General features: G+C 37.7%; 1 protein-coding gene across 2 annotated transcripts; it reads left to right on the top strand.

Annotated features, from left to right (window-relative positions):
• Positions 1-16,728: 16,728 nt before the first annotated feature.
• LOC149215400 (putative protein phosphatase 2C 45) lies at positions 16,729-69,288 on the top strand. 2 transcript variants are annotated; one of them, XM_089392618.1, is made up of 8 exons: positions 16,729-17,131; positions 52,906-53,033; positions 53,285-53,383; positions 53,526-53,684; positions 67,945-68,031; positions 68,249-68,340; positions 68,528-68,602; positions 68,853-69,288. In XM_089392618.1, the coding sequence occupies exons 1-8, from the start codon at positions 16,872-16,874 to the stop codon at positions 68,994-68,996; spliced, it is 1,044 nt and encodes a 347-aa protein (XP_089248744.1). In that variant the 5' UTR covers positions 16,729-16,871; the 3' UTR covers positions 68,997-69,288. The 2 variants fall into 2 exon arrangements, with proteins under 2 accessions (XP_089248744.1, XP_089248743.1); XM_089392617.1 differs by lacking the exon at positions 16,729-17,131 and adding an exon at positions 26,957-27,287.
• Positions 69,289-72,089: the final 2,801 nt, after the last annotated feature.

Genomic DNA, 72,089 nt, shown 5'->3' with positions numbered 1-72,089 from the left:
TATATTATCTTATTCCACGTAGGGAGATAATATTCAAAACCATGTACTGTGCCATTCATATAAATGGCCGCATGTCAGATCAATATCAGCAAAAATAAATATGTACAAAAATATGAAATCTGAGTCCAGAATCTAGTCCATAATGTCCATAAATGGCCTGTGATAATACTGGTAGTTTGTATATGGAAGTTCATATAAATGTATATAAATATTAATTTGTATTGATGTGTAATTATACATGTGGTTGATATACGTCTATCAACGTTTATCAACCACATTTATTAATGTGGTTGTACTAGTATGTGTACCTTAAGTACTCCATCTTTACTGTCAATTTATAATAGAAAAATCAGATAAAAAAGAATCATGAAACATTTTATTGTTTTTAATTTCAAGATTATTATTTATAAATTAAGTTTAGATGGGTTTAACTTTATTTGAAATATTTTAATATTATAACCTTGAATTTCGTAACTTTATATGAAGAATGGAATTAAAACGATTCTTTGGGTTTTTTTCAAATGAATAAATATATTTTTAAATGTTTATATTCAGGGTTTTGTGATCCACACTAGAATTATTGAGAAAACTTTAGGAAATAATCACATAGGAGATGTTTTGTTGACGTGTTTCAAACCATCAAGTATGGTTCATAGCGAGGACAATATGGAGAGTGAGATCTTAGCATATGATTAAATAAAGAGAGCATTGAAGAGAACAATTAATTTTCAACGGTTAAAATATAACAACTATTTTTGATGCATCCATCGGTAGTGTTATGGTCTCTATCCACGTTTTCCAACTCATTGGCCAGTTGAGAGGTACTTCCCATGAGTTTCGAACTACATGGGTAGGATTATGTTGGGGCATCAACAGGAGAAGGTGAACTATTCATCCTACTCATATGCCATATGATAAGTTGAACCACTCATTCGATGGATATGTCAATCGTAGGGGAAGGTGAACCACATGTAGGGTCTGTAATCGTAGGGAAGGTGAACCACTCACCCTACACACATGTCTACCATCATGGGATATCACAAGGGAAGGTGAACTACTCACCTTGTACATAGTGCACTAATAGGGAAAGGTGATACCCCTTTTGGATCTTAGGAAGACCATATATCCTAGGGGTAAGAGGGCTACTTTCAATGAGCTTATGGCTAAAGGAGTTAACAATGCTACTAGATTTAATAGCTAGAGCCACAGTTTTGGAGATCTTCTTCAAGGGATTCTTATTAAGTTTCTTGTAGCTTCCACTATTACATAAGTGATCCAACATTTTTATTTTATAATCATCCTTATCTAAAATAACCATAGCACCATCTTGTCAACTTTGAGAACGACAATGTCCCTATCACGGTTCAAAGACTTGAGAGCAACCACCTCAAGTTTGCTAATGTTGTTCTTGGGGGGCTTAACCTTCCTAAGTACAACCGCACAATCTTGTTTGATGATATCCTTGGTGACATCAGGCAAGTCTCTAATCCCATATTCAATGTTGCAAATAATCTCATCAACTGGGATTTTTCTAGGAGCAAGGGCAAAATTTAATCCTTTCTCCAAAAGGCTATAGACAAGAGGGTCAAAAGAAAATCTAGAAAGATTAACAACCCTATTATTAAAAGAAGGAAGAGAATTATTATTATTATTATTATTAGGAAATAGAGAAAAAATATTATTATTATTATTATTATTGTTATAAGAAGGAAATAAACCATAATCATGATTATTATCGATATTATTGTTATTATTATTGATGACAAATATATTCAAACTATTAATGTTATTATTATCATTAGAATCGTTGTTATTATCATAGTTGTTATAATTTTTCATATTAAAGGACTTAAACTGTGAGACACCCACAATTAAGGACATATTGGGATCTAGCTTACCGCTGCTTAATAAATGAGACGAGGGGAGAGTATTGATAGGGTTGACATCCAAGGATCGATGGGTCCCTGAGGAGGGGACTTCGACGAACTCGGTGATATCAAAATGGGAGAAAGAAGAGCCAACGACTATGAAAGAGTCAACGACCAAGGAAGAATGGGACAACGGGGAGGGAGGGGAAAGATCAACAGAGGAGGGAGGAGATTCCAACCAGGATTTAAAATTGACGCTCGTTTACCCATTTTCACCTATTTTACCCGTTAAATACAGTTTATCTTAAAATAAACCAGTCATTGTGAACTTGCTAATAATTTAAAAGAGTGTCACAATGACGGGCATGTAATAAAATGACCAGTTTCAATATGTGTGTGTGTGTGTGTGCGAGTGTGTGTGTGTTGTTTCACTAATTACGTCCAATTTAATTTTTTACAGTCTATGATTCTATGAAAGATCTTTGTGTTGAAAACATAGGCTGCACATTTTTCTAATTAAATTTTGTATTAATTATAAGATTTGTATGGAAATCTTGTCCTGCATGAAATTTGTATATAAATTTTATTGCCATTATTTGGAGTCTACCATCCAAAGGAAAGTTGGTGAGAAGTTAATTCACATTAAAACATATTAATGAGATTTTATGGCAGTTGGTACCCTCTAGCCTGAACAACCTGGAATCTCGAATTTGCAGAAACAATTCATATTAACCCTGACCAACACCACCAGAACCAGATCGAGATAATAGCAGTCTAGCAGCCCTGACCGCCACCAGAACTAGATGTCGAATCTGAAGCACTAAAAGAAGCGGAAGGCGAAGTGTTTCCATTACAAGGGGAGCTGGAGACATTACAATTTGCAGAGGTTGAGGAACCGCCTTTTGAAACCGATTGATGACCACCAGAACTAGAGCCCGAGGAATTACTGACTTGTTTGCTCCACCATTACTGGTGCCTTTGCCGCGACAATGACCTTGCAGGGAAAGCAAATGCTCTTCGTTCAACAATTTTCCATCCCTATAGTCAACATTGTTTAGAGCGCACAGTGCACGGAGAACCACAAAAAGAAATAGGAATGCCATAGATGATATATGTGCCATAGTAATGTCGGAAACGCACAAGCAACTTAAACACTTATGTATTGTGAAGGTAGCGAGTCCCGAGCTCTAACGAAACTACCCTATGGTGGTGTACACTGTAAACGTTGGACCTGTCCTGGTGGTGTGGCTGCTTCTGAGTCTTTGACTATGTAGTGTTTGAGGGTTATTGTGCTTCTATAATCTACAGACAAGTAAGTATTTTAGTTACGTTTCCAATGATTGGTGTATAATCTTTTGCAATATTTTCAACTTCTGATTTTTGGATTGTAGTTGAGCACTGGAGTTGCAATGTAATAACTAGATTTCTTATTGGAAATCTGTTTGGAAAATTAGCACATAAATCGTTTATGTTTTGTGTGTATAATTAAATTCTTAACACTTTATTGACAAGATTATATTTTTAACACTTTATGGATAGTAGTTTAGTTTGTTTTCCTTGTTACTAGAAAGGTAAAAGTGGATTAAATCGATCTTATTTTTAAATTGATTTTATGTTTTCTTACATGTATTTATGATTTTTTTTACCATTTTCAAAATATAGAAAATAAAATAAATTCAAAAATGAAAAAAACTTAGTTTTAGTTTTGTTCTAGGTCTAAGAATGAATTCATAAGAGAAATTTTTGTGTTAGGGTTGTACTTTGTATAGGGATTAGTTATGGGAAAAGAGTGAGTAACGTGCACGTTAAAAATTAGAGGAATATAATTATGTGTATAACACATTACTGCACATTCATTCATAGTAACTAGTAAGATTTCTTTCCTATTGTAACGTACTATAGACATTTCCTCATAATTAGTTTTTGGAAAAAATAATCACTATTTACATTTTTGCAACTAGCTATTAATACACTATCAAATAAATTTCGAAATATATAAACAATAGTTTGAAAATTTAAAAATTATAAAAAAATAAATAGTGTCATTATTTATGTTGTAAATGAGGGTAGTTCACACAATTATACCTTAACTAAAATGAGTGTGAGCATAGTGCAACAATATGACTAGACATTGGATACGAGTTTGTGGTTTAACAACAAAGGGATCACAAGAACTTATATATATATATATATATATATATATATATATATATATATATTAAAACTAACAATGACTTATTAAATCAGTGATTGATGACTAATAATGAAATATATAAATAGATAGGTAAAAATATATATATATTAAAAGTCATGTGAATATGAATATATATATATAGATATATTTATTGCGAGCAGTGATTTATTAAACTAGTAATTGATGACGAATAACTATAACTATATATATAAATGAGTAATTTTTTATTATTAAAAGTCATATGACGGGCGGTTTAAAATTGAAATCGTCGTTAAAAAATTTCTTGATGGGTAGAGGGGCTCGTCAAATTTAACCCCTGATTCTAACACACTGTTATAAATGGATTGTTGGGAAGACAAAACACGACAAGGGAGGTGTATGGACGAGGAATGCTTACTATTCTCGAGGTAGGATGAGCCGAAGGATGGTAAGGTAGAGGGAGGTAAGAGACCGATGGAAATTGAACATGAAACACTGTGGGAGCGAACGCGAGGATGAGCAGGGAGATTTATCCAGGGAACTAATAGTATCAAACAAGAAAAGGTTAGGATGAATTGAGGCGAGAGGAGGAATACTAAGTGGAAAACTAGAATGAACTAAGTTGCTGTAATTGACCAAAGAATCAACCCTAGTATCACTTTGACTATTTGATTTACAGAGAAGTCCTGAAATATCATTATCACTCCTCTTTGAAGAAATAGGCCTTTAGACACTGTCAATCTAGGATTGGAGAGCACAAATTTGACTATTCTTAATTCTGCTCATGGATGGATAACTCGATGAATCAAAAATTTTTGACAACTTTATAAACTTTTTAGATTGCTTCTCTTTCCATAATTCTTCCATGCAATGGGATTTCAAAGTTGAGCAGGCCTCAATCCTAGACCAAAGGACAGTAGAAAATGCACAAGAAAGCTCCAGATGTAACGAGAATAACTTATGAGAAAGAAAATCAAGACCTTTTCTAATCCTACCAATCTCCAAGCGAATTAGAGCCAGACTAGCATTCAAAAATATACGTTGATTTTTAGAATTGTTAAGGGAGTGCTTAATCTGAGCAAATGAAGGAATAACTACCGAATCTCTACATGTTTTTTAGAAATGCCAGATTTGACTTCATCTTCGAAACCCTTAAGCGTGCCCATTCAAAAAGATGAACTTTAATCACAATGGCCCTTCCATGCAGGGTTGTAATTTCTGAATTCAGGCTTTTGTGATCCATACTATAATTATTGAGAAAATTTTCAGCAATAATCACATAGGAGATGTTTTGTCAACGTGTTTCGAACCATCAAGTGTGGTTCATCGTCAGGACAAAAGGAAGAATTGGATCTTAGCATATGATTAAATAGAGAGAGCCCTGAAAAGAACAATTAATTTTCAACGGTTAACATATAACAATTATTTTTGAAAAATATTATTTAATAATAAAAAATATTTCTAATGTTAAATTTGACAATAAGAGTTAAATAATTTTTATTTTATTTTATTTGACAACAATAACAAATTAAGTCAACCACTAACAATATTGAGTCAAAAAATAAAAATAAAAATAAATAAATAAGTAAATAAAACATCAATAAAGGTAAATTAAAAATGAAAAATTAAAAGGAACATATAAGAAAAATAAAATAGACAAATGAATAGTATATATATATATATATATAATAAAACAAAAAAGAGGGAATAAGAATAGAAAATTAATAAGAAGGCAGGGTCGAGACCCAACAATTACTAATTTTCCAGTCATTGTCTCAATTTAGATTACTAGGTCTCCTTTCGATTTCTATGGCTTCCCTAAACTTGTGGTGATGGAAATGACTAATCTTAGCAATGACTTGGGCCTCTTCAATGCAGATGTGATGTTTAGTCTTTTCCGCATGTTTTTCCAGAGCTGAGGATCAGGTCCTCCCATGTTTGATGTCAACTGCGTGCTCATGAATCCTTTGATTTATTGAGCGGCTAGTCTCACCAATGTAGGGAGTTCCACAAGAACATGAGATGACATAAACACCTTTCATATCCTTCGGGTCCACCGGGTCTTTTACAGATCTCAGGGAGCTTTGAATGGTGCTTAGGGGCCTAAAGTTTGAGGGAACCTTATGCTTCCTAAGGATCCTCGCAATCATGTCAGTGGTCCCTTGGATAATATGAATATGCACCCCTGAACACCGATCCTTGGGTTCTTTATTAATCTTCGAACCTTTGTCAACTTTAAGCAAAGCTTTAAGACATTGGTGCCTACTATACCCATTCTTATTAAAAACATTGAGAAAATGGGTTTTCTCATCGTTAAGGTGGTTTTCATTAGAAACTCTTAAAGCTCGAGTAGCTAAGGTGTTGAGAACGCCTAGCTTTTGAGCATAGAAATGATGGGAACTAGCACAAAGATATTGCTCAATGTGAGTTTTCTTACGAAAGACCTTGTGAGAGAAAGAATCGTCATCCTTCTTCAAAATAAGGACATTGAGGAAAGATAGACTCCCATTGATTTCACATTTCATGGTGAACTTTATGGAGCTAGACTAATCGTTAAGATGCTGGAAAAAAATGTCCAACTTTTCCTGACCATGGGACCAGATGACACATGTGTCATCTAAAATCCTCTTCCAAATATTAGGCTTGAATTGAGCTAAAGTCAGGGCCTTCAATTCAAGGTCTTCCATGAACAAATTAACCATTATAGGGGAGGGGGTGATCCGGATCTTGGGGGAGACCCCCAAGATCTAAAAGATTGAAATGGATCTTGGGGGAAAGACCCCTAAGATCTGAAAAAATTGAAATGCGAGAAGAAAAAGAGGAGAATGCCCAATAAACAAAACAACAAAGAAACTTTTTATTAAAACAGATAATAATTGTAAGGACTACATTGTGGTGGACAATCTGTTCTTTTACAAAATGTGACTTGTTACTTATAGTATTTTTCAGTTACAATACCACGGGTCAATTCCATGGGTGAATGAATACCATGGGTGGATGTCACAATACCACGGGTCAATTCCATGGGTGAATGAATACCATGGGTGGATGTCACAATACCATGGGAAAATACCATGGGTGAATGAATACCATGGGTGGATGTCACTTACAATACCATGGGTGGATGCCACTTATAATGCCATGGGTTGATGTCGTTTTCCATTTGGATCATTCCTCTCTCCTTAAGAAGCAATGGTCCACATTGCGTAAAGTTCCCTCCTGCGAAGCCTTTGTTGAATATGAAGAGCCACTGAAGATAAGGGTTTTATGTGGTTAACCCATAACCATGATGAACGAAGATTTGAGGATAGAGATACCTTGTAATGCTTGTGACCAACTGTGATTCTGACAGCGGGCGGCCTAGCAAATGGACTTCGATGGAGTGTGGGTTTGTGGATGACCCATAACCATGACAAATGAAGATTCGAGGATAGAGATACCCTGTAATGCTTGTGACCAACTGTGATACTAATAGTGTGTGGCCTAGCAAATGGACTTCGATGACAAGGATTTTGTGTGGTTGACCCATAACCGTGATGTTGGTTGTTGATGAAGTAGCAGGTGCCTACATAACCTGGGGTGGGAGGGCACGTCTCCAAATAACCCAAGCCGAATGTTGCTATGTTGAAACTGATGAATGTGAAGCAGGTGCCTACTAAAGTGGGGTGGGAGGGCATGTCTCCAATGGGAACCCACTCCGAATGCTGCTCTAGATTAAAATGGACATAACTCAGTCAATATAACTCAAAATATTTATTATAACCTGTTTTTGGAAACAAAATGATCATTTTTCATTTCCCATGTGTTGGAAATCCTTATCTGGACACTCTAAAATCTCAAATTCGCACTGCAACTATTCCACCGTCACAAAAGTTCTGAAAAATAACTGATTTTAAATCGGCGATATCTCCCACATCCGAACTTCGATTTGACCCATTTTTTTTTAAATTGGGTGATTTTTCGCAAGGAATCCAGATCTCGTATTTGTCTTTGTAAATTTTGTACCAAATGTTTCAGATCTGATCTGCAAAGTTGCCGCCCAAGAACATTCCTGCAAAAAAATGAAAAAAGAAAAATTCTTCCCGCTTGGCCCAAGAAAATGCTCTATGGAGGACGTAGCACATGCCTGAAATTTGTTGAATATTGCTGCAAAATTTGAAACTAAAACCCTCATTCCCATGGAATCATAACCTGCTCTGATACCACTAATCCAGATCTTGGGGGAGACCCCCAAGATCTAAAAGATTGAAATGGACCTTGGGGGAAAGACCCCTAAGATCTGAAAAAATTGAAATGCGAGAAGAAAAAGAGGAGAATGCCCAATAAACAAAACAACAAAGAAACTTTTTATTAAAACAGATAATAATTGTAAAGACTACATTGTGGTGGACAATCTGTCCTTTTACAAAATGTGACTTGTTACTTATAGTATTTTTCAGTTACAATACCACGGGTCAATTCCATGGGTGAATGAATACCATAGGTGGATGTCACAATACCATGGGAAAATACCATGGGTGAATGTCACTTACAATACCATGGGTGGATGCCACTTATAATGCCATGGGTTGATGCCGTTTTCCATTCGGATCAGGGGGGAACCCATGGCCACACCACAAGTTTGTTCATAGAATTCCCCATTGAAGCTGAAGAAAGTAGAGGTAAGGCATATTTCAACTAATTTAGCCGAATCGGGGTCAGTAATATGCTTGATGACTTCAATGGCCTCATTAATAGGGATATTTGTGTAGAGGGAGACCACATCAAAACTCACAAGCATATCAATGAAATCAAGCTTAATATCCTTTAACTCTTGGACAAATGATGACGAGTCCTTAACGAAGGATTCAATAAGGCCAACAAGGGGTTTTAACTTCTTGGCTAAATACTTAGCTAGAAATACTTTACTAAGATACATTTTCTAATCTCTATTGTTTATTTTTTCAATGCATTAAAATTGTTTTCATTGAAATTAATTAATTAAAATAAACATTCGCAATAAATAAATAAATTTATAAATTTCCACTTAAGTTTATGATGAAATTCAATGACAAAATATTCATTAAAAGAAAATATATAGCTTGAGTGGGCGTAATGGTTAAGAGCATGTGTTTCCTCTTAAAAAATCACAAGTTCAAAACCAAAAGAGAGTATACTATGTATACCTTCATATACTTGGGTCCCTTATCCCACAAACAAAAATGTCTCATACAACAATTTGGTGTCTGACTTAACAATAACATTAAAATTAAATAATAATAATAATAATTTCAACCTATAAAATTAAGACAAATAATTTTCTTAATTCAAATAATTATAACTTCCTCTCATCAAAATGAGTTGTTTGAACTTATCAAAATAGCACAAACATCTTTGAAATTTCTACATTACCTTTCATTTATATTAAAAAAAACTCAATCATATCATATTTATTTATAAAAATATAAAATATCATCTAAAATTTTAGATGATATGTCCTATCAGAATTTGGAACATTATATATTCTAATTTAAAAACTATAAATTACATGCATTTTCAAAAATAGTTAGCACCACTGGGGCATGGAGAATCGAGATTGTGGGGTAGAGAGTCAAAGTGGACAATCAAATATCAACAACTGTCATTTTAATTACTTATGTTTATCGCTTTTCAATTTTTAATGTTCGAATGGGCTGGCAAAGATGTGATTCACATAATTTAAAAATCCACAAAGATTTTAAGTGTAGGACTCTTCATGGCAAATCATTCCTACTTTTAATGAAAAGAGGTTTGGGGATTTTAATAATTAGTTTGTGAGAAGTTTTATTTTAATTTATTGTTTTAAATTTTAATAATACGAGTCATTTTCAAATAAGACAAATTTTGGAATAATCTTTTTAATAAATAAAATTATAAATCTAGATAAATTTTTCTTAATATTTTAAAATTATTTAATCAAAAGTCAGTTAATAAATTAAATATATATCTTTAATATTTATATAATAATAAAAAATAAGTAAAATTTATTTCTTATATATTTTTATTTGTATAATTTTTACTGAAATAATTTAATTAATTTTAAAAATATAAATTTAATAATTCAATTTTTTTTAAATTTATAAAATAATTTATAAAAAAAAATATGTCCCATTTACATTTAACATAAAATTATATGTAAATATGTAACATTGAATATAACAATAATGACATCATTTTTAAGTAATGTGATGGGAAATTGTTTAAATGTAACACATTCTTATTCAACCATGTATTTGTGATGTTTGAGAGGTATTTATTTTTATTTTTAAGAACGTTTTTTTTTGTTAAATATAAATATATATCTTTGAATTTATGAAAGTAAATTTTTGGTTAAGTATATTAATATATATTAAAATACAATCATGATTATGGTTAAGTTGATATTTGATTTTTTTTTTTTTTAAGAATAATTATTATGATCAATTTCATAAGTAATTATTGGTTGATAAGTGATCGCTGGTTTGATTTTGTGTATATAAATACATGTATTTGAATTTATGAAAGTAATTTTTTGGTTAAGTTATTATGATTAATAATAAATAACAAATATTAATATATATTAAAATATAATCATGAGTATCATTGAGGTGGTATTTGATTTTTTTTTTAAGAATGATTTATTATCATCAACTTGATAAGTGATCATCGATTTGGTTTTGTGTTTTTCTTGTGGAGGAAGATTTATATTATCATAATATTTATTTTTTAATTTGCTTAATTTTTATTTTTTTAAGAGAGAGTTAGTAGCCAAAAACTTGCTTTCACAAGTATATGCATATATGTTTGTGTTAGTGGGAGATATTGATATTTTTTAAATGTAGTTAAAAGTCTCTTAAGATAAGTGATGAAAGATTTGAAGAGAATAATACTCTCCATGCTATGTTTTACTAACTTTCTCTCATCACAAAACAATGGTACTTTTCCCCAACGCTCAAATATTATCCTCTAAGTGGAGGGTAATACTAAAATCATCCATCGCTTACACTTTGGCCCCAATATATGGGATGGTTCGATTGCATGAATAAGCCTCCTAAACACTCAAAGCAAATTCACTAGAGTGAAGGATATTACTTTGTCAAAGTCATCAATAACATGCACTTAACACTAACCACATACTATGACCTCTCTAATATTTAATTAGATTAATTTAAGTGAAGGATATTGTTATGTCAAAGTGATCGACAACTTGCACCTAGTCCTAATTGGATGACATTCTCCGATACAAAGACCCGAGTCCTTCAAGTGGAAGATATTATCATCAACAACATCCATAACTTGCACGTAACATTCGTGAGGTGATCCTCCCATAATGTTCAAATCAGAATCCTTCAAATAAAAGTACAATTCTCAAATCAAAATCTTTCAAGTAGAGGTACAATGCTCAAATTATAATCTTTCGAGTAGAGGTACAATGCTCAAATCACAATCTTTCGAGTAAAGGTATTCATTCTTTTACTTGAAATATACATGGTAGGGAAACCCACCAATCACTTCCCTTCATTATGAGAATGGTACTCAAGGTAAACCTCATGAAGAGCATCATGTCATAGAGTGAGATTTGAACCCAAGCAAGTGGGATAACAATTTTCCTTGCAACCACTTGGGATGGACTCACTTGATAAGTAAAAGCTATTATTATATCAAAGTCATGTATAACTTACACTTCATTATAACAACTTGTAATGACCCTTCCCATATTTTTTTAATGGAAAAAAGACAAAATTCTATTCTTTTTTATTCTTCGTGGCCATAATATATATTTTTTTCTCGATCAAACCACTCATATTATATTACCAAGCTTAAAACAAGTACATACATAGTTTCTACAAGTCGTCCTGCCTTATTTCAACCAGACTTGTTGGTAAGGAGAGCTAGAATATATAACAACACATTTAACAATTTACATCTTATTTTCATAGGGTGACGAAGCCATATTAACCAAAACACTCACAAAATGAGCAAACAACCTATCAACTACATGTCAAGGTGGCAAATGTGGATGATGCATGTTTAACACAACTAGTTGATCTTGTTGCTCATGCATATGGAAGTCCATGTGTTCCAACCGAGGATTTATCGCTTGCAGATGTTCATTTGATCTCCATTGGCTTCGATAGACATTCTCCAGTTGTTCCATAATTTCAGATTGAGAAAACTAAATGTCATTCTAGTATGTCACCATTTCATTGCGATCCTCGTACCTATGATCCCGCAGGATATCTGGGTTGGCTTGGATTCCTTGCAATTGAGCAACTATTGATTCCATGGAGGGAGCCTGCACCACATGACCATGAGAAGGAATAGGGTTTCCATGCTATCTCTTCTTCTCTATCTAGTCTAGCTGAGCGTTCCTTGTTGGAGGAAGAGACTCTACCCCCGTCAGCAATGGGATGGCCATGATGCCATCCCCCTTTGCAAGGTTGCCCCTTCTGTTTTGACATGTCTACACACAAGGATAAATCCTCTACCAAAGCAAGACTCGAACCCATCCAACCACCCCTATATGCCCACACCCCAATTTCCTTCCACAACACACCATAACGAGAGGGACACAACTTACCAATGTCACCACCCTAGGGCCAAACGCACCCAGACTCCCCAACACTGTAAGAGAAAACTAACATTGTGAGAATACACAAAAACCTGACATAATCCTTACAAATATCACAGACCTGCACTGAAGACCTGCCCAACCTCCGGGAGTCAACCCAACATATGGACAAAACTTCTAGAGCCACAGGGATAGACTTGCAACTATAGCCCAAAGCCCATCTAAGCAAAATCCCACACAAAAGAGGAGTCTCATACACAAGGAGAGGACTTGATTTCCCCCAACATTGGCAAAGTAGGCCCGGGATACACTTTACAGGGGTTCTGGGCCCCTGGCTAAGCCTGACAATCTCCCTAAACCAGGAACCCACAACCTCAACAACACAGATTTCCACCTAGAGGCCAAAAAGGAACCATCTATACCACCTAAGCTCTTGAGCGAATACTACACTGCAAATACTAGAAAGATAATTAGGTATAGATAGAAAGAACTAACGAAGGGAGATACACCTTACCCACACTTACAGGCTTAGGTGACACCTCCAATTCAACAATAAAGGTGCCAACTAAGGGAGGAGCAGTCACACAAAAGGAAGTCGACTACCTACCAAAGCATAAACCTCAAACACTTCCTCTCTTGGGTTCCAAACAAAAATATGCACACCGTACCAGTCACAAGGGTCACCCTGAGGGATTGCCTCCTCACCTCCTTGGTCATTCGACTTTCGCTGTTGACCTGAGCTGCAACTGTAACCGTCCTCTGAATGCACAACCCTTCTTCTCATCACCCACCACAGTTGAACACAATCATACCTGCACCAGAACATAATATGCATTAAGACATTCTCCAGAACCATCTTACCTCAGGCTAAGAGCCCACCACCTTCTTGCGTAAATAATTGCATGGTTAACATCTGGCTGGGGGTTGGGATCCCAAATCCCTCTCGTTCACGTACCATCACCCCCATTGGGGGTTGCAACCATAAATTATAATAAAAAATGCCATATAATAATTTAAAATATTGAATAATATGAATAAATAAATATTTATAAATAAATTTACAAAGAATTATGATTTGAAATTTATTTATTTATATTTATATTTTTTTAATTTTTTTAATTTTTTTTTTTTCCCCTTTTTACTTCAATCACCCAATAGTGAGGGATCTACAACTATGACATGTAAAGTGTTTTTTTTTTCCCTTTCTACTCCAATCCACCATGTTGGGATCTACAACTATGACGTGTAAAATGATTTTTGTTTCCTTTCTACTCCAATCCACCATGTGGTGATTGATCTACAAATATCACATGTAAAATAGTTTACACATAGTACAAATTTCGTTCAATGATGTTGCCATTTTGAAACTTTTCTATTTTATTTTTATTAATACTCTTGGTGACAATGAACACATGTAAGTAAATTAGCAAAATGCTCTTGATGACTATGAACATGTAAGTAAATCAACAAAAGCATATTTTTTAGTTATGTTTATGATGTGAGGCATTTTTTTAGGAAATGAGAAATTGTTCTTTCGATTAAAGAAGAGAAGTACAACCACAGGTATGAATTCTGAAAACTTCAACGAATACTAAACCCTCCCAAAAAGACTTGAAAACAAGTTTTATGAAATAAACAACCATCTGAACCTCTATCAAGTAGAACAACAAAAACCACCAAAATTTAAGAGTAGATGAGTTTGGAAACAAAATTTTGTAGGGCGCATAGACCTGCCACATGAAACACCGACATCATTGACATAAGGAAAGATCAAAGCAGAAGGACAATACAATCTATGTACATAAGCAAAAAGCTAATAGAGGTGGAGATTCATAAGTTGATGATTTGAAGGAACCGAGAGGCATCTTCTCCACTGAAACTGATTATCCTGATATTTCTCCACCAAGATTGTGCCTTCTTCTACCTAGAGGCCTCTTTTGAAAAGAGCATCCACCCTGCAGTTTAGTTCTCTATGAATATGCTGGAATGAGAGTTCCTGGAAGTGGATTCTCAGTGCTTTGATTCTCTCCTGCCAATAGAGCACATCCAATGCTTTTAACTGATGAGTCCCTTTAAGCCATCCTACCACACATTGCAAATCTCCTTGAATATGCAGAGAATCTACTTTGATGGAAGCAACAACTAGGAGGAGGGCCACTTTTATGGAAGCAACAACTAGGAGGAGGGCTTAGTAGGCCACTAACTTTGCTTTTGCATTAGAGCCACTCCCCACTGTAGCATTTCCATGATGAGAGGTATTTATTTTGCCAAAGTTGTTTAAGATTTGCATTTAGCCTCAATATTAATAATAAATATTGATGTACTATAAGTATTGGTATGGTTGAGACATTAACTTCGATGGGGTATGATGTCTCATTATCATCAACTCTATAAGTAATTATTGACTAATTTTGTTTTATTAGTTCTTTAATTTTTTTTTGCTTGATTCAAGGGAAATTTGAATTTACATTTTTTAATTTGCAAAATTTAAGAGCTCTAACAGTTTTTTCAAGGTGCTGAATCTATTTATTCTTTCAAAAACATGTTTTAAACAACAAAAAAAACCACATTCTCATTTGAAATTGTATTAGCCAATTCTCATGAAAAATACCATTTCTTTTATTAGTTAGACTCTCCTCTTATTACAACATAGTTGTTCACAATATATTTTTATTAGTTTTCTCTAATCTCAATGTTACAAGAAGACGTTCATAACACCAAACTTACTTTAACAAATTTATATGCACATACTTATGTTAACCATAAACATTTTTTTAATAATGTCGTTAAAACCTTCTTTAAATAAATAATGAATGGGTTTAACATAATACTTTTCTTTTTCTTTACTATAATGAATTAGTAAATCGTTGGAAGAAGTACAATATCAAACCTAGTGGCTGCCACTATAACACTAAGAGTATACCCAACAACTTGTAAGGAAAACATACTAAGAATTTATGACTTAGCAAGAGCCAAGACTCCATATATACCAAGAATTTATGACTTAGCAAGAACCAATACTCTACGAAGGTGGGGGAGCATATTACTTGAGCCTTATCACAACAGGCCAAATATGTTCCCCGTATGATTTAAAACTAGGTAGAAGGAATAACATCTCATGTGCCAACCACTGGATGGTCCCACGAAGAAATGATTTTAACAAAATACTACTTTCCACTCTACATTTTTTTAAATATAGCTATACCTCTCTCATTACTCAAATCTAAATCTTTTAAGTAGAAAATAATATTAAAGTAAATTCATTTATCACTTACACATGATCCCTACTCCTATCACTTACCCTTACTCCTATTTCATAAAATAATCCATTTACACTTCCATTACTCAAATTTAAATCTTTTAGATAAAAAATATTATCAAACTAAATTCTTCATCATTTACCCCCTAATCCCTACTCCTATCACATGTTCTTAATCTTTACTCCATCATTCACCCCTAATCCCTGTTCTTGATCTTTACTCCATAAAAATATCTAACTTACTCCTATTCCATAAAATAACCCATTTACACTCCCATTACTGAGATCTAAATCTTTTAAATAAAAAATATTATCAAACTAAATTCATCCATCATTTGCACCTGATCCCTACTCTAATCATTTTGCCATGCACTTCTACTATTCCATATTCCATGGGATGATCCTACATATTGCTTGAGTGAATTTTTTTTTTTACTTTGGCAACAATCCCAAATAAACACACCTTACAAGTGAAAATTATTGTTATATCACTTAGGTATCTCTAGAGTATTATTATATCACATTCACCCCTAACTCATACCTAGCTGTAATCACATGTAATGTCTTTTCCCAATAACTTTCAAGTAATTTGAGTAATGGGTGCTACTTGGCAAGTGTCATCCATAACGTATACCTAGCCTATATTGCCAGAAATGACTCATTCAGGATAGGTAGACAAAACATATCACTGTGATGAGCAGTAGCACACTGACTAAATTTTTTAATTCCAAAAACAACAACCTGCCAGATTGGAAATCGGAACCTTTTACATCTGCTCGTGTCAGAGTCTTTTCCACAGCAATTCCACACGACACTCATTACAATCCGCCCGTAAACCGGGGGTCCCCATCGCCACCATCCATTCAATCACACGGACGGGCCAGATGGCACGTTACCAGAGAACAAACTAACCCATAAAATCAAAAACACAAAAACCAAAAACCCCACAATTTCTCTGCTTGCCTGCTTGTCTGTGTGAAGAGAAAAGCCAAAGCTGGCTGGATGTATGAAAGTGGTCTGATGCGCAGCGGATTTCGGATCTTATCAGCGCTGAGCCCTTTAACCAGAAGGCCTGTGTCGGATCTCAAATTGAAATGGTCTTCTTTCAGTAGTAATATCAGCACTCATATCTTTAACAATAATAACAACAGAAGCGAGCTCGAGATGATGAGAATGGCGTTCGATTCCACTGGCGGAACTGTGGCGAATCCTACTCCCTCCAGTAGGCAGCACTTCGGCCCTATAAGCGGTGGAGGCCTCAGGTATCTTCACTTCGCTTTCTTGTTTAAATTCCCCATGTTTTCATATGATTTGCACTGTGGGATTCGAACCTGCGACCATTGACAAAATCCCCTTGGCTGAATCCATCTGGTTCGGGTTTGGATCTCTGCATCTGTGCGTTGTTAATGTATTTTTAAGGGCTTGATCGGCCTCTGGGCTTTGTGAGGTTCGTGTTTTGGGTGTAACTGAGAATGAAGCAGATGTGATACGATACCCTGACAGCATTCGGGTTTTGTTTTTCTCACCCTTTTGTTTAGGCAGATGGAATGTGCAACTCTGTTATTTGTACAAATATTGCTAAATGTTGCTCTTCATCGGGTGGGGTACACTGGGATTTGAACCTGGGCCATCGGTCTTGCAAAGTTCTTTGCGTTGGTTCAAATTGAATCACCACATGTTCCGCCGCTTTGAGCAGGCCCAGCCAATCCTTATCAGTTTTAGTCTTACGACCGCATACTTGCTAGGAAGGGTGGGCCTCTTTTGAGATCAGCTCGGATCCGTGGTGAGCAGTTCAGTTGCCTTTCAATTGTGCGGATTCCTAATCATTTGCTTTCTTTTATTCACAGGATGGTTTTATCATCACTGCGCATTAAACGTGCCATTACCCATTCCGAGAGCATTATAATAGAATCTAATCGGCTCTAGAAAGATTACTGCGGCTGATATGCAGTGGATGGGAGGTATCTGTTCTTCTGCCAAATTCACCCCGGATTTGCATCTGGCCACAACCGCACGAAATGCCAGCTAGCATGAGCTCTGTAACCCACTAGGGTGAGGCGTGCCTCTGAGGGATTTGATCTGGGGTATGAATCATCCAGGCTTTAATAGCTAATCAAAACCCTGTTGATTAACCATCTGCTTTATTATGTCACAATTTTGCGGAAACCTTTAACTTAATTGAATAGAACCACTCCCACCCTGATAAGGGAAACCAGGAAGTCTCCCCTACTTACGAGGACAATTTGGTTTAGTGCTAAACTCAATATAAGTTTTTGGTTACTGGTTAGAGAGTAGGTTATGAGTTTTGGGTCAGAACAATTTCTCTCTCTAAAAGTTTATGTTCACTTGAGGTATGTTACTCTCTTCTACATGTCCATTCCCACGAGGATGGAACTTTTAGCCACCTGGGGTGTAGATCCTCTATCTGTCTCTATATACATATGTGTGCTTAATTAAGTTTTTGATTATTGGGTAGAGAAATGATGATCTTGATTTATGGGTTTTGGCCCTTTGGGTCAGAGCAATTACCCTCACGAAAAAGTTATGCTCACCCGAGGTCCCATAAGCTCTTATACATGTTCATTGCCATGAGAATGGAACTGTCAACCACCTGGAATGTAAATCCCGTATCTGTCTCTATATAGATAAATTTGCTTCTTTGTTCGGAAGCCTATGTCTGAAAACAATAGGCTACCTAACCATCCAAATACTCTCTTACTGGATCACCTTCATCTATGAATACCTTTTGACTGGGGAGGGTATAGAACTCCCTTACTATATCAGATTTACAACCAGAAGACATTTGGTTATGAAGCCACAATTTAAGGGACATCCATTCTGCCAAATTCACTCATGACTTGTGCCTGGCCTCATCCGAACAAACATCCTTAGTGTGGGGAACCACCATTAACAGCTTTGTCTACATTAGCGTGGAAAACCACTATTTACAGCTTCTTGGCATTAGCTTGGGGAACACCATTAACAGCTCCTCTGCATTAGCACGAAGACCCACCAGAGTTGAAAAATCTTCGATTTCTGCTGATTTTTCGCCTTTTTTGAGTTTTTCAGTTCCAGCGCTTTGCCCTCTTTTTTCTGTTTCACCGATTTCCTGAGTTGATGTCTCTGTCAGATTTTTGCCATCGATAGTTTCTCGACATCAGCATGGGGCTGCCATTATCAGGTTGTCTACATCATAGCAGAAATAGGGCTGTCTCATTAACATGATCCGCCTCAAAATGATCCAGTCAACCGATTTAACAGAAGGAGCATGCCTGTCAGGTTTTGAACCTGGTTCATCCTTGTAGCAAGCACTCCAACATGTTGCTAACCCACAGCCTGGCAGACCGCCTTGCTGTCTTGCCTATTTGCACGTTCTATACATGTATACAACAAAATTCCATGAGAAATAATTAATAACCTGTTGTTCTTGAGTCAAAATTTGACTAGAATTTGGTTTAATTCAAGTTTTAATTTTTGAGAATCAGTCCCATCGATCAATTTAAGTCTCAAAAGGATGTCTCTGTGTACATAAATACATAGATAGCATTAACTATCCATTCATCTATACATGGTACTACTTGATAGTGTGATCCATCTATACACGTTGGTCCTCGATAGTGTGTATGCTGGACATGTTTTACTATAAATAGATAGATAACATTTAACTGTCCATCCATCCATACATGGTGCTACTTGATGATGTGATCCATCTATACACATTGGTCCTCGATAATGTGTATGCTGGACAGGTTTTAATTTATAAGATGTATCATATATCCTACGTACTTTATACCATCGATGAGGATACAGCAAATTGTATACTGCCAAACTCTTTAATTATCGTAGTTGTGATTTATAAAATCCATATCATGTATAGAACTATCGTAGATAGGGATTTTTGTATAATACATATGCTGCAGGTTCATACAAATGTGCATTGACCTTCATACAAATGTGCATTGACATCTCTCTCTCTATCTGTATATAATATATATAACACACTCTTTTTCTCCAATATTAATCATGATTCATATGTATCTGGCCCCTTGCTGTGGGTCTGTTGGAAATGAATAAAATAATAATAATGACATTATAAATAATAATAAACAAAAATATAATACAATATAATTTTATTTTCATGAATATCAATAAAAATGTTGTGACTGTGACAGCATAAAAATAAATCAAGGGTTAAAACCTATGTTAACCTATGTTGCACTGGCTGTGGGGACGGCTAGAGTGCACCCCCAAATTTTCAGGGGATGGCGGGTTGTTTCATGAATATCAATAAAAATATTGACAGAATAAAAATAAATAAAGGGTTAAAACCTATGTTGCACTGGCTGTGGGGATGGCTAGAGTGCACCCCCAAATTTTCAGGGGATGGCGTGCTGTTTCATGAATATCAATATAAATATTGTGACTGTGACAGCATAAAAATAAACAAAGGGTTAAAACCTATGTTGCACTGGCTGTGGGGACGGCTAGAGTGCACCCCCAAATTTTCAGGGGATGGCGGGTTGGGGACAGCAAATGTGGCAACTAATTTTTATATTTATTAAACAATTAACATTAAAATAAAATTTAATAATACAACATAAACATGAATCAAAATGATAAATTAAAATATAAAAATTATAACTCATACTACTTTGATTTTCAAATTACAAAATAAGATACTAAAACTGCTGGGCGAGAAGGGCGTGAACTGTTGGGCGTGAAGGTTTGCTTGCTGCTTGTTGCTCGTTGCTGGGCGTGAAGCCTGCGTCCAGGTGGGCATGAACCCATGTCCTGAAGCCTGCGCGAAACACTGAAAACTGCTTGCCTGTCGTGAAGAAAACCCTCCTGCGTGCGTGAAGAAAACCGGCCTGCGTGAAGCTTGGAACTCTCCCTGTCGGCTGAATGGTAAATGAAATCAAAATGTTATGTGGGTATGTTTTACCTTTGTGAACTTAGGTATGCGCTAGGGTAGGTAAATGAGGTAATTTTTTTTATTTACGATTTTGAATTAAGTTTTAATTTTTTAATAAAAAAATTAAAATTCTTATTTTTATTTATTTTTTGTCAAATTATTTTGAATTAAGTTTTGATTTTTTAATAATTTTTTTTTTCTGTCAAATTGTAAATTGAAATTATATTGGGGACGTCCAGAAGTTCTTGATTTATCCAGGGGTGTTTTGGAAGTCCCCAAAAAGTCGCAGGAACGGAGGAAATGTCATGAATTATGGCGGGTACGGGTCCCCATGCGACATAGGTTAAAACAATGCTATAACTTATATTTTTCCGACAAATTTGGAATGTTTCTGACGACTTCCAAAGTCCTCGGATGGCCAGAACGGAGGAAATGTCATGAATTATGGCGGGACGGGTCCTTGTACAACATAGGTTAAAACAATGCTATAACTTATATTTTTCTGCTATGCTAGCAAAATAATATAGTTGCAGGGATTTCTAGTTGTATCCATTTACGTACATGTACATATGCATATGTACATGTATATGGTGAGTCGTGACAGCATATAAATAAATAAAAGGTTAAAAGTTGAAACAATTCTATAACGTAGAAACCTATTCACCATTTAATAATTTTTTTTCGTAAAACTAATTCTATTAAGATGATGTTTTTCGTAAAACTAATTCTATTAAGAGGATGTATGGTACAATATGAAGTTACAACCAAGAGAAGCAAGAAAACGGGTAGCTGGAACAGATAGACTATCCACCTCGGCCCCTAAGAGAAAACAAGAAAAGAGCAGTGCTAAGCAAAAAGTAACAAGAAGAACAGAGTAACAAGAGAACAAAGGATTCTACCCAACTTGGGTAGAATCAACTATTCGACATTTTTTCCCTTTCTTTTTACCAACTTTGACCCAACCAAGATGACTCTGCTGTGCTTGCATGATTTGCAAACTGAGTTGGGATGACGGAGAGGTCTCCTTTTCTGAATCCGAGGGAGAGGACTCATGAGTTCTTTTCTCTAAGTTTGGTGGGACAGTAGAATCCTCAAGACTAGTCGAGGGCAGATCCTGTGCCAGCTTTGCGTCCATTCCTTCCGCATCCCCTTCCTCTTCATCTGAGTTGGAGTCAAGATCATCCATGGGGGGAGGATCATGAGGTTTCCAGCTTTTTGGATTTCGGCTTAGGATTGGCTTTCTTTTTTTGGGCAGGCATCGAGGGACAAGAGCTCTGAAGGTGCCATGTGTGATGGCAATTTCGGCAGCGAAAGGCTGTGTTCTCATAATCCAGGGTCTGAGTCCAATGGAAGTCTCCAATTTTGAGATTAATCTTATCAAGTAGACCTTTGCTCATGTCTATTTCTGCACAGATTCTGGCGAAGGTGTATATTCCCTTTTCCCCTTTAGAGGTGTTTGTGGCTAGAAAGCGGCCTAGAGTATTTTCGATCCCTTGGAATACAGCAAAGTGCCATAGATGCGCCGGGAGATTAGGAAGTCTGACCCAGATGGGGAGCTTGGTGATGATCGCTGTAGAGGGATCAAAATCTAGGAACCAAGGGGTGAGGAATAAACTTGCTGAGCCCCAAAACCATGGGCCTTCAGTTAACGCTTTTTGGTAGTCCTCACTGAAAGCAAACACTACAATGAAGAAACCCTTTGAGCAGAGAAGAACCTTGCAATTGTTGGTCCAGTGAGAGTGAATCCATTGGTAGAGATCTGCTGTGCGTGGCCATAGCCCATTAAACCTGCAAATAATGCCATGCTTTGCATACTTTTGGATTTGCTCATCCAGCGTTGGATGCATTATTTCAATGGAAGGGGTTTCCTCTAGTTTGTGTACCAAAAAAGGTTTGGGAGCCTGAGCTGGTGGAGCTATTTTCTTGGGCGTCTGAGCATGGACGACATCTTTGTATGAAAAAGCCGCAGCTGAAGATGACTGTCCAACAACTCCCCCTCTCAAATGAAGGGTAAAAATGATAGAGGCATTTCTCTTAATGCTGTAAAAAGAAAGGGGATAAAGATCCTCAAGTTGTTTACCTTTGTGGAGGAGTCGTTGAGATGCAAAGGGAATCCCCAACCTAAATTCCAGAATTTGCTTGAGGTCCTGCACTAGATCCGAAGAGCTCACCCATTGTAGCAGAGTTTTGCCAGAAAGGAGCACGATCTGGATCTGGAACGAGGCAGAGTGGTCAGACTTCTGCTTTCCTCTGCAAATCTGAGATGAGAGGAAGCTGGTGCTTTGGTGGGCCACCTTTTCCTGAACTTGCCGCAGGGGCTTGTGAGAAGATGTGGTGAGAGTCCAATGGTCATTGAGTTTGTCATTTCTTTCAGCCCAAAAGAGCTCCCAGGTGCTCCGTCCAGGCAAATCCAGGAAGCTGAAAGAATTCTGAATATGAAATACAGAGTATCGACTATTCTGGGGAGGCAGAAGAGGTTCGAATGGGGTTGAGCAGCCTTCCAGAGCGTAATATTTCTTCCCAAGAGCCGCAGCCTGAGGAAAAGATGGATTATATTCTGCATTTCCGTCCTTAACCTTTGCATCTAGTATCTGAAGGGGGCGGCTGTTACGATATGCAGCAACGGAGGGCCAAGATCTGGCTACGCTGCTGTCTAGAGCGGAGCAGTTTAGAAGGAGGTGAGCACCCAGAAGGGAATGGAATACATGCGGTTTAGCATCAATGGAGGAAGTCAACATTCCATGTCTGCTTGATCGATCAGGGTAGAGCGAGTACAGGGCGGCGACATGGAAGCTCCTAGACGATTCTTTCCTGATGATGTTTCCCTTGGAGCTAGGGCTTTGCTGACTGGTGAACTCTGTGGTAGCCCTCTGAAACAATGGACTGTTGGGGTGCAGGGGCTGGCTAGAAAAATCGCAGCCTTGCTCCATGACAGATATTGCGCGTGGGTTCCTGGCGATGTCGTGCTGGATCCATAAGCTATTGAGATGCAGGGTTAATCTGGAACCCTCGAAGTTTGATTTGTTGCCTGTCAAAGCATCCAAAATCTTGGCAGCCTGCAGAAGTCCCTCGAGGCCGGGCGCCGTCCTCATCCTCACTGCGAAGCTGCCAACGACCTGCAGATGAAGAGTGTCCGCCGCCATATCTGCTGCAGTGCATGCGCAGCTTGCTGAGAGCCCAACCCGTGCATGTTTCTCTTTTTTCTTCGCAGGGCTGCACGCGATCTTATTCGCTGGGTTTGGCTTGAATGGAGTCGGGGCCCCTCTGAAGCTCGTGTCGCCATCTTCTGCAGGGCCGAGCAAAGGCCAGACGGCGGCTGAAGGAAGGGAGGCGACGACAAAGAGATTAGGGTTCATCTTCGGAGCTCTCTGATTTCAAGTAGCGTTCCACCATTTAATATTCTTATACTACACTACTAAAATAATATAGTTGCGGTCATTTCAACTTGTATCCATCCACGTACATGTGCATATACATGAATATGTTTGTGCATATGTGGACACTCATGTACATATGCAATTTGTGTGTTTTGACGTGTATTAATCAATGTATGGGACAATATATGCCAATGCTTCTGTTAGCATTTAGACATATAGAAATCCATGCATATAGATAATTATTTAGTTTATTTCCAACACTTGCTAAAGTTACAGCCCTGTTGAATTTTTTAGCAGCTTACTTTCCTAGTTCAACAAGTGGCTTATGGGCTGTTGACGCCGTCATCCTCAAAATGGTCAGTGATGGCTCATTATTCCAACTTCCAATTATGTCAATTTACCCCAAGCAGCCTAGGTGTTAGGCTTACCCAAAACAGAAGCAAAATGAAAAATAAAAATATTTTCCTTTTGTTAATTGTTGTTTTTGTGATTCTCGAGTTTGGATTGAACCTACTAACTAATCGTTCCTCTATTGTTCCCATTTCACCCTTGGCACTGTCCTTGGAAATTTAGCCTTATTCCATAACCATAAAGCCTTAAAGGAGACTCAACTCTCCATGAGCTTGTTTAAATTAGCATATAATACAAGTAATATCTACATTGAGTATTTCACTAGTTACAATCAAACTCATGTGAACCTAGTGAAGAGCTAGATGTTGTAAGTGGTGTTATTGGCACCGGTGGAACCGGCTGGTCTGACCGGTTTGCGGGTCAAACTGGTCCGGTTCGAGGTCTGGAACTGAAAATGCCTGTTCAGTGCCGAATCAACGTTTTTTCATTGAACCAGCCGATTTTGTATCGAACCAGCCTGTTCCGTACAATGTGACCAAGGACATTCCAAACACGATTTTTTTTTTTAAACAAGATTTTTTTAGTGGGACAACGTAATATTCAAGTCTATAGCCCTACTATTGCTATGCAATTCATGGTATTGTTAAATTCTTAAAGTAAAAGGTGATCGTTTACTTAAATTTTTAACATTACCATGAAATGACTCAAGATGTTTGAGAGTGGTTCCAACCTCATTGGATTTCATATGGAGAAAGTAGAATTTTAGACCTGACTCAAAATCCAGCAAACTTAATAGTTTTTTAGTATTTCAGGATTTGGGGGAATTGCAACGTTTCCATTGGATTTTGTACTATTTTTATTAGTTTTCTCTAATCTCAATGTTACAAGAAGAAGTTCATAACACCAAACTTACTTTAACAAATTTATATGCATATACTTATGTTAACCATAAACATTTTTTTAATATTGTCATTAAAACCTTCTTTAAATAAATAATGAATGGTTTTAACATAATACTTTTCTTTTTCTTTACTATAATAAATTAGTTAATAGTTGGGCGAAGTCCAATATCAAACCTGTTGTAACACTAAGAGTATACCCAACAACTTGTAAGGAAAACATACTAAGAATTTATGACTTAGCAAGAGCCAAGACTCCATATATACCAAGAATTTATGACTTAGCAAGAACCAATACTCTACCAAGGTGGGGGAGCATATTACTTGAGCCTGATCACAACTGGCCAAATATGTTCCCCGTAGGATCTAAGACTAGGTAGAGGGAATAACATCTCATGTGCCAACCACTCGATGGTCCCACAAAGAAATGATTTTAACAAAATACTACTTTCCACTCTACATTTTTTTAAATATAGCTATACCTCTCTCATTACTCAAATCTAAATCTTTTAAGTAGAAAATAATATCAAAATAAATTCATTTATCACATACACATGATCCCTACTCCTATCACTTACCCTTACTCCTATTTCATAAAATAATCCATTTACACTCCCATTATTCAAATTTAAATCTTTTAAATAAAAAATATTATCAAACTAAATTCATCATCATTTAGCCCCTAATCCCACTCCTATCACATATTCTTAATCTTTACTCCATCATTTACCCCTTAATCCCTTCATCATCATTTAGCCCCTAATCCCACTCCTATCACATATTCTTAATCTTTACTCCATCATTTACGCCTTAATCCCTACTGGTATCGCATGTTCTTGATCTTTACTCCATAAAAATATTACTTACTCCTATTCCATAAAATAACCCATTTACACTCCCATTACTTAGATCTAAATCTTTTAAATAAAAAATATTATCAAACTAAATTCATCCTATCATTTGCACCTAATCCCTACTCTAGTCATTTTGCCCGGCACTTCTACTATTCCATATTCCATGGGATGATCCCACATATTGCTTGAGTGAATTTTTTTTTACTTTTGGCAACAATCCCAACAAAACACACCTTCCAAGTGAAAATTATTGTTATATCACTTAGGTATCTGTAGAGTATTATTATTATATCACATTCACCCCTAACTCATACATAGCTGTAATCACATGTAATGTCTTTTCCCAATAACTTTCAAGTAATTTGAGTAATGGGTGCTACTTGGCAAGTGTCATCCATAACGTATACCTAGCCTATATTGCCAGAAATGACTCATTCAGGATAGGTAGACAAAACATACCAATGAGCAGTAGCACACTGACTAAATTTTTTAATTCCTAAAACAACCTGCCAGATTGGAAATCGGAACCTTTTACATCTGCTCGTGTGAGTCTTTTCCACAGCAATTCCACACGACACTCATTACAATCCGCCCGTAAACCGGGGGTCCCCATCGCCACCATCCATTCAATCACACGGACGGGCCAGATGGCACGTTACCAGAGAACAAACTAACCCATAAAATCAAAAACACAAAAACTAAAAAACCCACAATTTCTCTGCTTGCCTGCTTGTCTGTGTGAAGAGAAAAGCCAAAGCTGGCTGGATGTATGAAAGTGCTCTGATGCGCAGCGGATTGCGGATCTTATCAGCGCTGAGCCCTTTAACCAGAAGGCCTGTGTCGGATCTCAAATTGAAATGGTCTTCTTTCAGTAGTAATATCAGCACTCATATCTTTAACCGTAATAACAACAGAAGCGAGCTCGAGATGATGAGAATGGCGTTCGATTCCACTGGCGGAACTGTGGCGAATCCTACTCCCTCCAGTAGGCAGCACTTCGGCACTATAAGCGGTGGAGGCCTCAGGTATCTTCACTTCGCTTTCTTGTTTAAATTCCCCATGTTTTCATGTGATTTGCACTGTGGGATTCGAACCTGCGACCATTGACAAAATCCCCTTGGCTGAATCCACCTGGTTCGGGTTCGGATCTCTGCATCTGTGCGTTGTTAATGTATTTTTAAGGGTTTAATCGGCCTCTGGGCTTTGTTTGGCTCGTGTTTTGGGTGAAACTGAGAATGAAGCCGATGTGATACGATACCCTGACAGCATTCGGGTTTTGTTTTTCTCACCCTTTTGTTTAGGCAGATGGAATGTGCAACTCTGTTATTTGTACAAATATTGCTAAATGTTGCTCTTTATCAGGTGGGGTACACTGGGATTTGAACCTGGGCCATCGGTCTTGCAAAGTTCTTTGCGTTGGTTCAAATTGAATCACCACATGTTACGCCGCTTTGAGCAGGCCCAGCCAATCCTTATAAGTTTTAGTCTTACGATCGCATACTTCTAGGAAGGGTGGGCTTCTTTTGAGATCAGCTCGGATCCGCGGTGAGCAGTTCAGTTGCCTTTCAATTGTGCGGATTCCTAATCATTTGCTTTCTTTTATTCACAGGATGGTTTTATCATCACTGCGCATTAAACGTGCCATTACCCGTTCGGACAGCATTATAATAGAATCTAATCGGCTCTTGAAAGATTACTGCGCCTGATATGCAGTGGATGTGAGGTATCTGTTCTTCTGCTAAATTCACCCCGGATTTGCATCTGGCCACAACCGCACGAAATGCCAGCTAGCATGAGCTCTGTAACCCACTAGGGTGAGGCGTGTCTCTGATAGATTTGATCTTTGGTGTGGGGGGGTATGAATCATCCAGGCTTTACTTAGCTAATCAAAACCCTGTTGATTAACCATCTGCTTTATTATGTCACAATTTTGCGGAAACCTTTAACTTAATTGAATAGAACCACTCCCGCCCTGATAAGGGAAATCAGGAAGTCTCCCCTACTTACGAGGACAATCTGGTTTAGTGCTAAACTCAATATAAGTTTTTTGTTACTCGGTAGAGAGTAGGTTATGAGTTTTGGGTCAGAGCAATTTCTCTCTCTAAAAGTTTATGTTCACTTGAGGTATGTTACTCTCTTGTACATGTCCATTCCCACGAGGATGGAACTTTTAGCCACCTGGGGTGTAGATTCTCTATCTGTCTCTATATACATATGCGTGCTTAATTAAGTTTTTGATTATTGGGTAGAGAAATGATGATCTTGATTTATGGGTTTTGGCCCTTTGGGTCAGAGCAATTACCCTCACGAAAAAGTTATGCTCACCCGAGGTCCCATACGCTCTTATACATGTTCATTGCCATGAGAATGGAACTGTCAACCACCTGGAATGTAGATCCCGTATCTGTCTCTATATAGATAAATTTGCTTCTTTGTTCGGAAGCCTATGTCTGAAAACAATAGGCTACCTAACCATCCAAATACCCTCTTACTGGATTACCTTCATCTATGAATACCTTTTGACTGGGGAGGGTATAGAACTCCCTTACTATATCAGATGTACAACCAGAAGACATTTGGTTATGAAGCCACAATTTAAGGGACATCCATTATGCCAAATTCACTCATGACTTGTGCCTGGCCTCATCCGAACAAACATCCTTAGCGTGGGGAACCACCATTAACAGCTTTGTCTACATTAGCGTGGAAAACCATTATTTAGAGCTTCTTGGCATTAGCTTGGGGAACACCATTAACAGCTCCTCTGCATTAGCACGAAGACCCACCAGAGTTGAAAAATCTTCGATTTCTGCTGATTTTTCGTCTTTTTTGAGTTTTTCAGTTCCAGAGCTTTGCCCTCTTTTTTCTGTTTCACCGATTTCCTGAGTTGATGTCTCTGTCAGATTTTTGCCATCGATAGTTTCTCTACATCAGCATGGGGCTGCCATTATCAGGTTGTCTACATCATAGCAGAAATAGGGCTGTCTCATTAACATGATCCGCCTCAAAATGATCCAGTCAACTGATTTAACAGAAGGAGCATGCCTGTCAGGTTTTGAACCTGGTTCATCCTTGTAGCAAGCACTCCAACATGTTGCTAACCCACAGCCTGGCAGACCACCTTGCTGTCTTGCCTCTTTGCACGTTCTATACATGTATAAACCAAAATTCCATGAGAAATAATTAATAACCTGTTGTTCTTGAGTCAAAATTTGACTAGAATTTGGTTTAATTCAGGTTTAAATTTTAGAGAATCAGTACCATCGATCAATTTAAGTCTCAAAAGGATGTCTCTGTGTACATAAATACATAGATAGCATTAACTATCCATTCATCTATACATTTTACTACTTGATAGTGTGATCCATCTATACACATTGGTTCTTGATGGTGTGTATGCTGGACATGTTTTACTAGAAATAGATAGATAACATTTAACTGTCCATGCATCCATACATGGTGCTACTTGATGATGTGATCCATCTATACACATTGGTCCTCGATAATGTGTATGCTGGACAGGTTTTAATTTATAAGATGTATCATATATCCTACGTACTTTATACCATCGATGAGGATACAGCAAATTGTATACTGCCAAACTCTTTAATTATCGTAGTTGTGATTTATAAAATCTATATCATGTATAGAACTATCGTAGATAGGGATTTTTGTATAATACATATGCTGCAGGTTCATACAAATGTGCATTGACATCTCTCTCTCTCTATATGTATATAATATATATAACAAACTCTTTTTCTCCAATATTAATCATGATTCATATCTATCTGGCCCCTTGCTGTGGGTCTGTTGGAAATGAATAAAATAATAATAATGACATTATAAATAATAATAAACAAAAATATAATACAATATAGTTTTATTTTCATGAATATCAATAAAAATATTGTGACAGCATAAAAATAAATAAAGGGTTAAAACCTATGTTGCACTGGCTGTGGGGACTGCTAGAGTGCACCCCCAAATTTTCAGGGGATGGCAGGTTGGGGATGGCAAGTGTGGCAACTAATTTTTATATTTATTAAACAATTAAGATTAAAATAAAATTTAATAATACAACATAAACATGAATCAAAATGATAAATTAAAATATAAAAATTAGAACTCATACTATTTTGAAGTTCAAATTACAAAATAAAATACTAAAACTGCTGGGCGTGAAGCCTGCGTCCAGGTGGGCATGAACCCCTGTCCTGAAACCTGCGCGAAACACTGAAAACTGCCTGCCTGTCGTGAAGAAAACCCTCCTGCATGCGTGAAGAAAACCCGCCTGCGTGAAGCTTGGAACTCTCCCTGTCGGCTGAATGGTAAATGAAATCAAAATGTTATGTGGGTATGTTTTACCTTTGTGAACTTAGGTATGCGCCAGGGTAGGTAAATGATGTAGTTTTTTGTTTGTTTTGTTTGTTCTATATTTGTTGGTTGTTTTGCCAATTTTGAATTAAGCTTTGATTTTTTAATAAAAAAATGAAAATTTTTAATATGTATATATATATATATATATATTAAATTGTGAATTGAAATTATAGTGGGGATGTCCAGCAGTCCCTGATTTATCGAGGGGCGTTTTGGAAGTCCCCAAAAAGTCTCCGATTTTTCGAGGGACGACTAGGGGATGACTTTGAAGTCCCCGATGGAGTACCCGACAAATTTGGAACATTTCTGACGACTTCCAAAGTTCCCGGATCGCCGGAACGAGGAAATGTCATGAATTATGGCAGGGACGGGTCCCCATGCAACATAGGTTAAAACAATGCTATAACTTATATTTTTCCAAAAATTTGGACTGTTTCTGACGACTTCCAAAGTCCTCGGATCGCCAAAACGGAGGAAATGTCATGAATAATGGCGGGGACGGGTCCCTGTGCAACATAGGTTAAAACAATGCTATAACATATATTTTTCTACTATGCTAGTAAAATAATATAGTTGTAGGCATTTCTAGTTGTATCCACCTACGTACATGTATATATGCATGTATATTGTGAGTCGTGACAGCATAAAAATAAATAAAAGGTTAAAAGTTAAAACAATGCTATAACTTAGAAGCCTATTCACCATTTAATATTCTTATACTACACTAGTAAAATAATATGGTTGCGGTCATTTCAACTTGTATCCATCCGCGTACATGTGCATATACATGAATATGTGTGTGCATATGTGGACACTCATGCACATATGCAATTTGTGTGTTTTGACGTGTATTAATCAATGTATGGGACAATATATGCCAATGCTTCTGTTAGCATTTAGACATATAGAAATCCATGCTTATAGATAATTATTTTAGTTTATTTCCAACACTTACTAAAGTTACAGGCCTGTTGAATTTTTTAGCAGCTTACTTTCCTAGTTCAACAAGTGGCTTATGGACTGTTGACGCCGTCATCCTCAAAATGGTCAATGATGGCTCATTATTCCAACTTCCAAGTATGTCAGTTTACCCCAAGCAGCCTAGGTGTTAGGCTTACCCAAAACAGAAGCAAATGAAAAATAAAAATATTTTTCTTTTGTTAATTGTGGGTTTTGTGATTCTCGAGTTTGGATTGAACCTACTAACTAATCGTTCCTCTATTGTTCCCATTTCACCCTTGGCACTGTCCTTGGAAATTTAGCCTTATTCCATAACCATAAAGCCTTAAAGGAGACTCAACTGTCCATGAGCTTTGTTTAGATTAGCGTATAATACAAGTAATATCTACACTGAGTATTTCACTAGTTACAATCAAACTCATGTGAACCTAGTGAAGAGCTAGATGTTGTAAGCGGTGTTATTGGAACCGGTGGAACCGGCTGGTCTGACTGGTTTGCGGGTCAAAGTGGTCCGGTTCGAGGTCTGGAACTGAAAATGGCTTGTTCAGTGCCGAACCAGCCTTTTTTGATTGAACCAGCCGATTTTGTATCTAACCAGCCTGGTCCGTACAATGTGACCAAAGACGTTCCAAACACGATTTTTTGTTTTTTTTTTTTTAAACAAGATTTTCTTAGTGGAACAGTGTAATATTCATGTCTATAGCCCTACTATTGCTATGCAATTCATGGTATTGTTAAATTCTTAAAGTAAAAGTGATCTGTTTACTTAAATTTTTAACATTACCATGAAATGACTCAAGATGTTTGAGAGTGGTTCCAACCTCATTGGATTTCATATGGAGAAAGTAGAATTTTAGACCTGACTCAAAATCTAGCAGACTTAATAGTTTTTTAGGATTTCGGGATTTGGGGGAATTGCAACGTTTCCATTGGATTTTGTCATGTACGAGGTATGGAACTAGTATTTAATCAAGAGCACCAAACCCTCTATGTACATGGATGTTAGTGGCATTGGTTGTCGAACTACTCTATCATGACCCTACTAAAAATGTATCCATCATTCAAACAAAATCTTGACTTGACATGCTATGTTTTTTTAATCTTTATTTTAATGCTTAGAGGGTGATATTGATACGAAGATCCCAATATAGCCAATGATTTTGATGATATGTGGGTATTTATTGTAGCATGAATTTTTTGGATGTGAGATCTCAGCTAGAGCTTTTCTCTTGATGAATTTTTGTTTCAGAGATGGATTGCACTTAGTGCTATTTGGTTATGTGCATCCTTACATGATATATAAATGAGAACTTTTGCTTATTTGTTTGGATTCATATGGATGCACATTAATATGTATATGTATATGTATATATATATATATATATATATATATGTTTTTCTATAAAATTTGAATATTTTATGTATTTTTGGTCGACCAGTTTTTTGGTCTGATTTTTTTACCGGTTTCGATCTGGTTCCCAGTTCAGAGGGTTTTCTGGTTCAATTACTGATTCGGTTCCGATAACATTGGTTGTAAGTTGTAAGTGGAATTTGCACGAATGCTTTTTTATTATCAAGCTGAGTGCCACTTTCATGAAACACATGAATCCTCAATGCTTATTATGTAATTCAACGAACATTGGTTAGATGTTTATTATCTCAGATTGAGCATTTTCTATGCAATTTTATTCTCAATTTTTAGTCTCAAATGTTTCAATAGGCTTGGCAAGCTGTCAGCGCATCTATTATTACCATGATTAGTTTCAGTTTTGTGATTGTTTCTAGTCTTTCTACTATACTTGCTTTGGTGCTTTTGTACTCTCCCTTACATACAGGGTAAATTTTTCTGTTCTTCCCACATTGAATTTTTGCTTTTGTTCCTACTTTCTATGCACAGCAGGAACATCCAACTCCTTGCATATTTTGATCTGTATGTAGAGATCAAGTTAATTTGTCTTCCTAAGGCAGTAATTATTATTATTATTATTCTTTCTATGGAAAAAAGAACTTTATATTTGATATTTCCCAGAGGAAATCAAAATATACGTTATCCTTGGCCTTTCAGCCCCAAAAAGATGCTATTACAGTCAACACCCTGTCCTAGATACTACTTATCACAGTCCTCCAACAGAATACTTCAGAGAAACATCAGAGTATCACAATACCTGTCTCGACTGCTTGGTCCTATAGACACCTTTATAGCACTGCTAATCTATTTTCATAATAAAAACAGAGAAATAGCATCCTCAGGATTATTAAGAAAGGAAGCTTGCTGAGCGTGAAACAAGGTTCCATCTCTAAGTTCTTGATCTGTGATGATCCCTCTTTTCAGAGACAGGGCTTCCTTTGAGAGCTGATCTGCTTTTTATATTATGTTCTCGATGAAAATGAAGAAAGGAGATAGCCCTGAACCTCCTTTTAATCTCCACAATCTCTGCTAATGACTAGGCTCAAATTCAAGTTTGTTGTTATATTTTTACCATTAGCCCAACCTATTGATACTTTATAATCTACCAAAACTTGAAGTTTCAGAAATCCCCTATCTGCAGCAGATTTAATCAAAACCCTCAAAGTATAGAGATTGGCTCAATTGCTAGTTCCATGCCCAGCTCTGTATTTTATATTAATACAATGAAAAATTGACAGAAACAAAATGCAGCCAGAACCACAGTTACCTGGGGTCACTTGACAAGCTCCACCAGATTAGCCTTGGAGTAGTGAATAGTCAATCACAGTTTCAGTTAAAACCCTTGTAGCTTCTGAAGGTGAAATTTTCCTTCTTTCTTCAGAAGTTCTCCTGATTTGATGGGCCACTTGCCCTGTATTTGTATCTATTCCCTGGAACAGGGCTTTGTTCCTGACTAGCCAAATCCCCCATAAAACAAAGCAAGTCGAGTTCTTGTGACTCACAACAGAATTGTCATGACACCAATGCTCAAAACACTTCTCCAAGGAATCCTTATCCCATTGTTTTTAAAATTTTCCAATTGTCAGCTGCAGTATTTTTTTTCCTATTTGAATTTGCAATAGGACAAAGGATAAAAAGATGATCCACTGTTTCATTATCAGCATTACATAAAACATACCATCCTTATCCCATATTTTTTTCCACTAGGAAACTGCAATATTTATTTCCAAATTAAATTTCCTAAAGGACAAAGGACCAAAGATGATCCACTGTTTCATTATTGGCCTTACATAAAATACACCATCGTAGACAATTCCTGTTTCTTTTCTGCCCATTATCCTGTGTAAGTTTCTTATTTTCCAAAGTACACCATATCAATATTCTTGTTTCGAGAGGACTCACAAGTTTCCAAACTACGTTTCACCACCATATTTTTTACCCTTTTTGTTCCTCTGCTATTTTTGCCTTGGAACCCAATTTTGTTGTGAAATTTCCTGTGGCTTTATTCTTTGTTCATTTTAGCTCGTCATCTTGATCTGAGAGAAATATGCCACTATGCTTTATATTATCTATAAACTGTTGCCATTTTAACAGCCATTTCGCCATGCAAATGGAACCATTTAATAGCCATTTCACCATGCGAATGCAAACATCTCTCCAGATTTCCATCACTTTATCCAACCTTCGGCCAAACCTGCTGCATTTTTATCTTGTAAATCCCTAAAGCATGTAAGTCAGCCAGTATAGGATGAGACAACCTGCAATTTTCACTGCAACCAACCCAGGGATCTTCTCCCACTCTTACCTGGTTTCCCTTCTCAATTTTCCATGCAATCCATCGTCAAACTAAAGCAAAAGCTTTGACCAATATTTGATGTTCCTTTAACAGATTTCCTGTCCAGCTTTGACCAATCTTCACCAGAGCCTTAACCTTTAACACTGGTTTTGAAGTATTTTCCAGGGCCCTTTTTATATACATGAATTTCTTTCCTCGGATATTTTGATTTTATTGGTCCTTCAATAGTTGAAAATAAAAACAGAATTGGCTAGCCACCGAGACTTTGCTGAGCAAGTTACCATTTACCCTTCTATTGTTACTATAATTCTAACTATTAATCTGGAGTAAATTTAAAAATGCACCATGGGAACCAAAGCCACTTTAACTGGAACCTTAGTTTTCACTGGATTGTTTGGCTGCTTTATGCTTTTAGTCTTTGATGGCTGGAAGACCTTTCTGATATCTGTCAACTTACCAATCAGCCTTGCTATTTGAACTGAAACCTTTTTGTGTAGGTTCTTGACAATCCTGTGAATGGACTATGTATTTTGATCTGTTTGTCATGGATCTTCCAAGTGTGTTACTGAAATAATGTAGCTCATTTACAATTTAAAAATTTATTGCTGGTTATTGATTGGCAAGGGCTCCCCTTCCATCACTTTGAGTTTTCTGCTCAATTCTCCCTCTGCTTTCATGGGACTTCAATCATGAAGAGGATTGCCTTTTTAACTGAGGCCTTAAGACATGTCCCTAGTGAAGAGGGGAAATGAGTTAGTCCTTTGTAGACTAACATTCTAAGAAGCAATGTTTTCATTGTTAAAACAAATACTTATCTTTGTGTTGTGATTCCATCATTTACCAAAGCTTGGCTTATTTGCTAAGTGACCCCTTATTTGTCATCCTATCTACTGATTGGTTTTGGGCTTTTGGTGCATGACTAAAGACTACATTGTTTGAATCTGATGGTCATGTCTACTTTTAACACGAGTCATTTCTCAATTTCGAGACCAATTATTCTCAGGTTTGTGCTTAAATGTATTGTGAAGGCCTTTAACCCCGCTGCATAATTTGTGGCTTGATTTGTCCTATAACGTAGACTAAGACCATTGCTTGTTGGACCGGTTTCATGTTTTTGGGGCATATCAAAAAAGACTTTTTGAATTTAATGGCCATGTTAACTTTTAGCATGAATCACTCCCGATTTCTTTTTCTGTTATCCTCAGGTTTGAGCTTAAGTACATCCTGAAGGCCATGAACCCATATTCATGTTTGTGGCTTGATTTGTGACTGTTTGTTCAATTTTTGTGTCTTGGCCTTTCTAGGATTCCTCTTTGAATTTCCATGTATAGGGTGTTAGAATTGGACTACTTGCCTGGTGTTAGTGCCCTTTGGCCTTGCACTGCTTGAGGTTTGTCCTTATCAGTGGAGTCTCCCATAAATATGAGTATATACTTTGAAGGTCAAAATACGTCGATAAAAATGTAAATGGCAACTATTAATCTCCACCAAAATGTAGCCTATATAGGGTGTGTCAGAATGGGCTACTTACCTGTGTTCAACCGTCAGGGTTCCTTGGTCTTGCACTGTTTGAGGTTTGTCCTTTACCAGTGGAATTTTTTTTTTGGACCCTATATTAGGTGGGTGGACCTACCTATGGTTTTGTGCATGAATTTTGCACATGGTTTTGGGCATGATGGTTTTTTGCCCATGGTATTTTGTAAATTCGGTCAAGGGAACTATTGTTATGTTCTAATCCAGGGTTAATGGATTGAGGTTTATGAATGCTTCGACATGTATATATACATGTATTATAACATTGAAAGGAACATAATGAAAAATCAATCTGGTAGTCCTGGTTTTGGGATTTAAGGGAAAATCTCTGTGTATTTGTTTTGTGTTTCTCGCCATTGTATATTTTTTGTTTTTAAGAATTTGTTTGCAGATAGTTTCTGTATAGGCTTAAAACCTACATTTGGTATTAGAGCAGTTTTGGCTTCAAGGGGATGCCTTTGCTGTTGAGGGGTTTTGCTCGGGCTTGTGGTAGACCCTGTTCAGTGGGAGATTTGTGGGATCGATTCTTGTGGTGAAAGAATATGGCGAGCAGTGGAAAGATAGAGATCGAGAAATTTAATGGTGAGAGTTTTGAATTGTGGAAACTCAAGATGGAGGATCTGCTCGTGGATACAGATCAATGGATCACGGTAGATTCAGGTACTAAACCAATGACAACGTCGGATGAAGACTGGACGAAGTTGGATCTGAAAGCAAAGAGCACAATATGGTTGTGTATATTAGATTCAATATTGTTGAATGTATCAGGGGAAGCTATGATGAAGGCTTTGTGGGACAAGTTAGGGTCTTTGTACCAATTTAAGTTTATGGTGAATAAACTGTTCTTATGGAAAATGTTGTATAACCTGAGGATGAAGGATGGAGACTCCGTGAAAGAGCATCTGAATGCCTTCAATACTGTGGTAAGCCAATTGTTATTTGTTGACATTAAAATTTTAGATGAAGATAAGTGCATCAATTTGTTGTGTTCTCTATCAGATTTGTGGGATAGCCTGGTTGTTGCAATAGGTAGCAATACAACTGCCTTGAAATTTGATGAAATAGTCTCATCCTTGTTGTCAGAGGATATGAGATGGAAAATTTTGGAGGGCTAAAATGGAGATGCCTTGTTTGTAAGAGGACGATCCGAGAACAGAAACAAAAATTAGTCCTCGAGTGGGAGATCTAAATCTCCAGGAAAACCTGTAAAGGTGTGCTGGAAATGTGGAAAGGAAGGGCACTTCAAAAATGACTGTAGATCTAAAGCTTTTGAGGAAGGAAAGGGATATGATGATGCTCCTTTTGTAGAGGCAAAAGCCACTTCAGATAGAGGTGGGGATGTGTACTTGGCTTCTTCTTCAAGTATACATGTAGATCATGGGACATGGTTGATTGACTTAAGTGCATCTTTTCATTGCACTCCCCATAGGGAGTGGTTCTGTTAGTATGAGAAATATGATGGTGGTGATGTCTTCTTAGGGGATGATAGGAAAGTTAGAATTGTTGGATGCGGTAAAGTCAAGCTGAAGTTGCAAGGTGGAAGGATTAGAACACTTCCCGACGTTCTACATATTCCAGCATTGGCTAGAAATCTGATTTCTATAAGCAAGATAGATGATGCAGGTGTAAAAACAATGTTTGAGAAAGATACTTGCAAGATGGTTTGGGAAGAACTGGTATTGATGCAGGGAGTTTGGATTAGAACTCTGTACAAGCTTCTGGGTAGTACTGTTATTGATGGGTGCAACAATTATGTGGTTCTTGAAAGTGGAGCAGAACATCTAGTGGTTTCTGGAGAAAAGACCATGCTATGGCATTAAAGGCTTGGACATATTGGAGAGAAGGGCCTTCGAATACTTCATGGTAATGGTATGGTAAAAGGTATGTTTAATTGTTCTATGAATTTCGATTTCTGTGAACATTGTGTATGTGGGGAGCAGAATTAGGTGAGTTTTCCCTCTAGTGCTAAGAGGGTGAAAGGGATATTAGAGCTTGTGCACAGTGATGTGTTTGGACCTGTGTTGGTTCCATCATTGGGTAAGTCTGTGTACTATCTATTATTTATAGATGACTTTTCAAGGAATACATAGATATATTTCCTCAGGAAGATATCTAATCCGAATCGGATCCATAAATGACTGTCATAGAACCGTGACTAAAACAGGTTGAACAAATCTTTGAAGAATCCAAAACAGTAATCGAAAACACCTTGAACCAGTGGAACGACGAGGACCTCGGTCAAAGCGCATTGATCGAGGCCCATGGAGACTGCGCAGGAGGTCAAAATAGCCCTTGGGAGCCCCGGAATGGGAAAAGGCGCTGGTTTTCAATGCGCGTTAGCGCCATCGCTGGGCAAACAGGGCCGAAATGGTAGGGCTTAAGCACTCGGTCACATCGGGGAGCCAGAGGACTGCGGGCGGAAAAAGGAAAAAGCGCCAATGTACGATGGTGGGACCCACGGCCTAGAAACCGGCGGTTTGATTGGGACGCCCTTGAACGGTAAGAGGTTTTGGAGAAAGCGGAGCGATCACAATCAACGATCGACGCGTGGCAGCGGAGGAGAGAGAAAAACTGCCGCGATCGCGCGTTATCGGTCGAGCAAGTCAACCGTGCTCGACGTGCGAATGACGTTGGATCTGGAGGAGCCCAGATCGGACGACTGAGATTGCGCCCGATAGACAGAGCGGAATTGACAGGGGATAAAGCCGCGATTTAAGAGGATTTGGAATCCGTTGACCGCCATGGTGGAGAAAGCAACGAATCGGCAAGCGGGCTGGCGCAGTTTTGATGGAGACACGTGGCTACTTCCTGAGTGTTATGTTGACGCCGAACAGGGAATTCCAAGCACACAGGCGACAGGCAAATCGACGCAGGAAGAAGAGGAAACGAACAGGTCGAGGATCGAATGACTAAAGCCATGAACGAAGGCAGTCAGAGAGGAGATCAGAAGGGAGATTAGATCGAAGAGTCCAAGTGACCAAGAGAGACAGTGAACAGTGAACCCTGAGAAGAGGACTGAGCACAGAGAGCAGTAAAGCCAAGCAGAGGAGATAGAGGGCCGAGCTGACCACACGCAACATCGAGCACTAGAGAGCTTGAAGAATCAAGCCTTCCCATAGAGGAATCTGTCCGGATTGAGCATCACAGTTGGCTCTTTCCACTGTAGACCGAGGGTCATAGAGCGGGTAGGAAGAGTAAGAGTCTGTGTACTCCAAGTGGCTTGGGGAATCCAAGAACCACCCTGCCAAGCAAAATCTGCTTCAAGAGAACTCATATTGAGTCCCTATATTGTAATTTCTCTACTCAAAGACATAATAAAACAAGGCCACCACTGAAGTTGGACCGGAGACGTAGCCCTAGAGAATAGGGTGAATTCCTTATTAAAAATTGCTTGTATTTTGTGTCTGCTCGCTGCATTTCTCTGTTGTCTCCATTCAAAATGTCTATGTATTGGCAATCTGATCGATCCGTTGTTTCAATAACACAGAACACACACACCAGCACATGAGTCTGTAATACCTTCTGTTAAATAAATCTTTACTGAGGTCACTCATAGGGTGATTATCAGATCAAGTGGTATCAGAGCTCTAGGCTGTAAGGTTAGACAAGCTTGTGTTGGTTTAGCTGTGAATGATCACTAGATCGAAGCTCAAATTAGGAGAAGGGGAATTGGTGGAAACTAATCCTGAAATTGGGAGAGTCTATTTTCGAAAGACAATGTCAAAAGAAGGTTCTATAGGGTCAGATCCTCAATTCCTAGAAAGTTTCCTAGCTATAAAGTCCATGGTGGAAGAAATGTATAGGGACTTTAGAAAGCATAGGGGTGAGGATTCATCAGGCTCTAAGCAAGATAAAGAAGAAGATGAACCTCATTCCCATGACCACTCCAAAGGGAAGGGAAAAGAAGAAAGCTTCCCTACACCTCCTAGTAGCTCTGTGCATAATAAGAAAGCATCTTTGATTAAGTTAGATGTTAAATTTGATTTGCCTATATATGATGGAGAGTTGAATGCTAAAAAGTTGGACAACTGGATAAGACAAATTGATGTGTATTGCAGGGTGCAGAACATAGACTCAAACAAGAGTAAGATTCAGCTGGCAAGCCTACGCCTAGGAGGCACTGCCTTGGTTTGGTGGGAAGGCAGAACCCAAGCTGATGTGAAGAAGCATGGTAAGACCATCTCTGTCTGGAGTGACTTTGTTTCTGCCATTAGAAAGTAGTTCTATCCATTGGCCTACATGCAACAAGCCATGATGAGTTGGCAAACTCTTCGGCAGTTGAAAGGGCAAAGTGTACAAGGGTATACTCAAGAGTTCCGAAAGAGAGCATTGATGTTAGGTATTTCATTAGACTCACCAGAAACTCTTTTGAAGTACATTGGGGGTCTACACAGCTACATGAGGCACACTATCCTCATGTTTAATCCCACTAGTATAGATGAGGTATCTGTACAAGCTACTCATCTAGAAACAAGAGGAAAGAATGGAAATCCAGAAGTTGGGGACCATCCCAACCCACTGTAAGCAAAAGCAAGGAGAAAAGAAAGCATAAATGGAAAGCAAGGAAGGCTAACACTGCACAAAAAGGCAAAGCTTCATGCACTCACTGTAAAAAGGAGGGGCATGATGATGAGCACTGTTGGATTCTACATCCAGAGCTGAGACCTAAGAAGTCCGAGGGCAAGAAGAAGACGACTGTTGCAGTTATTCAGAAAGATTTGGGGTCAGAGTCGGGAGATGAAACAATCATAGCAGCCATAGGTAAAACAGGTAAGAATTCTAAAGCATCTACTAGTAATTTTGCTCAATCTGTTATTGATGAAGAACATGAGAGAAAAAGGCGTGAGCTTTTCCATATTCGAGTTGTTTCCAAATATCAAAAGATTGATACTTTGTTTGCTAGCGGCTCACAAGTAAATCTGATTTCTGAAGCAATTGTAAAGAAATTGGGATTAGAAACTACACCTCATAAGAAGCCATACCCATTAGGATGGTTGAATGATAAAGCACAACTACAAGTGACTAGACAGTGCAAACTCAAGTTTTCTTTTGGGTCAGCATTTGTAGATGAAGTTGAGTTAGATGTAATTCCTTTGGATATATGTGGAATTGTTTTAGGAAGTCCTTACTTGTATGATAGAAGGGCTATTTTCTATAGAGCTGAGAACAAGTATCTACTTGTTAAAGATGGAATCGAATACTTCGTAAGAGCTCATAAGCTCAAGAATAATTATACTCTCATAAACTCAGGACAGATGAAAAGAATGATAAATTCATGCAAACAATTCTTACTAATGGTTGTAAAAGAAAAGAAAGCTGGTAAAACTGATGTATTTGAGGGTTGTAATTCTGATCAGCAAGCTGATATAGAAAAGATTGTTTCAGAGTATGATGTCTTGTTTCAAGAACCTCAAGGTCTGCCACCCAAAAAGGAAATAGTACATGATATTATTTTGCAGCAAGATGTTCCTTTGCCTAACATTGGGATGTACAGGTTATCTACTTTAGAGAATGCTGAAATCAAGACGCAGGTGCAGGAGTTGCTCGAGAAAGGGTTCATCAGGCCTAGCACATCACCATGTGGGTCACCAATCGTTTTGGTGAGAAAGAAAGATGGCTCGTGGAGAATGTGCATTGATTACCGAGCACTGAATAAAATAACGATAAAAAATCGTTATCCCCTTCCTCGCATAGATGATCTTTTAGATCAATTGAGGGAAGCTGTCTATTTCACCACGCTGGATTTGCACAGTGGTGCCATCAGGTCAGAGCTGCAGAGCAAGATGCATGGAAGACTGCTTTCAAAACAAAGCAGGGATTGTATGAATGGTTGGTTATGCCTTTTGGCTTGACCAATGCCCCTGCTACTTTCATGAGATTAATGAATGATGTACTTAGACTTTTTCTTGATGATTTTGTTATTGTGTATTTGGATGACATTCTGATTTTTAGTAAAACGTGGGAAGAACATTTAAAGCATGTTAAGCAGACATTAGATGTTTTGAAAAGAGAAACTTTATGTTAAACTCTCAAAATGTGAATTTGGCAAAAGCTCTCTAAATTATTTGGGTCATATAGTAGGGGGAGGTGAATTGAAAATAGATACCTCTAAAGTGGTAGTCATTGTAAACTGGCCTAAACCCAAGTCTGCTACAGAAGTGAGAAGCTTCTTAGGAGCAGCACAGTGTTGGAGGAAGTTCATTTCAAACTTTTCCTCAATTGCAGCTCCCTTACATGCTTTGACAGGATTGAACAAGGTGTTTCAGTGGGGAGGCAAACCGCAGAAAGCCTTCGACACCTTGAAAGACAAAATTAGTACAACCCCTGTACTAGCACTGCCAAATCTACAAAGACCATTTGAGATACAAACTGATCCCAGTGACTGTCATGGGAGCAGTGTTGACACAACACGATAAACCCATGTGTTATCATTCTGAGACTTTTAATCCTGCTGTAGTTAACTATCCTACCTATGATAAAGAATTGTATGCATTAGTTCAGAGTGTGAAAAAGTGGAAACATTATTTAATGGGCAAAGAAATAGTAATACATATTGATCATCAACCACTTCAATATCTACACTCCTAAACTAAGTTGCAACAATCAAGACATTACAGATAGATGGGTTTTCTACAACAATTTCATTTAGTCATCATATATAAAAAGGGCATACATAACAAGGTTGCAAACATGTTATCTAGACCCATTATAAATGCATCTACCATCCTTAAGCATAATTCTGTACTACATGAAAGCTACATAGAACAGTATGCTCAGGACGAGGACTTTAAAGATGTATATGCAACTTTGAGTCAAGGCAAGAGAGTAGAAGAATTGGACTATCATGCGAAGGACCGACTCTTATATCATTGTGGGAAACTCTACATTCCACAAACTGAGAGAGCAAAGATAATTAGGGAAGCACATACTTCTCTGATATCAGGTCACTTTGGGATAAGTAAAACAGTTGCACAGCTGCAAAGGTTTTGTTATTGGCCAAAAATGAATGAGACAATTTCTAGATATGTAAAGGGGTGTGCTATGTGTGCTAAAAGCAAGCCCAGCAACAGAAAACTAGGCTTGTACACTCCATTGCCAGTTCCCTCTCACCCTTGGGAGAGCATTTCCATGGATTTTATGGAGGACTGCCCAAATCTAGGAAAGGTCATGATTATCTATATGTTATTGTGGATAGGTTCAACAAAATGTGTATTTTGATACCCTGTAGCAAACAGATTACAGCTGAACAAACTGCAAAATTATTCTTTGAACATGTATGGGTTCATTTTGGATTACCCACTTCTATTATATCTGATCAAGACACCCGATTTGTGGGGAAGTTTTGGTCCAGTATGTGGGAACTAATGGACACCAAATTAAAGAAAAGCACAGCTTTTCATCCACAAACAGATGGCCAGACAGAAGTAGTAAACATGACAGTGATCCAGTTATTGAGAGGATATTGCAGAAAACATCCTAAGCTTTGGGGTGAGCACTTGTGCTATGTGCAGCGTGCTTACAATAGAGCCAAACACTCTTCTACACAGAGATCTCCTTTTGAGACCTGCTTTGGTTTCATACCAAGGTCTCCCTTGGATTTTGTCTTTGGTAAAGATACCATGGTTGATGGACACAGTGATGTGGACAAAGCAACTAGGTTCATTGAATAGATCCAGGAGATCCACCAGGCAGTACAGGAACAGCTGGAAAAGAGCCAGGCCAAGTACAAGGCTAGGCATGATAAGCATCAGATGGAGCATAGTTTTCAAGTTGGAGACCAAGTCTGGCTGTATATCAGCAAGGACAAGATGCAAGGTGAAGGTAAGAAGCTAAAACCTATCAGGTATGGACCCTTCAGGATACTTGAGAAGATTGGTGAAAATGCTTTTCGCCTTGATCTGCCAGCTTACATGCACATCTACTCAGTCGTGAACGCAGATTGCTTGAGATTGTTTGAACCTTCAATGATTGAGGACCCTGAAGAGCAGAGTCAATTGCCTTCTGTTGATGATCTACTACCGGAATATCTTAATGAGCTGCAGGAAGATACAGTGCTGGACAGAAAGGTAAGGACGACGCGTAGTGGACAGGTGGAATACCTCAGAATTGGGCTTAAAGGTTCGAAGCCGAGCAATGCGAAGTGGATTGAGATTGGACAAGTGAGACAACAATTTCCTCACTTAGTCGATGCTTAAAAGAAAACCAACTTTTGGTGGTCCAAAAGCTTTTCAGTTGGGAGGCCGTGATCCGAATCGGATCCATAAACGACTGTCATAGAACCGTGACTAAAACAGGTCGAACAAATCCTTGAAGAATCCAAAACAGCAATTGAAAACACCCTGAACCAGTGGCCATGGCAGCCGGCGTGGAACGACGAGGACCTTGGTCAAAGCGCGCTGATCAAGGCCCATGGAGATTGCGCAGGAGGTCAAAATAGCCCCTAGGAGCCTCCGGAATGGGAAAAGGAGTTGGTTTTCGATCGCTGGGCAAACATGGCCGAAATGGTAGGGCTTAAGCACTCGGTCACATCGGGGAGCTAGAGGACCGCGGGCGGGAAAAGGAAAAAGCGCCAATGTACGATGGTGGGACCCACGGCTTGGAAACTGGCGGTTTGATCAGGACGCCCTTGAACAGTAAGAGGTTTTGGAGAAAGCGGAGTGATCACAATCAGCGATCGACGCGTGGCAGTGGAGGAGAGAGTAAAACCGCCGCGATCGTACGTTATCGGTTGAGCAAGTCAACCATGCTCGACATGCGAATGACGTTGGATCTGGAGGAGCCCAGATCGGACGACTGAGATTGCGCTCAATAGACAGAGCGAAATTGACAGGGGATAAAGCCACGATTTGAGAGGATTTAGAATCTGTTGACCGCCACAGTGGAGAAAGCAACGAATCGGCAAGCGGGTTGGCGCAGTTTCGATGGAGACACGTGGCTACTTCCTGAGCGTTATGCTGACGCCGAACAGGGAATTCCAAGCACACAGGCGACAGGCAAATCGACGCAGGAAGAAGAGGAAACGAACAGGCCGAGGATCGAATGACTAAAGCCATGAACAGAGGCAGTCGGAGAGGAGATCAGAAGGGAGATTAGATCGAAGAGCCCAAGTGACCAAGAGAGACAGTGAACAGTGAACCCTGAGAGGAAGACTGAGCACAGAGAGCAGTAAAGCCAAGTGGAGTAGACAGAGGGCCGAGCTGACCACAGGCAACATTGAGCACCAGAGAGCTTGAAGAATCAAGCCTTCTCATAGAGGAATCTGTCCGGATTGAGCATCACAGTTGGCTCTTGCCACTGTAGACCGAGGGTCACAGAGCGGGTAGGAAGAATAAGAGTCTGTGTACTCCAAGTGGCTTGGGGAAGCCAAGAACCACCCTGCCAAGCAAAATCTGCTTCAGGAGAACTCATATTGAGTCCCTGTATTGTAATTTCTCTACTCAAAGACATAATAAAACAAGGCCACCACTGAAGCTGGACCGAAGACGTAGCCCTGGAGAATAGGGTGAACTCCTTATTAAAAATTGCTTGTGTCTTTGTGTCTGCTTACTGCAATTCTCTGCTGTCTTTCCATTCAAAATGTCTTAATATTGGCAATTTGATCGATTCGTTGTTTCAATAACACAGAAAACGCACACCAGCACATGAGTCTATAATACCTTCTATTAAGTAAATCTTTACTGAGGTCACTCATAAGGTGATTATTAGATCAATATCTGAAGTCTTTGACTGGTTTAAAGAATTTAAGGTTCTGGTGGAAAACCAGAAAGAAAAGAAGATAAAGGTGCTGAGGACAGATAATGGTGGAGAGTTATGTAAGAAGGAATTTGAAGAGTTGTGTAAGAAGTGTGGTATAACACTGCAAAAGACATCCTTACACACCTCAACAAAACGGAGTTGCAGAAAGAATGAATGGGACATTGATGGAAAAGGTAAGAAGCATGGTCAGTGGTGCTGGGTTAGGATAAGAATTTTGGACAGAGGCGATGGAGATTGCATGTTACCTGGTTAATAGATCACCTTCATCAACGTTGGAGGATACGTCTCCATAAGAAGTATGGACTGGTAAGAAACCTTCTCTTTCACATCTGAGGGTATTTGGTTGTAATGCATATGTACATGTTCCAAAGGAGAAAAGAACCAAGTTGGATAGTAAATCTGAAAGGTGCATCTTTATTGGGTATAAGGATGGTTTAAAAGGTTATAAGCTTTGGAACCCAAAAATAAGGAAGGTTGTGTACAACCGAGATGTGGTGTTGAGAGAGGTGAAAGATGTTATTAAACATGAAGTCCTACCAAAAGAATTAGAGAAGATAGAGTTTGAGTTGAAGGAGGAAGAATCAAACTCTACAACAGAAGAGGAATCAGAAGAAGTTATTTGCTGAACAATATCCCAAGACACAAGAAAAAGAAGAGGACATGTCCTGTGTTCCATATGCAAGTGTTGTCGGTAGCTTGATGTATGCAATGGTCTGTACTAGACCAGGCATTGCACATGCAGTGGGAGTATTGAGCAGGTTTATGTCAAAACCAGGGAAGGAGCATTAGACAACAGTGAAGCAGGTTTTTAGGTATTTGCGAGGCACTAGTGCTTATGGTTTGTGCTACCAAGGAAGACCGGGTATGGATAGAGTTTTGGACATCGGTGGTTTTGTTGATGCAGACTGGGCTGAAGATCTGGATTAGTGAAGATTTATAAGTGGGTATGCATTTAACCTATTTGGAGGTGCAGTCAGTTGGATGAGAAAGAGACAGTCTGTAGTGGCACTTTCTACTACAGAGGCAAAATACATGGCAGCCAATCGTGCAAGCAAGGAAGCAGTTTGGTTGTAGAGATTGTGTTCAAGTATGGGGAGAGTTCTGTGATAGCCAAAGCACAATTTTCTTGGCAAAGAACCTTGCCTATCATTCAAAGACAAAGCACATTGATGTTCAGTATTACTTTGTGAGGGATGTGGTTGAGGACAAAAAGGTGTTGTTGGCAAAGATGGACACTTTGAAGAATATTGTAGATGCATTGACAAAGTCTGTGAGCAATGAGAAATTTCTTGGTGTATAGAAACAATGGGCGTTGTAGGGCTGGACCAATGACTAAGCTTTCCTGTGATCTCCTGTATGGAAATAAAACAAGTGGGAGAATGTTGGGTGTGTGTTATATTCTTTCCACGATTAGCCCCACACGCGAAGCGGGGGGGCGACAATACCCTTTTTGTTGCGTTGGGCGCAGCGCCCTGAGAATTTTTTCTTGGACCCTATATTAGGTGGGTGGACCTACCTATGGTTTTGTGCATGGGTTTCGCACATGGTTTTGGGCATGATGGTTTTCTGTCCATGGTATTTTGTAGATCCAGTCAAGGGAATTACGGTTATGTTTTAATACAGGGTTAATGGATTGGGGTTTATGAATGCTTTGACATGTATATATATGTATTTTAACATTGAAAGGAACATAATGAAAAATCAATCTGGTAGTCCCGGTTTTGGGATCCAAAGGAAAATCTCTGTGTATTTGTTTTGTGTTTCTCGCCATCGTATATTTTCTGTTTTTAAGAATTCGTTTGCAGGTAGTTTTTGTACAGGTTTAAAACCTACAGGGGGTAAACAAACAAGAATAAATACATATCTAAAATGGGGGAGATAAATAAATAGGAATAAGTACATATCTAAAAGTTTTCCATAGTAGAGAGAAGCTTAAATACAAGAGATGGATGTCTAAGGCAAATGGGGGTTGCAAAATTTTTAGATTTAAGTGTTAAGATTATTGTGAATTTTTATGTGGAATGAGAGATGGGATCAAGTCGAGAGAATATGAGTTAGGGAAGATAAAATATTTAAGTTGTGGAAGTTGGATGATGGCAAAGAACCATAGATCATGGAAACTTGGATTATTTGAGAACCATAGAGGTGACATAAGATGAAATAACTCATTTTAGACCTATAGAGAAGAGGAGCTAGGGAAAATAAAACGTTTGAGCTATGGAAGCTGGACAATGGCAAATAACCATAGCTCATGGAAACTTTGATTATTTGAGAAGCACAGAGGCAACGGAAGATGAAGTGACTCATTTTAGAACTATATAGAAGAATAAAGAAGTGATTCAAAAATTTTTGGCAATAGCTTTATGTTTACCACACACTACAAGGGTGGTTATGGGTGAAGAAGGATTGTTTAGAATTCACATATCATAGTTTTAAAAACCGGCTGGTCAGAATTGGTAACCAGTGAAGCCGACCGGTCTGAATCGGTAACCACTCAAATTGGCTAGTCGAACATGCTTGGGTAATGAATTGGTAGAAAAACTTGGTTGAAGGGCTAGTTTAGACCCTAGCCTGGTTCGGTACATAATTGGTACAAATTGGCCCTAATTGGCCAGTTCCAACCATAACTTGGTTTGTTATCTAACTAGTACAAAGTTCAAACTGGTTGATTAGATCTCACATTTGTAAGGGGGAGTTCGGGTCTCATGATCATCGGTGTTGCTTTTTCAGGTGGTTTTGGAGGAACCAGAGGTTGTTTCCCTCCCAAAACAACCCCCATTGGATATAAACCAACCCTTCCTCTCCTAAACCCTAAACCTAAACAAAAATCCTAACTCTACCCTAGCAATGTTGTCAATCAATGGTAATATTAAATTCTTAAAATAAAAGGATAAAAAGGAAATGACAACTTTTTATCCTTTTACTTAAACTTTTAACATTACCATTAATTGTTTCATGATTGTTGGGAATGGTTCCAACCTTATTGAACTTCATATGGAGAACGCAGATTTGCATATCCCACTCAAAATTCAGTAGACTAAACAATTTCTAGGATTTTAGGATTGGTAGGATTGCAACATTTTCATTGAATTCTACCATATATCAGGTTATGGATTGGCATTTAATCAAGAGCATGAAGCCCTTTATGTACCTTGATGTTGGTGGGATTGATTGTTGAACTCCTCTGATGTTGGTGGCTTTGATTGTTGGAATTCTCTACCATGGCCTTAACAAAAGTGTACCCTTCACTCAAACCAAAATAATTAGTTAGGCATATTAAGGTTTTTCAATTTCAACCATATTACAAGGTTGAGGAATTTGAGTTTGAAGACTTTGAGTCAGATGATGTTTATGTAGCTCTCGTTGATGATCCCATTTCTAGTAGTGGTGGTGAATCAATGATAAGTTTGATGAGTGATCATGTTGATCAGTGATAAGTTTGATGAGTGATCATGTTGATCAGTGATTCACTGATTTGTAGTAGGCTAGTGGCCCAGTAGCTTGTAGCATCATTTTTGGACTCTAGAAGCCATTTAGAGCCTCATTGATTATGTATTTTGTTGTTGATATGTATAGCACTTGGTGCCATTTTGATATATTGACTCGTACATAGTATATAGAGGAGGAAATTTTGTATGTTTTGTCTCTAATGGTTTGGAATTTTAAAAATTATTATTTTAAGTATTTTTTCAATTCCAGTTTGTTCCAGTTCCGGTTTGAAACCTGGTTAGATAGGTGGGCTGGTTCAAAACCTGGTTCCGGTTTTTAAAACTATGAACTATATTAAGCATTGGAAATTTGCAGCAAACAATTCAGAATGTGTATTCATGTAAACTGTCTGCTGCAATATAAAATATGAAAATTGTAAATTGAAGAGGAAGCCCAGACTTTTATGATGTCCCTCCAAATAAGAGTCCCACTACCAATACATGAAAATAAAACACTAAGCTACATATAGTTCGGGTCATCTTACAAGGGTCCATCTTTTTCGCAGACACTGGTAATAATGGTAGATTCCCAGATAAATAGATATCCCAATAAATTTATATTTTTTAAGTTTTAACGCATTTATAAATCGGGTAGAGGATCCAAGCTACGGATGTATTATCTAGTTTACAAGTCATTGATGTTTATGTGAGGAGTAAGTGCAATAACAATGCTCTAGCAAAATAATGTAGTTTACTGAATTATTATTAATATATTAAATTCAATAGTCATTATGTAAATATCTGGCTAAAAATGAATGTAATTTTAGGATAAAGTGATGCCTTTAGGTGATGAATAATGTATATAGTTTCCACTTTTGTTTCCATGGAAAAAAAATCCGTAACTTTATTCCAAATAGGATAAAATTGCATATTACAGATGCTTATAGCATTTAAAGAGCCTTTAACAGGTGAAATAGGATAAAATTGCATATTACAGATTCTTATAGCATTCAAAGAGCCTTTAACAGGTCATCATTTGAAGATAAAGCTTTTCCCATTAAAAAACCCCAGCCCTATTTCTTCAAAATACAGTTTTGCTCAAGCCATATAAAAAAACCTATCTATACATGGCTTTCTTCAAAAGCAGCATAAGATTCAGATGTTGAGGTCCTTAGATACATTCAAAAAGTCAGGACAGTCCTTTTATGCATAGAAACCATGATATCATTTCAAAGCAAAGCTGAGCATAGCTCACTAGTAAATTGAACTAAAAAGCAAGGGTTGAAAGAAAGGAAGGTGAACATATTAAGAGATATGTCAACTGAGCTCCTCCTAAATGATCCATTCCACTATGTCTGACTGAATCCCAGCTTTTGAAAGAATATCATTAGTCTGATTTCTTTCTTGATAAATATGATGAAATGAGTGATAATTAAAACTTGCCAGTGTGCTCCCGATTTGATCCACCAAAGGTTGAAATGTAAAGTTATTCAGCACATTTTCCATCTTTGTCCTCTTAATGACAAGTAAAGAATCTCCCAAACTTTGTAGTCTGGATACACCATATTCTGCAATTAGTGTGAGTCAGTTTAGGAGCCATTAACTCCACATGGTTGTTCGACTGCTGACCTATACCTGCTTTGAAACTTGTAGTGTGAGAGTCCTTCCTTTAGAAAGAGTACCAACAGCACCACCTGTCAGAGGTTCCATCGAGATATTCTTACACACCCATCTTGTCAATATTTTCTGCAAGACCTAGCAACTCTTACCTGATTGAATCTTGAAAGAATACTTAGCCCCTTAACAGTACACTGGAGGGGAGAAGCAGTCCTGTTATCAAAGATGCTAGCGTTCCTTGCTATGCAGATAACCCAGGCAGTGATCACTGAAAATTCCCTACAAGTGTTGAAAATTTCATTTCATGTCAACCTTTTTCAAGCTGCCTCAGTTGAATCCCTATTCCAGACATCCTTCAAACCAGATAAGCCTTCAACTTCCTTCCAGACCTGTTTGGAAAAGGCACAGGACATAATAAGATGAAAATTTGTCTCTTCAGTTTCTCTGTATGAAATACACCATCCAGGACTGAGTGTTTTTTTCCAAAAATTGTCCCAAGTTAACACTTTGTTATTGACAAGTAACCACATAATTATATGAGATTTATATGGACATTCAAACCTCCAAGCTTTCTTTCACCACCACCTCTGAAACTCTATATCACCCTATGTAGCTAAAGCTTTATAACCATCTTTAGGAGTATATGAACCCAATGGATTTAGGGACCATATCAAACTAACTTCCTCTTTTACATGGCTGGAGCCTGGATTTAAGTTTCAACTTTCAAGACATAATTCTCCCATAAATCCACATCTTACCTCAGATATACAAATCCCTTGCATAGAACCATTCTTGATTCCATATTGTAGTCATATCAGGATCAGCAATCTGATTTAGATTTTAAATTCCTCAATAGCTGTAGAATGCATACAGTTTCCACTTTGGTTGGCTTGTTTTTGATTTCTAATTTACTGAATATGTCCAAAACTTTTGTGAACCTTGGGCAAGGTGATAGTTATCATATCTATCAATTCATCGTCACTGATATAAATGGCCCATCTTTGACATGTCTCACCTATATATAAGGGTCTATTGAAAATTTTTCAATACAATGTTATATGTCATGCTTACCTATGTCTTAGTTAATGGTGATATTGTTATCTGTGTCTTAGATAATGGCGTTACTGTTTAGTTTTTCTCTTGTATGTTTTGGTTGCATCTTGAATATTCTTTTTTTTCATTTAGTCTTTCACACCAGTTGATGTGGGAAGTTGACTGCTGCATATGCTGCTCATCTAAAATCTTTGTGGGTTGCAAACCTACAGTGAAGATAGGCGAGTTACCTTTGGATATTCCAGCTTTCAAGGAAAGAGAGCAACAATGGAGGACTTTTATGATGCAAAGATATCAAAGGTTCATGATCAGATGGTTGGCTTATTTGGTGTTTTTGATGGTAATTATCTTCTTCCTGCACTTTATACCTTGTTGTTCTGAGTGGCCTCATAGATATGGTGCACTCCTTTACAGAGTTGTTAGTGGGTTTAATGAAAGAAATTTGTATCCAGTTCTTAAATTGTAAATGCTCATTTTTAATCAGAAAACCCATTTATACTATAGAATGCTCAATATGTCGCATCGGTATATGTTTGGTTGCAATTACATTCATATTTTCCTAATATCTTCCTGATGATTTTTTTTTTGTAGGCCACGGTGGTTCTCGTGCTGCTGAATATTTGAAGCAACACCTTTTTGAGAATTTGATAAATCATCCCCAATTTGCAACAGACACCAAGCTGGCTTTATGTGCGTGCAGATTTCTGACACCAGATAGCTATAAGTGCGTTCATTTGCAAATGGTTTCTTACAACTTAGTATTTCAGAAAGAATGCAGTTTAGATGTGTCAAGTTTCAGTTGGTAATGGATTCATTTTGTCTAAAATTGCAGCTGAAACCTATCAGCAAACTGATTCTGAATTCTTAAAGGCTGAAACTAGTATTTACAGAGATGATGGTTCAACAGCTTCAACTGCAGTGTTAGTAGGGGATCGCTTGTATGTTGCTAATGTGGGAGACTCACGAGCAGTGATTTTAAAAGCTGGCGAAGGTACTGGGACTGCCACATTGCCTGTATGGTGTTGTGGTGTTAATAACTTAATTTCACTGCAACCCCACCTTATATAAACATGGTACAGGCAGTTAGGTTTTGCTTTTCCTATAACTATTTAGAGCCATTCTTTTACCAAAAAAATACACAAAGTCATTGAAATTGCAGTCATATTTAGCCATAGAGATGTATTTTATTGTACTGAAAAGTGTGCTACCGGATCAAGCTCTTTTCTTGTTCAGACCAAGATCAAAATGTGCGATTTGGATGACACTTGTAGTTAGTCTGTTTGACTTAAGAACATTTTATATGGAAGCTGTTCATTGTCATTGTAAGTTCACATTGATTGCTTGCACGATCTGTCATGATAAACTTAATTTGGATGCCTGCTAACAAACAAATAGCATTATAACTATACAGACCTGCCTCTGCCTGTTTTTCCAATGATATTTATTCTTTGGAGATGCGCATGTTTTCTTACTGTTTAAATTGCAATTGAAGTTGGCTCAATTCTTGCTAATGGTGCTTTTCCGCTGACTACAAGGCTCTTTACACTGCTCATGGAAGAGGCAGATCTATTTCTTAAGTGGGAACCTGTCTCTTTACGGATGGTAAACCTGTAAATAAGCTTGATCCACCCTTACACACTTAAGTGAAAGATAGTGTTGTTTGTTGATACCTTGCCAGGGCCATATGATAATCTGTCCAAAGGCTATGCCAGCATAATTCTATATAATTGATAGCCACATCTGGCAGAACCCACACAGGGGAGGAACATTTCTGCCATGCTCACTTAGGGTTTGAACTTGGGACATTGTCACAAGTAGCTAAGACCTGTCTGCCATAGTATTTAAAACCGGAACCTATCAAACTGGTTTTTGAACCAGAATTGGAATAACCGAACTGGTCAGATCTCAATGAACCGGTCTTTAAAAAATGCATGAAATAATTAATTTTTAATGAAGAAAAACTATTTTTAAGATTTAAAACCATGATTCCAAACCAATAGAAACAAAATATGCAAAGTTTGCTCATCTATATACCATGTAAAAGTGAATATATCAAAATGGCACCGAGTGCAATACATATCAGCAACAAAATACATAATCAATGAGACTCTAAATGGCCTCTAGAGTCCAAAAACAATGCTACAAGCTATGGGGCCATTGGCCTACTACAAGTCTACATATCAGTGATCAACATGATCACTCCTCATCATGATCAAACTCATCACCACTACTAGACATGGGATCATCAACAAAAACTATATAAACATCATCTGTCTCAGAGTTAGAGGACCCCTCAGACTCCTAGTAGTAGCAACAACAAAACTAGACATTAAACTGCAACTCACTTATCAAAACGATCACTCATAAAACTCATCATTGATTCAACACTACTAGAAATGGGATCATCAAAAAGAGCTACATAAACATCATCTAGCTCAAAGTCTTCAAACTTCGATTGCTCAACCTTACAATATGGTAGAAATTGAAAAAGTTTTACATTCCTAACCAATAATTTTGGTTTGAGCGAAAGGTTCATGTCTTCAATCTTATAATATGGTAGGAAAAGCTTAGCAAGACTTCGATTGCTCAACCTTACAATATGGTAGAAATTGAAAAAGTTTTACATGCCTAACCAATGCTTTTGGTTTGAGTGAAAGGTTCATCTCTTCAATCTTATAATATGGTAGAAAACGGTTAGCATGCCTAACAAATTATTTTCCTTTGAGTGAAGGGTACATTTTTGTTAAGGCCATGGTAGACGAGTCCAACAATCAATACCACCAACATCAATGAAGTTCAACAATCAATGCCACCACCAACATCATGGTACTTAAAGGGCTTCATGCTCTTGATCAAATGCCAATCTCATGCCCCCATGCATGACAAAATGAAATGGAAACATCGCAATCCCCCAAATCTTGAAATCCTGAAAACCATTAAGTCTGCTGGATTTTGAGTGAGATTTAAAATTCTAGTTTCTCCATATGAAATCCAATGAAGTCAAAACCACTCAAACATCCAGAGTCATTTTGTGGTAATGTTAAAAAATTAAGTAACTTTTACTTTAAGAATTTAACATTACCATTGATTGCTAGCATTGCTAGGGTTGAGTTAGTTTTTTGTTTAGGTTTAGGGTTTAGGAGAGGGAGGGTTGGTTTTATGGCCAAGGAGGGATGTTTTGGAAGGAAAACCCCCAGGTTTCCTCCAAAACCACTTGAAAAACTGCCATCGATGGTGCCAGACTCCCTAAACTACGCTGGTAATGCACTGATCAATTTATGACAGAACTGATTGGTTTATGGCCAAATTGGATGGCTCCGTCATAAACAGACCAATTTATGATTAGTTTCATGCAACCGAGCTATGCAAGGGCATGAATCAACTTTTTTGGCCTGTTAGTCACTAAGGCTAATGAATTGACCGGTTTCACTGGTTAGTGGTTCGACCCACTCAGTTTTGAATACTCTGGTCACAACAACCACTCCAAGTTGCTGTTAGATTGCTTTAGATATTATGGATCTCTAGTGTAGTATAATATCTAAATTGACCGATCTAAGAAAAATAACATTTAAAGAAAACATTGGGATTGTCGTGAGATGCATTTCCCAACATGTTATTAAGATGTGCTATAGAATGTAACTTGTGTAAATTTATGTGCAACTGACTGTTTCTCTGTAGTTGCCTCTTTATCTACTCTACTACCAACCTACGTCACTTGACATATCAAATAGTGTTATCATAATCGGTGGAACCGACTGGATCAGCCGGTTGGGACTTCAAACTGGTCTGGTTTGAGCTTTGGAACTGGAAATGGATGGTTCAGTACCGAACTGACCTTTTTCACTGAATCAACTGGTTCCATACAATTTTACCAAAGATGTGCCAAACACATATTAAAAAATAAACAAGAATTTTTGATTGGGGCAACCTTAAATTCAAGTAAATTTTTAAAGCAAAAGTTTACTTAAATTTTAACATTACCATGAAATGATTCAGGATGTTTGAGAGTGGTTCCAACCTCATTGGTGTTAAATTTCCATGAAACTTCACAACTACGTAGATGAATATCTAAAAACTGAAATCTAGTTTACTTTCACCAAGATACAAAGTCTCTTAACAATTCATAAGCTGCGAAATAAAAACACGAAGATAAAAACACATGCACAAATCGACACACTTATTTTCTCAGGAAACCCAACAAGGAAAACCTGGCTATTTTGTTGATTGTTATTGAGCAATTGGATCTATTACAAAGCAATTTGTCTCTTTGAAAAAGCGTTATGCTTTTCACACAAATCTCAACCCTCTAGAACACAATCGTTCCTCTGCTACCTCCTTGACTTGTTTTGCAAAACCTGCTCTCTTCTGCATGATCTTTGCGCATTAGAGGCTCCTTAATCCTTGTGCACTAGGTCCCTGTTTCCTAGCACACCTGAACCCCTATTCTCTAGCACAAATCAACTCCTATTTTATAGGGAAAATCCCTATTTCCTTGCGCACTTCCTGCTCCTATTTCGTAGGATCCATCTACCCTTTTCTGTGCACAACCAACTCCTAAATCCTTGCACACTTGTGCCTCCTATTTCTTAGGACACAATTCCCGCACTCTCCACAATCAAGGCTCTCTCACAAACTTGTGAGCTTTGTCTTGTCACACAAACCTTTGTGCACAAAAACAATGAATTTCCTTGTGCCCCCGCCCCCGCCTTTATAGGCCCAATTCAAACATGCAAGGATTCCCAGTTCGAATTTAGAACTTGAGTTTTGATTGATGAGTTAACTAAGAGTGCTTCTTGTCCTTTCTCCAATCAACACTGGAGCTCTTAACTTGTTCTCTCCCCAATCAACATTGGAGACTAACTCGCTCTAACTTAATTGCTAACTACCACTTCGTTCTGTAGTGAAATTGATGAAGACGTCTATTTAATTGAAGCCCCAACTCTGTGCATGCTATCTTGATGGGTATTTCAGTAAACTAGAAATAACTCATCCTAACTGAAGTCTAACTCATGACGACAATTCGAGGTCTTCACTGGCTAAGGCCCAAGCCAGAAGACATTGCTCGCTACATTTTAAACAATTGGATTTCATATGGAGAAAGTAGAATTTTAGATCTCACTCAAAATCCAACAAACTTAATAGTTTCTTTAGGATTTTAGGATTGGGGGGATTGCAACGTTTCCATTGGATTTTGTCATGTATGAGGGTTTGGAACTAACATTTAATCAAGAACACCAAGCCCTCTGTGTACCTTGATGTTAGTGGCATTGGTTATCACACTTTCCTTTATCACGGGCTTACTAAAAATGTACCCATCACTCGAACAAGATCTTGACTTGACATGCTATGATTTTTCTACCTTATCTTAATGCTTAGAGGGTGATATCTCAATATAGGCAATGATTTTGATGATATATAGTATTTGTTGTAGCATGAATTTTTTGAATGCTAGAGGCCATATAGAGCTTGTTTGTTGATGTATTTTCAGTTCAGAGATGGATTGTACTCTATGCTATTTTGGCTATGTGCACTTTTACATACTATATAAATGAGAACTGCTTATTTGTGTATACATGGTTTGGATTCATATGGGCACACATGAATATATATGTTTTTCTTTAAAATTGAAATATGTTATGTGTTTTTGGTCGACCACTTTTTTGGTTTGGTTTTTTTACCAGTTCCGATTGGATCTTGGTTCAAAGGGTTTTCTTGTTTGATCACCGGTTCTGATAACATTGATTGCACTATGTGCCATTTTGGTATATTCACCTTTACGTGGTATATAGATGAGCAAAATTTGCATATTTTCTCTCTAATGGTTTGGAATTATGGTTTGAAATCTTAAAATATTTGTTTTCATTAAAAAATAATTATTTTTAAGGAATTTAGACTTGGGCATATTATAATTAGATTTGATTTTTTCCATAATTTCATTATTTTGTCAATTAAAATAAATAGGTAAATTATTATTAATAGGTAAATAATAATGGCATAGTTAACTTTAATATTTTTGGAATAAATAAATATTGAATAAATATTGATTATTATTAGAAATTTGACCATTAAGTTTAAAGGATAAATTATGGTATATCAACCCTAAATTATGATATTCATCTTGTAAGTAATAATATATTTACCTAAGGTCTTAGTTACCTTTAATATTTTATTGGAATAAATAAATATTGATCTAATATTGATTATTTGACCATTAGGTTTAAAGGATTAGTTATGATATTAGTTATACTATTATTAATAGACCTAGCTTTAACAACCCTAGATTATGGATTTACCTAATGTAACTAAATTCTAGGAATAATAATGGTTTAACAATTTGTTTGGTATTATTAATTATTAGTAGATATAGATTATTTAATAAACAGATATTTTTTATATAACTTATCATTTTAATGGACCATTACATTTAAATAATAAATATGATATATTCTAAAGAACAAGATCAAACTTACCAAGGACCATTAGTTAATTATTACACAATTACCTAGTATAACTATATTCTAAAAATAATAGTAATTGATTACCTTTACTTGTATTTTATATTGGAATAATAATTAAATATAGATTAATTAATATATATTATGAGATATAATTTATTAAAATATTAATATTATACTATGTTTTCTCTTAATATTTGGGATAATAATAATAATTTACCTATTTATTTTTAATTGACAAAGGAATTCCTTTATTTACCTAATTTAGCTTTTTCGAGAAATATTAGTTAACTAATTTAGTGGTTTGACCAGGATCACTAGGTCAAAATTAGCCGTTAGCATTATAGTTGTTGGAGTCTCTGCACACTCTATTTAATCACGCTAAGCTAGATTGGTTCTTCAACTTGTCCTGACGATGAACCACACTGGTTGGTTCGAAACGCGTCGACAAAAGATTGGTTATGTGATTTTGCCGAAGATTTTCTAAACAATAATTATTTTATGTATTTTTTTGCATATCTGATTCATTGAATCCGGTTCAGTCTGATTTGACCTAGTTTTGGTTCAAAACTCGGTTTTGGTCTTTGAAACTATGGGATGAATAACAATAGTAGGAGCCATGGGCTTGAATATTACGCTGCCCCGCTCAAAATTTCTTGTTTTTTTTTTTGTTAAATTGCATCTGGAACGTTCTTGGTTACATTGTATCAAACTTACTGGTTCAGGACAAAACCGGCCTATTCGGTGATAAGATAAGATTTTATTAATGTCCAACAATTGACCACAAAAGCAGGTCAATGGGACTAGAGGATGCATCTAGTGACAGTACAATGTGGGAGTGCAAATGGCACTCCTAGAAAAGCTAAATCTGATACAAAAAATATATATGTATGCAAAATGAAGTAATGAAAAATACAAACAGTAGGACTTCCTCATAAGCATGAACATGTATAAAACTGTATCAACAGCCAGATGAAGAGGCCATAGGGAGGGCTGAACATGTGGTCCATGATGTCAAGAATGCTAGAGTCTAATAACCAATGGCGAGAAGGGCGATGGGGTGCTGGGTCATTGTTCAAGTCTTCTGGAGCTATCTGGGAATCTGGCTACACGATCCTGGACGGAAGGAGTGAGAATACTCCTAATATTCGAGGCCAAAAGAAAAAGGCTTTGGATGAGTCTTTGGCTGCTCTGTACCAAACCTGCCATTTCTGATTCCAAACCTTGAGCTAGACTGTTTTGAACTTTGACCCCCAAAATGTTCAGACTGGACAGTTCCACCGGTTTTAATAACACTGGTTTGGAGCCCATACAATCCTCTTGGATGAGCTCAAGAGTGATTAATGTATGCGATGGGCGGGTAGACATCACGTACACATGCCATTAGGGAACATCAATGACTCTTCATCTATCAGTGGCATGTTTAACTACGGATTGTTTCTGGAGAAAAACACAGATTTTATCACCCCAATTCTTGCCAATGCAATAGACAATGTTGAGCCTTCTCATACGGTTCATTATTGTCAATTCATCAATTTGTAGAGCTACAAGGTTGGTTGTGGACACTAGAGATTCTATTTAGTCACATTTGTTGGACTCCTTGTGATGTCCATTTTGAGGTCGTCATGGATACAGGAGCTCATAGAGTAGTGCAAGAGATGGAGAATTTCATCACAAAGTACTGATGTCTTGAGTCATTTTTGGATTGTTTTACAAGTTGGAGGTGTTGAAAGTAGCTAAGACCCCATCTACAACGTTTTACCTGGTTGGTGAAAGCAGGTTGCTGTCAATTCTCCTGCCAGGTTCGAGTCTTCCCAGCCACATATTTCCCTGTTGTGGGCAACTGGTGAAGCTTCCAGATTGAGAGCGACTATGGAATGATTGCGTACAAGAGGAGATCCGGAAGCAGGGCAAATCTGGGTCCCATGTAGAGACTAAGGAAGAGGAAAACCTTGCCCTTGCTTCCAAAGGGGGCAAGAAAAATGCAGGAGGGGCCAAGCCTAGTTCAAGAGGCAAGAAGAAGAAAGATCTCAACAAAATAAAGTGCTTCTCTTGTCATTATTTTCGACATTTTTCCACCAAGTGTCCAACAAGAAGAATGGGTCGGAAGAAGGTCCAAGAAGGACGCCATATGGCAGCATCAGAGGCGGAGGAGTTCACTTATCATTTTTAGAGGAAGTTCTCGCTCATAGCTTGCATGGAAAGCTTAGTGGCTAGTAGCGTGTGGTATATTAACAATGGAGCATCCTATCATATGACTAGGAACAGGGGATATTTCAGCCAATTGATAGAGAAGGACATGCAATTTCACGTAGAGATGGGAGATGATGGCAGGTACCTAACACAGGGTGTGGGTATCGTCAAGTTTGAGAGGGAGTCCAAGAATCCTCTCTACGTTAGAGATGTCATCTATTGAAGAAAAACCTTGTTTTAGTCTCAACCTGGGAGAACAAGGGTTATGAGGTTATCTTCAGTAGAGGAAAGGCCTAATCTAGCCTTTCAACTCTGAAGCAGCTAAGTAGATTGGAGTTAGAGTGAAGAATCTCTACAAGCTTTAGTTTGAGAGCCACAACCTTGAGCATTAAAGGAGTTAGTAAGTAGAGCCGTGACCTAGGGGACCTATTGCATAGGCGTATGGGTCACTTACACCATGGAGTGCTGAAGATCTTGAGAGAGATTGTCATGGGGCTGCTGCAATGATGTGTGCAAGGGCTGCATAGTTGGAAAGTATGCTAAGATGTCCTTCTCCAGCAGATATAACAGGGCCAAGAGCATTTTGGAGTTGGTACATTCGGATGTCTATGGACCATTTTCTTCTCCATCCCTTATGGGATACAGACATAGTATTCAAAACTTGTTGGTTCGAAACGTAAACCAATCAAATTGGCTGGTTCATTAGGTCGGGCCATCCAATCGATAGAAAATCGGTTTTGAACCTTACGAGCTAGGTTTTTTGGGCCTAACCGACTGATATATGATCGAACTAGCTAATTTTCCCATAAATTGACCTATTTATTTCCAGGTTGGCCACAGACCCCACAAAAGGCGGTTTTGTGCTTTTTGAAGTAGTTTTTAGGGAACCCAGGGCCTGTTTCCATCCAAAAACAACCCCTCCAAGCCTTTAAAAGCATGCACGAGGGTATGAGATTGGCATTTGATTAAGAGCATGAAGCCCTTTAAGTACCTTGATGTTGGTGGCATTGATTGTTGAACTTTGTTGATGTTGGTGGTATTGATTGTTGAACTCCTCTACCATGGATTTAACAAAAATGCACCCTTCACTAGAAGGAAAATAATTGGTGAGGCATGCTAAGATTTTTCTACCATATTATAAGGTTGAGGAGATGAACCCTTCACTCAAACCAAAATCATTGGTTAGGCATGTTAAACTTTTTCAATTTCTACCATATTATAAGGTTGAGCAATCCAAGTCTGAAGACTTTGAGCTAGATGATGTTTATGTAGCTCTTGTTGATGATCCCATTTCTAATGGTGCTGAATCAATGATGAGTTTTATGAGTGATCATGTTGATCAATGATTTGTATTGAGATTACAGAGGAGTTTGAGGAGTCCTCAGACTCTGAGCCAAATGATGTTTATATAGCTCATGTTGATGATCCCATGTCTAGTAGTGGTGATGAGTTTGATCATGATGAGCAGTGATCATGTTGATCACTGATATGTAGACTTGTAGTAGGCTAGTGGCCCCATAGCTTGTAGCATTTTTTTGGACTCTAAAGGCCATTTAGAGCCTCATTGATTGTGTATTTTGTTGTTGATATGTATTGCACTCGGTGCCATTTTGATATATTCACCTTTATATGGTATATAGATGAGCAAACTTTGCATATTTTGTCTCTATTGGTTTGGAATCATGGTTTTAAATCTTAAAAATAGTTTTTTTTCATTAAAAATTAATTATTTCATGTTTTTTTTAAAGACCAGTTCATTGAGATCTTACCTGTCCTGGTTTGACTGGTTCTGGTTTGAAACCCGGGTTGATAGGTGGACCGCTTTGGTCACTTGTTCCGGTTTTGAATACTATGGATACAGATACTATGTCACCTTCATTGATGACCACTCAAGAAAGACTTGGATCTTCTTCATGAAGAAGAAAGATGAGGTCTTCTCGAAATTTGTGGAGTCCAAAGCCTTCGTGGAAAACCATTGTGGTAGGAAGATCAAGGCGCTGAAGTTGGGCAATGGTGGAGAGTACATCCCCAACATCTTCAGGGACTTGTGTGCCAAGGAGGGCATCAGGAGAGAGCTCACCACACCTCATTGCTATAAACAGAATGGGGTGTGAGTGCAAGAACCAAAGCATTGTTGGAGTGGCTAGGGCCATGTTGCATTACCGGGGTTATTAATGCTTCTTTGGGCAGAGGCATGCAACACTGTAGTCTTTTTGCAGAATAGGAGTCCACATAGGGTGCTCGACATAGTCACACCAGAGGAGGCTTTCATAGGCAAGAAACCTGGCATGTCTCACTTCTAGATCTTTGGCAACCTTGTTTATTGTCATGTGTCTTCTAATAACTAGAAGAAGCTGGAGCCCACAACAGTGAAGGGCATTTTTGTGGGCTACAACAAGATGTCTAAGGTGTACATGGTGTATATTCTGCACTCAGGAAGACATTGATCAGGCTTGATGTGAGGTTTGAGGAGGAAAGAGTTCTTAGGAAGTCCTTGGAGCTTGAGGAGGGTGCAACATGGGAGGAGCAATAGGCTCCCATGCAGGAGGCTCAACTAGCTCCTCAAACTTCATCACAACTAGTTATTAGGCGGGTTGACCAACACACAGATGAGGAGAAAGTGCACGAACAGGGGGAGAGCGTAGAGCTAGAGGGGCCCACTCAACCAGTGACTTCGAGTGTAGAGAGAGGACGAGCTAGGTGGGTAGATCAATTGATTAGGGAGGCTGAGGAGAGAGCTGGAGCCCCCAACTCCACATTCAAACAAAGTAAACAACCACAAAGATATACGGGGTAAATGGCACCTACGACTGAGGTGATAGACTCAAAGCCTTCTTGCTATAAGGAGGCAACTTCGTAGCAGGGATGGTGAGATGCCATGGTGGAGGAGTATTCCTCTATCATGCATAATGATGTCTAGGAGATTGTGCCAAGACCAATTGGCAAGTCATTGGTTGGTTCGCATTGGGTGTATAAGATTCGTGTCCAAAGGTTTCTCTTAGGTTGAAGGGATAGACTATGATGAGATGATCGCACCAGTGGTTCAATATTCATCCATTAGGACCATTTTGGTGATTGTAGCGTAGATGAGGTGGAAGGACGCGAAGACTGACTGCCTTAACAAAGTTGTTGAGGAAGTGATATATGTTGAGCAGCTTGAGGGGTTTGAGACTTTCAGTAGAGACACACATGTTTGCAGGCTGAAGAGAGCTCTTTAGAGGCTCAAGCAAGCACTGAGAGCATAGTATGCTCCGATAGACAACTACCTTTTAGGATTGGGCTTAACTAAGAGTAAAACTGACCCTAACTTGTATTATATTGTGGTTGGGGGCAACCTCTCATTCTTGTGTTGTATGTTGACAATTTGATACTAATAGGGGACGAGAAGCTCATTAGTGACTGCAAGAGAGATCTTGCAAAGGAGTTTGATATGAAGGATATAGGGATGATGCACAATTTCCTTGGGCTGGGGGTATGGCAGGGTGATGGGGAGATCTTCTTGTTGTAGGGTAGGTACACGCATGAAATTCTCAAGAGGTTCCACATGTAAGAGTGCAGGCCCATGACCACACCTCTAGTCACAAACTAGAGGGAGGTGGATGTTACTAGCGCAACGCAAGTTGGTCCCACACTTTACAAGCAACTCATAGGGTTGTTGATGTATCTGGTGAACAGACGACTAGATAATTACTTTGTAGTCAACCAATTGAGCCAGTGCACGGTTGAGTCGACCAAAGTGTATTGGGTTGTTGCCATGCATGTGTTGAGGTATCTCAAGGGCACACCAAATTATGGGTTGTTGTACAGGCAGGTTGATGGTGTGAGGCTTTAGGGCTTCACAAATGCAGATTGAACAGGCGGTTCAACAGACAGTGAGAGCACTTCAGGTTGTACCTTTAGTTTTGGATCAACGGTTGTTTCTTACTTTAGCAGGAAGTAGAGTTCAATGGTACTATATAGTATAAGCTCAACTAAGGCTGAGTACATGGTTGCTAGCCTGGCAACTTACAAGGCCATATGATTGAGGAAGCTACTTGTTGGGTTGTTCGGTCAGAAGTTGGAGCCCACAATCATAAATTGTGATAATGAGAGTTGCATCAAACTCTTTGAAAATCCATTGTTTCATGACTGCTCCAAGCACATCGAGATCCAATACTACCATATCAGAGATTGTGTTTAGAGAAGTATAGTCAGACTCCAGTACGTGCCTACAAGGGAGCAAACCACTAATATTCTGACCAAGGCATAGGCAAGGGGCAAATTTTTCTACTTCAGAGATAAAATGGGTGTAGTATAAAATACATTCCTCTTTAAGAGGGAGTGTTAAATTGGAGTTAGAGGAAAGGTTCAACAAAATTTAGAGGTGTACTAGATTTGGCAGAGGGATCCACAAGTGGGACTTAGAAAATTAGTCAAAATTGTTTTAAATCAATCAATGGAGCAATGAAATACACAAAATATTGCAGATACACATAGAAAAACACATAAAACAAGAGAGAGACAAATATATGTGGGTTACCCAATTTGGGCTATACGTCCATGGAGAAACAACCAGTGTTTCCTTTTATATTATCTGATAAAATGAAGAGATAAAACTTACAACAGATCCGTTGTAATTTCCTCTTCGCTCTCACACAATCTCCTCTCTTTCTCGCTCAGAACAATAATACATAGCCGCAATACAATTACCTCATATAAACAGAGGGTTTCCTTCTGGGGCAAAAAACCCTAAATTAACTTAACTTCTGCCATCAGATCAATTGCCTAATGAATCTCCCAGATTAACTATGAAGTTACAATATTTTACAAGGCAAATTTTCATCTATTTTTAGCTTCGGGGGCATTGTCCCTGAACCCCCGCTAAGCCAGTTGGGGGGGGGGGGGGGGGTCATTAAAAGTAGTCATCACCCTCCCTTGGACCCCTAGACAACTATCATACAGGCGACATTGCTGCCCCGTTTAGGAACTAGGGTCCAACGCAGCTGAGATCTCTGAGTCAAGAAGATAATCAGGTTCCACACCCAACAAAAATGTGAAATGATCTCTCAGCCATCCATTGAGATTTAATCTCAGCCATTCATGGAGATGGTGGGCCCAGCTCGACTTTGAAGGTGGGAAAAGGGTGCAAACTTGGCTCATTATGTACTAGACAACTTGTGTGTTCAGCTCATCAAGAAGAAGGGTGTTCAGTTCAGCGCCTAGGGTTTTCAGGTCAGTGAGTTAGGGCAGAAAAAGAGTCCGAACAGGTTCAGAACATTTTCCAGCCAGTGAACACTTCATCCAGGGCTACATTTGGTTGCGCTGGCGGGTCGTACAGGCCTGTACGAGTCCTTACAGTGCACACACAAGCAGGCCGAGTTGGAGAGAAGTGCGCAGACCAGTTGTGTTGTGGGTTAGCAGAGTGAAGGGAAGTTTTCCCTCATACTTGTAATCAATTTCTGAAGATTTTTGCTGAGCATAATAAGAACACACAAGTTTGCAGGTTTTCCCCAGTTGGGGTTTCCTGGGTAAAATTTCTGGTGTTAAATTTCTGAATGTGTTTGTGTCTTCAATTTATTTATTTTCCACTGCTATTGTTCTGTTAGAATACTCAACATATTTAGTAAATGTGTTTGGAAGCTCAGTTCTCAGTTCTTTCATCTTAGAATATTTATTAAATTAGTAGCTGGATATCAGAAAACTAACATATTTTTCGTAGTATCTTGATTTTCTAAAAAATGTCGTATTTGTTTTAGATACTATATCTGTATTTGTGCATCTTTAGACTAAAATGAAAAAAGCCAACCTCAGTGTGTAATGTGACTAAAAGAAAATAAAAAGACAAGCAACTTTTTAATTGCTTTCAATTCATTACCATATGGATAATAAAATAGCATAGACCCATGTTAACCCCAGTTTTTTTAACCAAAAAGAGGTTTGCTTGTTGGTTTTTTATGATCCCTGTTAGTGCTTAATATATCCAGAGTTAAGATGGTTCTATGCTAGTGTAGTTGTTCATATGTTGATAGGTTAAACAATGATGTAAATGATGTCAAGGATATGTTAGTGTAATACTTTGATCACATTATATGAATCTTAGCCTGGAGAGTGTAACCAATGAATTAGGATCATGATCAAATATCAGTGTTATATACACTATTTATAATACAATTTTTTTTTGTTAGCAATGGACATTGCTCGACTCGTATAAACAATGCATTATTTCTTTTGCAAGCATTGCAACATGAATATAGCTAGTAATTATTTAGTAAAAGATGTGTCCTGTTTTTTGATGGCATCCTTGGCATTTGTTTTTCTCTTTAACGTAGTTTCTTTGCTTCATTGGATATTTGGGCTAGGAATTATCTCATTGAACTTTGTCTGTTAATGCTGTGCCTTCTCTATATGTTACATTTTAATTTTATGCCAATAATGTAAACTTTTGTTTAAAGTTGTTTATTTGAATTCTACAAATCATGAATGCATACCTTTTGTTTATATTTCTTTTCTATTGGTACAAGATATGAATGGAAGAGGAGCAGGACTGGAAGTTATTTTTGTTCAATATGTGGTTTGAGATAGTGAATTTTTTAGACATTGATATCGTTGGATACTATAATGCAGCCATCCCTCTTTCTGAGGATCACAAGCCAAATAGAAGTGATGAACGCCAGCGCATTGAGCAAGCTGGAGGGAATGTTATGTGGGCTGGTAATGATTGCAATTTTTCTGATAAAACCTTGAAATGCGTAAGACTAATGCATGCGTGCTAATTTAAGGATGATACTCGAAAATAATGTTTTTGGAGAATGAACTTAATTATACAATATTTCCATGAGCAATAAGAGAGTTACAAAGAGCAACATTTGGATTCGAGCTTAATGGAAAAATCAGTTGATATGGGCAATTGGGGTTCCTGTCTTTCCAGGAACATGGAGGGTAGGAGGTGTGCTGGCTGTATCTCGTGCATTTGGTAACCGTTTACTGAAACGCTTTGTTGTTGCAGAACCTGAGATTCAGGTAAAATGGATTTCTTTATCAATATATTAATAGCATGGTACAACTTTCATTTGACTTAAATTTTTATAGCTGGTCAAGAAAAAAAAAAGATCAAGGATAGTTGCATTTTCATTTGGTAACAACTCCAGTCTACCTTGCTGCAACTTTTAAAGGCAGACACTGCTAATTCCCATTCCAAAAATTGCAGGAAGAAATCATTAAAGATGATGTTGAATTTCTGGTTATAGCAAGTGATGGCCTATGGGATGTAATTTCAAACGAGGTTAGCTTTTGATTTGTGTTCTGTTGTTCAATTTATCATTAATGAATTGAAGTGTTTCTGCTTTTGATTTGTGTTCTGTTGTTTAATTTATCATTAATGAATTGAAGTGTTTCTGCTTTTGAAATGCCCCTTCTCATTATGGATGTTTCCTTTCCCCCCATGCTTTTTTGTCAGAAAGCCATAGGATATTCAGATGTTTGTTTCCTATGAAAAATGTATTTCATTACTATCAGTTAATATGTTCATGCAGGATGCAGTTTCACTTGTTAAATCAATTGAAGATCCAGAAGCTGCTGCCAGGAAATTGACTGAAACTGCCTTTGCAAAAGGCAGTGCTGACAATATCACTTGCATTGTTGTTCGATTTAATCATAGCAAAAACGATTTAACTTGATATTATTGCAGATGCCTTCTTGGCATCATATAGTTTTTGCACGAGTTGTTGATCTAAAGTGTCTGTTTTCTGATCAACAGCTCTGCATGTTTCAACAACTGCCCGGAATGCTTATTGAAATTTGACTTTTTGTGCCAGTAGGGGCCATTCATCTTTTTGTGGTTTTGATGACTTCAACACTGAATAATTAATGTGCAACCAAGCAATTATTTGTGTTTGTACAGGTTTTGAGCAGTTCTATTTAACTGTGAGGAGATACTGTAATATATCTCATTTTTCTCATTGATCTCAATTTTGATTTGGTAAGCTGGTTCTGATTTCTACTTAATTTTGTCAGTATATAAATTGGCCTATAGAGCTTAGATTCATTTTGGAATTTTATTTATAAGAATTGCTAGCAAACCTATCATATTCATTTTGGAATTATAGTTGTAAGGATTTCTTTGTAAACGAAGTCCTTTTGTTTCTTATTGTCAAATTCAAAGGTTTCTTGGGCGTTTATTTACGTCTAAAATCAAGGAATGCTTATTTTCATGACTCCTAAGTAATTGATAGCACTATTATTGCATGGTATTTCAAGTGTAATGTGTAATTACCATCCCTTGCAAAAGGCAACAACCACTTGGAAGTTAATTTTTAGCAATTTTTTTTTTTTTTTACTTTTCTGTGACCCGCTTTTTCACTTTGCGGATCTGATATTTTTTGTTTGGAGGCTGCATATTCTTTACTGCCAGATTGAATGAAAAGAGTTTGCTGTGAACTAACCCCAGTTTGTAAGGGGGAAAAGGCGCTGTCTGTAATTGAACTTATAAATGATTTGAAATTTTCCTGTAATTTTAAGCCTCATGGCATTTTAGAGAAAAATATTGGTGCCCCCTTGAAGTGAGAGATTAATCCGGACAAATGGGTAACATGATTGTTTTTTGATAATAATGGAAGTTCGGTAAAAACATTTTTTTGTATTAATGCATTCATGGTTTCGTTTCGATCATAATCATTCTCGTTTTGAAAACGCAAGAGCCAGTAAGTTTGTATTTTTACATCGTTGTTTCAGGGGCAAGTAGGAGGATATTTGTTTCTCTGAACTGCATGCCAGGATTTTGCTATTTAAGAAAGACAGTTTATAATTCATTCGGTCTCTGTTTGGTCAAAGTTGTTTTTAGTGATATGGGACTAGTCTTTATGATTATTCAAGTTGAATATGTCATAGCAGAGACATCTCAAGGCATTTATCTCGGGGGAAGGTTTGACGAGAGTCGAGAAACCATTTGGCATGGCTTTTGCTGATCAATACGAGCAACGTGGTTTTAAATACTAAACAAGGGGAGTAAGCCCATGTTAGCAGTAACTTGATCTGAAGTTAAACTTCAATAAACAAAGTCTCTGATTGCTGCCATGAAAAATCCTACATGAATATGCAAAAATTGGCATCAAGGTGACTTCAAAATAATCCAGCTGTTTTGCTCTACTTGCTACTGCTACTTCATGTCTTGTGCTGATAATTTTGATCTGCTTCAAAGGAGTTCACCTCACTAACATCCCTTACGTACTCCCTTACGTACTTGAAGGTTGTATACCTTATTTGCTTGCTTCATTTGCAAAAAGATTGCCTTCACCTAATTGGTTCTCAGATTGTTGATACAGCATGGTAAGAGTGCTTTCTTGATTTTTGTTTCAATGCATGTTATCACCACAGTTGACACATCCTTCGTGTACCAGCCTATGAATGCTCCGTGTGCTGTGGGTTATTTTCTTTCATAGCTGGTGTAATTCCCAAAGTCTCTTGAATTTCCAACGCATACGTAACAGCAGATAAGACACTAAGGAACACTAAAAATTCAAATTGACGCTTGGAAAGAGGCACGTACTTTGGATTCGTGTAGACTGGAGGGTTTGATTGAGAGTATGAGACAGTTCTGCTCAAGTCAGATACTTGTGCCATTCACACCTTATTAGAGATCTTATTGATGAAGGGTTAGTCTTTTTAAAGATTTTAGCAGGTGACAATTCTTAGCTGGCAGCTTTAGTGGGCTTAACGGTTGAGAACATGTGTATACTCATAATAGGTTATAATTTCAAATCCAGAGAGGTAGAGTATGTACACCTTCGTAAATTCTAGTAGTCCAATAGCTGTGCGGAGATGGATCCCTTGTTTCAGAAACAAGGGGTCTCATATACCAATTTGGTGTCTGGCTTGGTTGTGACCTAAAAAAAAAAAAATAAAAATATTGTCAATGGAATCAAATTTACTTTGTTCTTTGCACGTGAAGACTCAAACTGTGATTTATACTCAAACCATGATTTATAGTACTAGACCATACAGACCAACTCTATCATGGTGCCCAAAATCACTGAGAAACAACTTATTGTGCCCAAATTCATCCTCAACCCGTGATTTATAGTACTAGGCCATACAGGCCAACTCTATCATGGTGCCCACTCGGAAACAACTTATTGTGCCCAAATTCACTCGGAACAACTGATTGAATGTATAGATGGTTTTCTCTACTTTTCCTTGCATACAAACCTATAGTAGTGATGCATAAATGTGGTGTTTGTAATTATCAACTATTTTTGGTACTCGTAGTTTAGGAATATTAAGTGTAAAATGCTGTGGTTTTACATCATATCGACACTATGGAAATTTGTTTTTATTTTGTCTTTTAATGTGTCAATCAACTGGATTGGAAGCTCTAGTTTATGAAAGAGTAACACCACCCTTCTGAATGTTTGGAGTCATGTCCTTCATCTGGAGGCCTTCACATGTTCTTAATATACTTCAAAGCCTAAAAGCCTTACATTGCTTTTAGTGAAGGATGAGCTATCCCGCATTTCTTCTAAAAAGTATGTTTCTTGTTGAAGTAGATCTTCGCGTCCATCTTTCAATCACTCTGTTGTACATCAAAGCCAGTACACCACTAGCAAGTAGGTTAGGTTTATCGATACTTTGCTTCCATCTTATCCACTTCGCCTATATTTGATATCAAGAGCTTGGTTTAGGGCCTTATTGCTTGTACGATTCTACTCATAATATCCTTCCATTAGAGTTTGCCATTTGCAATCGGCGAGCCGTGATTGAATTGGTTCTCTATT

This window comes from Pinus tabuliformis, chromosome 1_1 (genome assembly GCF_031772625.1).
Source record: "Pinus tabuliformis cultivar Carrire ecotype Pingquan chromosome 1_1, CPIR1, whole genome shotgun sequence".
NCBI lineage: Eukaryota > Viridiplantae > Streptophyta > Pinopsida > Pinales > Pinaceae > Pinus > Pinus tabuliformis.
Note: the sequence above shows the minus strand (reverse complement) of the source record. Positions and strands in the feature narration are given on the sequence as shown.

What these genes read in the sequence shown, in the direction of transcription:
- LOC149215400 (XM_089392618.1), top strand. Translation starts at nt 16,872, where the DNA reads ATGTATGAAAGTGGTCTGATGCGCAGCGGATTTCGGATCTTATCAGCG. An exon ending in CTTATTTGGTGTTTTTGATG is followed by an intron (nt 53,034 to 53,284) that starts GTAATTATCTTC and finishes TTTTTTTTGTAG; the next exon opens with GCCACGGTGGTTCTCGTGCT. An exon ending in AGGGAATGTTATGTGGGCTG is followed by an intron (nt 68,032 to 68,248) that starts GTAATGATTGCA and finishes CTGTCTTTCCAG; the next exon opens with GAACATGGAGGGTAGGAGGT.